Genomic DNA, 72,089 nt, shown 5'->3' with positions numbered 1-72,089 from the left:
GGTGGTGTTGTACTCCAATGACAGCTACGTCAAATCTGTGGCCATCGAGGAACCGGGGTAAATAAACTACGTCTTACTGAATTACAGAGAGGTTTCATCATCACACGTCTGTAGATATAAATCAGTTGTTGTTCTTTGTCTGTCACAAAAAGAAAAGCTGACTTCATGTGTCCAACTCTGTCACATCAGGAAGATATTTCTCTCCATGACAGTGTTCTGGTTGTACAAAGAAAATATAAATATAACTTTAACAGCCTCAATAATTAAGATATGTTTTGAATATGAAGGAAGAACGAAAGATGCACCTGAAACATGGAGGTTTGTGCTTTTTTTAGTCACAATGATTGATGAGTGTTGAACTTCTTTGATAGATTTCAGCTTTGAGAAATAAAACACTGCAACAAAGAACGTGACACAGAGTACGAAGGCCACTAACTCGTTGTCTAACCAACGCTGTTAATTACTCTGTATTATATGATGCTGGCTCATGAGTCATGTTTGCATCGTTTGATTGTTTACCTGCAAAAGCTGCTCGACCAGGTACTGGTACCAGCAACTGGAACCTGGGTTTTGACTTTAGTGCTCAAACAAACCGCTAAGAATCTGATTTTATAACTACTTCTACTCCCGAGTATTCAGAAAGCAACACATTGGAAATATACTCACAAGACTTTCAGACCTTAGTGAACTTTAACAGAAGAAGGACCACGTGGTCTGAAGTTCTATTGCTTCATCACACGGAATAAAACTCACCTCTGGACTGATAAAGATCAAACTAACCTGAGACGAACCAGGAAACTGATACGAGTATTCTGCCTCACTGAGAAGAGAGAGACACTTCAAGTTTTCTATTCAGACTGAGAAAGGAGAACTACAGGAGGGAAGACTGGAGTACTGCCTCTTAGACCTGCTGGAGACTCACAAGAAGAAGAGATGAAGGGAGTGAAGGACGACTGGCTGATACTCTGCTAAGTTCACAGCTTCACTCACAGACTAAATGGCTTCAGGTTAGAGGAAGATCTCTGCTGTTCTGTCTGCTGTGAGGTCTTTGAAGATCCCGTCATCCTGTCATGTTGCCACAGCTTCTGTAGAGTCTGTCTGCAGAACTGGTGGACAGAGAAGGAAGTCCAAGAGTGTCCACTTTGTAAGAGAAGACATTCAAAGAGTTTCCTACCTCCTAACTTCACTTTAAAGAACCTGTGTGAGAGTTTCCTACAGCAGAGAGCTCAGAGAGCTCCAGAGCCTCTCTGCAGTCTGCACTCTGAGGAGCTGAAGCTCTTCTGTCTGGACCATCAGCAGCCGGTGTGTCTCGTCTGCAGAGATTCAGAGAAACACAGCGAGCACAGATTCAGACCCATCGATGAAGCTGCTCCACAACACAAGAAGAACCTGCAGGAAGCTCTGGAGCCCTTAAAGGAGAAGTTCAAGTGAAGTCTGATCAAACAGCAGAACACATGAAGGTCCAGGCCCGACGCACAGAGGCAGATTCAGGAGCAGTTTAAGAAGCTTCACCAGTTTCTAGAGGAGGAAGAGGAGGCCAGGATGGCTGCACTGAGGGAGGAAGAGGAGCAGAAGAGTCAGGTGATGAAGGAGAAGATGGAGGCTCTGAGCAGAGAGATAGCAGCTCTTTCAGACACAGTCAGAGCCACAGAGGACGAGCTGAGAGCTGAAGACGTCTCATTCCTCAACAACTACAAGGCTGCAGTGGAAAGAGTCCAGCAGCGCCCCCTGCTGGAGGATCCACAGCTGCTCTCAGGAGCTCTGATAGACGAGGCCAAACACCTGGGCAACCTGGCCTTCAACATCTGGAACAAGATGAAGGACATGGTCTCCTACACTCCTGTGGTTCTGGACCCAAACACTGCTGATCCAGACCTCATCCTGTCTGAAGATCTGACCAGCGTGAGACGAGGAGAGGAACAGCAGCTTCCTGATAATCCAGAGAGGGTTGATGAATTCTGGTCTGTTCTGGGTTCTGAGGGATTTAACTCAGGGACTCGCAGCTGGGACGTCCAGGTTGGAGACAGTACAGACTGGTCTCTGGGTGTGTTACCAGAGTCCAGAGTAAGGGAGACATACTGTCTGGATTATGGAGGATATGGTTCTGGTTTGGTGAATACAGAGCTGAGTCTCCATCAGATCAACTCGTTCTCAAAGTCCAGAAGAAGATCCAGAGGATCTTCTAACCCTAACCCGTGAATCTGGACTGTAGCAGAGGCAAGCTGTCGTTCTCTGATCCTGAGACCAACACACACACACACACACACACACACACACACACACACACACACACACACACACACACACACACACACACACACACACACACACACACACACACACACACACATGATGATGATGGAGATGATGATGATGATGGAGATGATGATAATGATGGTGATGATGATGATGATGATGATGGTGATGATGATGATGATGATGGTGATGATGATGGTGATGATGATGATGGTGATGGAGGATATGGTTCTGGTTTGGTGAATATGATGATGAGTGAAGGTCTCTGACTGTAACAATAGAGATGATGATGATGATTGTGATGATAATGATGATGATGATGATGGTGATGATGATGATGGTGATGGTGATGATGATGATGATGGAGATGATGATGATGATGATGAAGATACCTTTTAACAGCTAAACTTTCAACATCCTTGAAGAACTATTTCTTTTAAAAATGCTTCTTGTGGATGAAATGACCAAAACTGTTTTAAACATCACTTCCTGCTTAAACTTTGACCCGCTGTACTTATTGTAGTTGTGTTCACAGAGTTTCTTTAGTGATGTCATCTTGTTCCCAGGTCTCAGATATTTTTAATGAAACAAAGTCTTTCTTAAAAATATGATAATAAACACAATTCCGAACAAATACATTAACATTTACATGAACATTTTAGCTTGCCTCTTTGTTTTATTTGTATTTTCTTAACATGCAGTTGGAAAAAAGAATCTTTGTATTTACAGTTAATAATTGAATTAGTCTGTTCTTCATTTTCATAATATAACTTGTCTGTTGCTTGAAGTTAAATTGAAGGTAACATTGTCACGATAACTATTATTGGATTAATCGTAAAGGTTTGTTCTTCTGTCTCAATAAAATAATTGGATTAGTCAGAAAACTACAGAAGTCTCATTGGTTCATAATTTGTGTGTGAGTGTGAATGATGTCGATTTTAATGTTACAGTGAAGGTAAATTGCTCCTCATATGTTTTTATTACACTTCCTGGTTTAGCTTCTCTAATTTTTTAACATTCCACAAAGTTTTTCGGAAGAGTTTCAAACGTGAGCCGAAGATTTGGATGCTCGATAGTAAAATCATGGAGAGATCATTGTACATCACTGTATTCTATGTTTTCTACTACAGTTTAATGCTCATTTGTGTCTCAGGGATTCGGTGTCTCCTGGAGCGAGCCTGCAGAAAGTCTACACCTTGCTGCCTCTGCTGGCCAACAACAGGGAGAGGAGGGGCATCGCTCTGGACGGCAAGCTGAAGGATGAAGACACCAACCTGGCATCATCGAGCATGTGAGCAACACATCCAGCCTCTTCAAAAGAAAACAGTTGTTAGGTGGATCCCGTAGATAGATACAGGCAATACATCTACTCAATAAGGTTCAGGTAACACAACTATTTGGTTATGTTTCACCAAAACAACGACTGAGATAGGTTTAGCCCACGACACTGCTTGGTTAGGTTTAGGCCACGAAACATACTAAACACTCCTAAACATATGAAACACTACTAAACATACCAAACACTACTAAACATACTAAACATACTAAACACTACTAAATATACTGAACACTACGAAACAGACTAAACAATACTAAACATACTCAACATACGAAACACTACTAAACATGCTAAACACTACTAAACACCACTAAACATACTAAACATACGAAACACTACTCAACATACTAAACATACTAAACACGACTAAACATACTGAACATGACTAAACATACGAAACAATACTAAACATACTAAACATACTAAACACCACTAAACATACTAAACACGACTAAACATACTAAACATACCAAACACTACTCAACATACTAAACATACTAAACATACCAAACACTACTAAACACCACTAAACACTACTAAACATACGAAACATACAAAACACTACTAAACATACTAAACACTACGAAACACTACTAAACATACTAAACATACTAAACATACTAAACACCACTAAACATACTAAACACGACTAAACATACTAAACATACCAAACACTACTCAACATACTAAACATACTAAACATACGAAACATACAAAACACTACTAAACATACTAAACACTACGAAACACTACTAAACATACTAAACACTACTAAACATACTAAACACCACTAAACATACTGAACATACTAAACACTGAACACTACTAAACACTACTAAACATACTGAACACTACGAAACATACGAAACACTACTAAACATACTAAACATACTAAACACTACTAAACACGACTAAACACTACTAAACATACCAAACATACTAAACACGACTAAACATACTAAACATACTAAAAACTGAACACTACTAAACACAACTAAACATACTAAACACTACTAAACATACTGAACACTACGAAACATACGAAACACTACTAAACATACTTAACATACTAAACACTACTAAACACGACTAAACACTACTAAACATACCAAACATACTAAACACGACTAAACATACTAAACATACTAAAAACTGAACACTACTAAACACAACTAAACATACTAAACACTACTAAACATACTGAACACTACGAAACATACGAAACACTACTAAACATACTAAACATACTAAACACTACTAAACACGACTAAACACTACTAAACACTCCTAAACATACTAAACACTACGAAACACAACTAAACACTACTAAACATACCAAACATACTAAACACGACTAAACATACTAAACATACTAAACACTGAACACTACTAAACACTACTAAACATACTAAACACTGCTAAACATGCTAAACATACTAAACACTTCTAAATATACTAAACACTACTAAACATACTTAACATACTAAACATACTAAACACAACTAAACATACTAAACACTACTAAACACTACGAAACATACTAAACACTACTAAACATACTAAACGCTACTAAACACTACTAAACATACGAAACATACTAAACACTACTAAACACTATTAAACATACTGAACACAACTAAAGATACTAAACACTACGAAACATACTAAACACTACTGAACACCACTAAACATACTAAACACTACTAAACATACTAAACACTACTAAACACTAATAAACATACGAAACACTACTAAACATACTAAACACTACTAAACATACTAAACATACTAAACACTATTAAACATACTAAACACTACTGAAAACCACTAAACATACCAAACACTACAAAACATACTAAACATACTAAACACTACTAAACATACGAAACACTACTAAACATACTAAACACGACTGAACATACTGAACATGACGAAACATACGAAACAATACTAAACATACGAAACATACTAAACACTACTAAACACGACTAAACATACGAAACATACTAAACACTACTAAACATACTAAACATACTAAACACTACCAAACATACTATACACTGACCACTACTAAACACTACTAAACATACTAAACACTACTAAACACTACTAAACATACTAAACACTGAACACTACTAAACACTACTAAACATACTAAACACTACTAAACATACTAAACACTACTAAACATACTGAACATACTAAACACTACTTAGTTGAGTTCAGGAAATGGTTAGGTTTAAGCAACAAAATGAATTTGTTACTTTTCTGAACATAACTGCTTGGTTAGATTTACACTAGATAAAAATACTGACTTCCCGTTTCACAAGGAGCACAAACAGCGGTCTCCTGCTTTTGTTGACCCATACACCTCCCCTTCCTCGTTCATGATTACGTAGAATTACATGCACATTTATTTCTTGGGATATCTACAGTTTACAGTGCATTCATTTTCCTAGGAATAGCTGAAGATGCTGCATGAGAACAGCCTCCTAAATGACAGCTCGGTCATTGAGTCAGATTATTATGTCTTTTATCAGAAGTGTTTGTTTTCACTTTCAGTGTCAAAGACGGTGTGCTGAAGGAAGTTATGGGGATCATGGTTTCATACAGAATCATGGTGAAGCTCATCGTCGGAGGGTCAGTCGCATGTGTTTGTGTAGTTTGTGTGTGCGTGTTTCCCAGTAAAGACATTTCATATTAGAAAACCTGATGGAAATATATCTGTTAGCTTCATGTATTAATGAAAGGAAGGTTACAGCCTCCTCATCGCTCCACTAGATCTCACCTTTTCTCATTCTTTATTAACATCATAATTTATCCATCAGCTCTATGTCCATTGCACTTTGTTGCATTTAGATTATTTATCAATACAGCAACTTATCCACCTCATTCAAGCATAAAACGTTTTTATTTTTATGCCAAAAAGGCTCAACCACAATAAGAGACTAGCTAGATATGGTGGTGGAGACCAAAAACAGAGCTAAAAGAGAGAGAATATTGGACTCACATTCATTTGGTGACACAAAAGACTCCTGCTGAATCATGTTATTCTGTAACTGATGGATGTCAAAATGTATGACTTTGGATTGAGTTTGAACTCACCGGCTACTGACTGTTGCCAACTTTCAAATGTTTGCTGTCTTTGTTTGTTTATTCTCTCTGTTCCAATTTTCATCTTTGTCTCTGTCGTGTTCTCAGGATGATGGGATCAAGGTGAGTTCCTGTTGACTTGTTTTCATCAACAGTAGTAAGTAGAATAGTAGAAAGTGACAAAATAATATAATTGTTACATCATGTACTGTGTATTCATTCATTAATAAACTGCAGTGAGAAACACTTTGTTTTTGTTTGTAATGCAGTGAGGTCAGTCTGGAAGTTCCCTTCAAACTGATGCATCCCAACCCTGATGCAGGTAAGGAAACAACACACCCATCCATCCATCCATCATCATCCATCCATCCATCCAACCATCATCCATCCAACCATCCATCATCCATCCATCATCCATCCATCATCCATCCATCAATAATCCATCCATCCTCCATCCATCATCATCCATCCATCCATCAACATCCATCCATCATCATCCATCCATCCATCATCATCCATCCATCCAACCATCATCCATCCACCCATCCATCAATAATCCATCATCCATCCATCCACCATCCATCCATCCATCATCCATCCATCCATCCATCCATTCATCAATAATCCATCCATCCTCCATCCATCCAACCATCATCAATCCATCCATCCACCCTCCATCTATCCATCCATCCATCATCCATCCATCCATCCATCCATCCATCCTTGGATCAATAATCCATCCTTCAATAATCCAACCATCATCCATCCATCCATCCATCAATAATCCATCCATCCTCCATCCATCAATCCATCATCATCCATCCATCCAACCATCATCCATCCACCCATCCATCAATAATCCATCATCCATCCACCATCCATCCATCATCCATCCATCCATCCATCCTTCAATAATCCATCCATCCTCCATCCATCCAACCATCATCAATCCATCCATTCTCCATCCATCCATCCTCCATCATCATCCATCCATCCATCATCATCCATCCATCCAACCATCATCCATCCACCCATCCATCAAAAATCCATCATCCATCCATCCACCATCCATCCATCCATCATCCATCCATCCATCCATCCTTCAATAATCCATCCATCCTACCATCCTCAATCCATCCATCCATCCTCCATCCATCATCCATCCATCCACCATCCATCCATCCATCCATCCAACCATCATAAATAATCCATCAATAATCCATCACGCATGCATCCATCCATCCATCCATCCATCATCATCCATCCATCCAACCACCATCCATCCAACCATCCATCAATAATCCATCATCCATCCATCCACCATCCACCCATCCATCCATCCATCCATCCATCATCCATCCATCAATAATCCATCCATCCATCCTCCATCCATCATCATCCATCCATCCATCCATCCATCATCATCCATCCATCCATCCATCCATCCATCATCATCCATCCATCCATCATCCATCCATCCAACCATCATCCATCCACCCATCCATCAATAATCCATCATCCATCCATCCACCATCCATCCATCCTTCAATAATCCATCCATCCTCCATCCATCCAACCATCATCAATCCATCCATCCATCCTCCATCCATCCATCCATCTATCCATCATCCATCCATCCATCCATCCATGGATCAATAATCCATCCTTCAATAATCCATCATCCATCCATCCACCATCCATCCATCCATCCATCATCCATCCATCATCCATCCATCCAACCATCATCCATCCATCCATCCATCCATAATCCATCAATAATACATCCATCCATCCAACCATCATCCATCCATCAATAATCCATCATGCATCCATCCATCCAGCATCCATCCATACATCATCCATCCATCAATAATCCATCCATCCATCCTCCATCCATCAATAATCCATCCATCATCCATCAATCCAATCATCATCCATCAATAATCCATCCATCCATCCTCCATCCATCAATAATCCATCCATCCATCATCCATCCATCCATCAACAATCCATCCATCCATCCATCCTCCATCCATCAATAATCCATCCATCATCCATCCGTCTAATCATCATCCATCAATAATCCATCAACAACCCATCATGCATGCATCCATCCATCCAATCATCATCCATCAATAATCCATCAATAATCCATCATGCATCCATCCATCCATCATCCATCCATCCATCCATCCATCCATGGATCAATAATCCATCCTTCAATAATCCATCATCCATCCATCCACCATCCATCCATCCATCCATCATTCATCCATCATCCATCCATCCAACCATCATCCATCCATCCATCCATCATCCATCAATAATCCATCCATCCATCCATCCAACCATCAATAATCCATCATCCATCCATCCACCATCCATCCATCCATCATCCATCCATCCAACCATCATCCATCCATCCATCCATCATCCATCAATAATCCATCCATCCATCCATCCAACCATCATCCATCCATCAATAATCCATCATGCATCCATCCATCCAGCATCCATCCATACATCATCCATCCATCAATAATCCATCCATCCATCCTCCATCCATCAATAATCCATCCATCATCCATCCATCAATAATATATCCATCCATCCTCAATCCATCAATAATCCATCCATCCATCATCCATCCATCCATCATCCATCCATCCAATCAACATCCATCAATAATCCATCAATAATCCATCATGCATCTATCCATCCATCCATCATCCATCCATCATCCATCCATCATCCATCCATCATCCATCCATCATCCATCCATCCATCCATCATCCATCCATCCAACCATCATCCATCCATCCATCCATCATCCATCAATAATCCATCCATCCATCCATCCAACCATCATCCATCCATCAATAATCCATCATGCATCCATCCATCCAGCATCCATCCATACATCATCCATCCATCAATAATCCATCCATCCATCCTCCATCCATCAATAATCCATCCATCATCCATCCATCAATAATATATCCATCCATCCTCAATCCATCAATAATCCATCCATCCATCATCCATCCATCCATCATCCATCCATCCAATCAACATCCATCAATAATCCATCAATAATCCATCATGCATCTATCCATCCATCCATCATCCATCCATCATCCATCCATCATCCATCCATCATCCATCCATCATCCATCCATCCATCCATCCATCCTCCATCCATCCAACCATCATCAATCCATCCATCCATCCTCCATCCATCCATCCATCCATCCATCATCCATCCATCCATCCATCCTCCATCCATCCATCCATCCATCCATCATCCATCCATCACTAATCCATCCATCCAACCATCATCCATCAACAATCCATCATGCATGCATCCATCCATCCATCCATCATCCAACCATCATCCATCCATCAATAATCCATCATGCATCCATCCATCCATCATCAATAATCCATCATCCATCCATCCACCATCCATCTATCCATCCATCCACCATCCATCCATCCATCCATCCATCCATCCATCCATCATCCATCCATCAATAATCCATCCATCCAGCATCCATCCATCAATAATCCATCCACCCATCAATAATCCATCATACATGCATCCATCCATCATCAATCCATCCATCCATCAATAATCCATCATACATGCATCCATCCATCATCAATCCATCCATCCATCAATAATCCATCATCCATCCATCCTTTTGTTAACAGCATTATTTACTCTAACATAACTATGTACATCAATGTGTTTGTTGTTGGATGAAAGGAAGTCGACAAACTAAACTAAACTAAACCTTCTGGTTTTCGATGTCTTTTCTTTCTTTATTGCTGCCAACAGTGAAGGAGAGGTAAGATGGTTTTCCAATCAACAATTAAAGGAATGAATTACTTTGAATGTTTTTAATCTTGGATGAAAGAAGCGTCAGTCTGTTGGAATGAATGAATGAACAGGACATTCTGACTACTCTTTGTGACTGAGGACAAACATTGACGTGTTTGTCGTGATGCTTGGTGTAAATGTCCTCCAGCGTCACTTCATCTTCGGACAAGATCATGTTTTTAGGATCTTTTATCACTTCGTCCGCTTTTAGTTTTTTACGCCTCCGTCCAGCTACTAGCTCCTGTTAACGTCCCTGTGTCTTCATCAGCAGTGGCAACCTTCCTATGTTTGTACTTTGCTTTCAGAATTTTCGTGCACTTTTTTTCTTTTTTACATTTTGTCAGTTTCATTGAAATTTCAGACGGTTAAAAAGAAAATATTGTTCTGGTTTATCAAACCTCTGCTAAGGTTGAAGTTGGTCGTAGAAACACAGAAAATGATTTGAAGTCACTCGACTCAACATACTAACAGAGTAAATAAGTCTGGTTGTGTAGAAGTCTATGAGAAAATGACTCTTCTTCTCTCTTGATTTATTCAAGAGAGAACTTGCCCCATTTTCCAGAGGTCCCTAGATTCTCACACTGTTCCAACACAATGGAAAAAGGCAATCCTCATACCGGTCCCTAAGAAGCCCTGTCCACAGGAGAATAATGATTTTAGACCTATTGCTCTAACCTCTGTTGTGATGAAGTGTATGGAGAAGCTCATGGTGAGCAAACTACGGCTGGATGTCGGCCCACAGCTCGATCCCTACCAGTTTGCATACACACAGCAATTTCAGTTCATTTCAGTTCAGCCTCTAACACCCGACAGCCTCACGTTCTCCTGAACACACTGCAGCTGATGAATGTCAACCCCTTCACTATGAAGTGGTTCCACTCATTCCTCACCAACCGTACCCAGCAGGTCAGGGTGAACAGGACCTTGTCTGAACCCTTGACCATCAACACCGGCGCCCCCCAGGGGTGCGTCAGTTCACCAGTCCTGTTCACCCTGTACACTTTTTAAATTATTATTATTTTTTTTTTAATAAATGTTTTATTGAAAGACACAAGACAATATTAAGACAATACATAGACATAACAACAAGAGGATGACAAGAACAGTGGGATAAAAGCCAGCAAATATCATATAGTCAGTGTGTGTGTACGTGTGTGTACGTGTGCGTGTGTGTGTGTGAGAATGTCCTTGAGCCTTTTGAGATGGAGGGAAAAAAATATATAAAAATAATAATAATTATTTCTTTTAAAATAACACCAAAAAGAAAATGAAAAAATGAAAAACAGGTAAGTATGTGTGCATATGGATGTTCTTGTGTGCATGTACGTGGGTTTCAATTGGTTGTCCGGCAAGAAAAACAAAACAGAAATCAACAATAGTAAAAAATACACAAAAAATATATATATATACCGGTATATATACGATACATATTTCAATATTAATAGAATGGGTGGTGTCATGTTTGCAGAAACATGGTGAGGGATGACCAGGTGGAATGGTGTTCTGTTGTATTGTATATGATGGATGAGGTTTGATTTTCCATTGAAATATACTCGATCATTAAGTTTCTCCAGTGTGCGATGTGTGTGTTATTCCTTGATTTCCAGTTCATGAGGATAGTTTTCTTGCCGATAGTTAGGGCCACAAGGGGTACGTAGTAAACCCTGTACACTAATGAATGTACATGCAGCACTGCTAACAACTACATGGTCAAGTGTTCTGATGACACAGCCATCCTGGGTCTCATGTCTGACACATCAGATACAGCTGTGTACAGACATGAGATTCAGAACTTTGTCCAGTGGTGCGACAAACACTTCCTCATCCTCAACGTCAGCAAAACAGAGGAGATGGTATTCGACCCCAAACACATTGGAGACCACTCACCGGTGGTTATTCATGACCAGAACATTGCACAGGTTGACTCCTACAGATACCTGGGCATACACATAGACAATAAACTGACACGGAGTGTTCAGGTAGAAAATGTCTGCACTAGGGTCCAACAGCGGCCCCACTTCCTCCGTAGGCTGAGGGTCTTTGGTGTCAACCAGAAAGTCTTACTCCTCTTCTACCACGCCATCGTTGAGAGCGTCCGGCGGTTTGGAACCTCAGTGTGCAGCTGAAAGCCCAGATCACCGGCTAACACAAAGCCATGAAGATCATGGGAGTCACACAGCATCCCACACTCCAGGCCGTCTTTGATGAAACTCTCATCAGACAGGCCCAGAAGATCATTTCAGACCCACTCATGTCCTCCACCCTGAATACCAGCTCCTCCCCTCAGGCAGACGCTTCAGAGTCCCCAGTGCAGCTCAACCGCTTTAACAACTCTTTTGTCTCGTCGTCCATCAAAGCCCTGGAAAGCTAGCCAGAGCTTAACCCTGGAACACCCATTTTTATTTATTTTAATATCTTAACTACACACTACTGGTGCGTTGTCCAATGGGCAGTGTGAATGAGTTTGTTGGCCGGTGGCAGTCTTTGTAAGTACTGTAGGTACTGTGTGTGCGGGTATGTGGACTGGCGACAGTCTGTGTATGTAATGTATGTATGCAATATGTTATTTGTATTGTATTGTTTTTTAACAGCAGACACTGTACACTGTATGTATGTTTCCATGACAAATTTCTGTCGGGACAATAAAGTCTATCTTATCTTAACATTGTAAACATGAGTTTATGTCTCAATCTCTAGTTTCAAGTCTTCTTCAATACAGCATGATGTTCATTTAGTACATTATGGTCCATTTAGAGTCACACAGACCATAAAGCAGGGGATGCTTTAGGGCGGGGCTACTGTGATTGACAGGTCTCTAACACGGCGTTGTCCGTGTTTTCGTCTTACAGCTTTAACTCTTTCAGTGTTTGGTACTTAGCTCTTCCCTCTCAGGTCACTTCTGGTTGCAAAAACCAAGATGGCAACAGCCAAAATTCCAAACTCAAAGCTTCAGAACAGCAGCCGACAAACCAATGGGTGACGTGACCATGACTACGTCCACTTCTTATGCAGACTGTGCTAAAAACTGGTCAAACACTGCAAACAAATGGTAAATTAGTGTGGTGTGCCGTCAAATATTGAATAATCCGGATGAGGTTGGAAGTCAAAGGTCCCTGCTAGCTTGAAGGTGCCTCATGTCTGATTCTTTAGAGTTAAAGTCTAAAGAATTCACCCGACTGTCTACATGTGATGAATCTCACTATTGTGCCTTTATGATATCAAATGCTAGCAGCTCTTCTCTAACACGGCTGTCATCTGCAGTGAGATGGAGGAGGAGATGGATTTCCAGGAGTTCAAGCGTTCGTACCAGAAGGGGATTGTCGATGACGAGGACGAAGATGGAAACGTGTCGGGTGGTGACGACATCGCACCCAAAGAGACATAAAGAAAGAGATTCGACCAGAGTGACGACGGCTGAAACTCGCCTCAGAGTTTGTGTGAAGTTGAGACTTAATTGAAAGGACCATACCTGTGTTTTTGCATGTTTTAGTACAACTTAGACGTACTTCAGAAAGTACCTGAAGTAGAAGCAGAATAAAATGACTTGTCCTCAAATATCATTGTCTCATCTTTTTGTTAAAGTTAACATGTTAGCTATCAGATGCTTATTCTCACATCCAGCAGTTACAGATCAACTTGACGACTCGTCGTCCTGAGGGAAATCTCTGTCTCTTTAGCTGCTAATTGCGTCACTATGTTCACCATCTTGTCTCTGAAAGAGTCTGCTGGAAGCATCTTCTTACACTTTTAGTACGTGCAGTTGGTGAGAGCTGGAGGGACTCAACCATTCAGTCTGTATGCAGCTAGTGGAACCTGCTACTATCTGCCCAAAATGTTTTCTGTTACAAATGTTCAATGTCAACAGTTCCACATTTGGTCAGAGCAAGTGACGCAGTGAATTGAGCGTCATTTTTGAAAGTTACGTGGTGAATTAATAAGTTGAACAAGCTAGAAGGTCCACTTAGGTCAAAATGGGTGAAACAACACAAGCCCTTCACCCAGGAGACCTCTGTTAGTGTCCCGGGTGAAACTAAAAGTGCATTGACTTTATGCTTGCTATGTTTCGTTTCATAAGGAAGTCCACTAAGGGTCATTGTTGGTTATTTATGGTACTTACCATGTTACAGTTGTTACTTTAGGTTTGTACTTGACGTTGTTGCATTGTTAAGTTGTTACATTATATTATTATATTTTAATATGAACCATGATCTTTTCTTTCGAACCACAACCAAATTGTTTTGTTGTATAAACCTAAACAATCGTTTCACGACGTTAACCATGTGACATTGTGTGCAAGCGGGACACCAGACTGATATGAATCATACATTTATTAAATGTATTTGTGGTTCTGAAACGTCAACATTCAATGTGTCCTTTGGTTTGCAGAATACTTACAATGCGAGGGGTTATTATACAAGGTCCATATGTGTCGACGTGTTGGCAGACTGCAGTCTGAATATGTTCCGAATGGTAATATTGAGGCTTGAAGAGAATAAATATTGACGTAAACATTTAATATCGTTGTTAAATTGCATTTAAAGATGATTTATCTTGGCTAACATGCAAAACCAGCGCTATGGTCCTTGAATAGAATACCTGATGAATCTTTGTAAAGTCATTGGTAAGAAGATTTATTTTGTGCTTTCTCAGTAACGCAGGTCATTTGTGGCTCTTAACTGCATTTTCAGATCTTAAGTAGCGATAACATGAGTCGTCTGTTCCTTTTCTACAACCTGACAACAAGTGGACTTTGTGAGGCTGAAGCAGGCAAAAGAAGTTGGTTTAGTTGAAGCCGAAGTTAATTATGTTTGACCTGAGCTCACAACAGCGCTTTGAGTTTTTTGTGAGAGTGATTATCAGATTCTCTGAGTTCAGAATGTAAAGACTCGCCGGTCGTGTCGCTGCAGGCTTCAGATGTCCAGCAGCAGCATTTATAACTCTGTGAAAGCTCAACGTTACCGGGATGTGATGCGCGACTGTGCAGTTTGAACTCTGTGACAATAAAAGATGATTGTTCCGTTCATGCACTAAGCGGCTCTTTCTTGCTGTAATGCGTTGATTTTTCATGCCCTGCGATATTTTGCTTCCATAACTCGTCTTCTTTCAGACGAGAGGAAAGAAAACATTGATTTTACTACTTTGTCTGTTTACTTCATTCATTCAATTCACCAAAAGTTACATTACATAATGCCTCATTTGCATATTTAAACATAACATTTAAAAAGACTGTGTTTTAATGTGAGTAATGAAGTGGTGAAGTTTCATGTTTAACCCTGTTTAGAAGTGGTGTCTCCCCTTTAAAGTTTAAAGAAGACACGTCTGGTGTCTTCATTATTCTTTCCTTCATCTCTAAATACTTTCTTACTTCCTCAGTTACTGAAGATTAAAAATCTTCAAATAAAATAAAATACTTGAGTATATTTTTGTTCTACGCACACAAAAGGTTTATTTCTCTCAAATTCTGTCCACACATTTGTTCAAATCTGTGTCAGTGAGCCAAGATAATCCCTCCACCAATCAACACGCCGATCAAACAGCTTCATCAGTACACAGCTGTGCAGGTCACTCTGAAACCTGCACCTGATCTAGAAAATAAAGACAGAACTCTGGATCTCACAGACAGATATGCAATGTTTGGTCCCACAGCAGTAAAGTCGAGGAGAGGAGAGGAGAATAAGATGATCTGATATTATATGAACGATGCAGAACATTAAAGTGGCTGAAGAAACAGTCGGACAAAGAAACCCTCAGGAGAATCTTTTCATTTCAGACAAAAACAACGACAGCGTTTGACACACAACACGACCGCTGTCACACTGACGATGATGCTTCAGTCCGTCTCTGTATCGTCCAATCACGTGTCCAGAAAACACTGGAGGTGTCGAAGCTTCTTTTTTGATGTTTGTAATTCACCACAAGGAGTTTTATGAATCATTGGTTTTCATGTAAACCAAAGCTTTTTCTTTGATTGATGAAAGTAAAAATAATAAAAGTTGTTTGTATGTCATATGATGTAAACGAGATAATTCCACTTGATCCCAGTCTGGCTGCGTATCTGCACCGGCTTCTATTAGCAAGAGGTGAAACGCTCTCACTCCACCAGCTACTTTCTTCCTTTGAACAAGTCTTTTATGAATTTAAACTGGATGAAGATGGAGATTATTTTGAAACTTTTAACACGTTTAATGGAGACTTTTGCACTTTGCACCACTTTACCCATAATTCTCTGAACAGTGCAGCCCCACTACCTGTTCATGACTTTGTTTCTCCTCCATCTTCTTTCCTTCACAGCGTCACCTGATCACCTGCTGGTTAAACATCCGAATCAAACCTCTGTCTCAACAAACTCTTCCTGATTTCGTTCTAACGCACGATGCCGATTCACATATTTGCATCTTCTATCAAAATAATCAAAATTCCCGTTAGATCTCCGCTGCTAATTCGAGCGCTCTATTCAATGCCAGATTTATTTGAGTATAAATTGGTGATTCTTGACTCTTTAAACCAAAGTGCTCGATGACATAAACTGCACTGTGACAATCACACTGCCAGGGTTTAAAGGGATGTTTTCGTACTTGTAATCTCACACAGGGAGAATTCTGTCTTATGAATATGAGTGTTGGACGTAGTTTTGGCGATCGTCACTTGTGGCTGAATGCCGGCCGTGTTCTGGCACCGAAGAAGATTCAATAAGAGCCGGATTTGGCTGTTAGATTTGGCATTGGGCGTAAAGCCTTGGACCAACTACAGCCACTGAAGCCATTTTGGCTGCCAATATAATACTCACTACCAATACTGTTGAGATCATGGAGATGAACTGATCTGCTGGAAACAGCCTTAGAACAGAGTTCAATGATCAGCCATTCACATCTTCAATTCAGTAAAACCCCAAATCATGACCTCGCCAGAAACACATTAAGAAACCGTAAAACCAACACGCGCAGTAGAAAACCCATCATAAGCTTCACACCTGCATCGAATAACCAAAGATGTAATGTTGCAGAGTGCAATGAGACAAATACACCAATTCTCTTGTCAATGTCAAAGATGGTGACGTCAAGCTAATCAGGTCCTCCGTTATCCCCAACGATGACAAGGCATGTCAATCAAATATTTTCTCAAATTAAATCAGTCAAGAATAAGAGTGAGTGGACACAATGAGGTTTCATTTATTTTGTATTTGTTTTTTTACCATGAAATGACAGCTAGCTGGTAATATTGTTTCCACAAGATTTTCAAACCCAACCGCCAAATGTTCGTCTACCGGCACAACTTAATCAAAAGTAACCCAATTTGTGTGGAAACCAGCCCGATCGAGCAACACTGATCGGCCTGAAGTTTTCCAAACAATACCTTGTGAAAGTAAGATTCAGCTCGGACTGGTTTCGAGTATTTCCTTGGCCTCTTTAGCGGTTTCTAGCGAGAGCAAAATTAAGGATTTATTAGCCAACACCGATTCAGGATGTGAAGAGAAGATGAACACTTTCTGATCTTCTTTCCATCAACAACTGTTGACTGAACACGTCTCCAGTGAGACGGATGCTGTATAGTTTGTTGAACTCGACTCTGTCGCTTTTGTCTGAAATAAAATTGCTAAAACTACGCTGCAGAAAGCTGAAAAATGTATTTACTCTGAGGATGCAAAGTGCTTGTAAAACATCTCGAGCAGGTCTGAACCTCTACGGCGACTGTAACAGTCAGCGACCAGCTCAGCGGTCGAGCCATTTATTAAGTAAGTGCCAATCAAAAGCATTCGTCAAGCTGGCACCTGTAAGTGAGTATTCAATCATGAGAGTGAATTTATCTCCACATTTAAAAGGTAAAGACATTTAAATATCTTATAGTTTGAGTCTTTGTTTGGTTTCCAGAACTCCAACACAACAGGCTGGTTTGGGTTTATTAGGACACACACTGCAAAAAGAAATCTGAAATGAAATGAAATGAAGAACCAGCAGACAGGTTGTTAATAACACTAACACACGAGTGAACTGATGTGCTTTGGTGTTTCTGTAGTTCCTCATGGCGGAGCCATCTACACCAAGAGACACTACAAAGTAAATAAAAATGTCCTCAAATGTGATTTCATACCGTTTACATTTGATGTCCTCCCAATAACTGGTGGATGTGGTTCTGTAAAAAGCATCCAGATCGTCAACGTGTAGCTGCTGAATGCTCCCAAATACAAATACAGCCCTGCTAGCACTAAACCAGAAGAAATACAAACGCATTCGAACTAGAAGGGGAAATGGGCGGGGCAGCATGAGGTGAATGCCCCTCCTTTAAAACGTGCAGCTATAGAGACACTGTGATTGGGTGTGTGAGGATGCTCCGTCTACAACGCGACTGCCTGGAGCCTACTGTGGTGGATGGGTGGTGGGGGTGGGGGTGGGGGTGGGGCCGTCCCAATTGTAGGCTTGCGGCTTGAATGACGGCATGACTGGCGGCATGCCTGTCGGTCCGGTGTATGGAAATCCTCGTCCTCGGGGCATTTGGCAGGAGTCGGGGTACATCAGATACCCTGAGAAGGTGCTGCTGCTCTCACCGTCGGTGAACATGCCGTTAGTGGTGGAGTCCCTGACCTGCAGCCACACCCTGTCTCCCATGGTGAGGTGGAGGACGACAGTGTGGCTCATGGTGGACGGGATGGTCACTTCTGTTTTCTTGACCACGGGGGAGAAGTTTAGGAACAGGCCGACCTTGAGGGCCCTTCTACTGACGGCCAGGCTGAAGGTGAAGACGTAGGTGCCGTTGGTGGGGGCGGTGTATATGCTGATGAATGTGTCGAAGTGGCCCTGCATGTTGAGGTGGATGCGTTGGAAAGGAACAGGCCAGTTTGCAGCAGGGAACGACTGGTTGAGAGATGCAGAGAATGCTGATTGGATGGCCGGGGAGCAGGGCCCAGGCGGCCCCATGAGACCCATACTGCCCTCATTGCCTTTTAGCCCGACGGGGCCCTGAACACCCTGGCCCCCAGTGTCCCCTTTGGCCCCTTTACCCCCCTGTTCTCCCTGATTCCCATCAGAGCCATCTGCCCCATCCGTGCACTCGCACAAGCCCTGCTCACCTTGATCCCCCTTCTGGCCGTTCATCCCGGAGTCACCGGGCATACCCATGTCGCCCTTATTGCCCATAATACCCTTGGGTGCCATAGGTCCCTGGACCCCAGGAAGACCCCGGGTTCCGGCTGGTCCAGGGACTCCTTGTTCCCCAGGGGGGCCTGGTAGACTCTCACAGGAGGCGGGGCATGTACCAGTCTCGCCCTGGGGCCCCTCTGATCCTGATGGGCCTTCCAGTCCTTGGTCACCTTTGTCTCCTGGAGACACACATCAAGAATATTTGCGTTACATTTTGATGTACAACATATGCTGATATTCAGGTGACTGTTGTCTGTCGGTAGCCAATAGGATAAGATTATAGACACATAGAGCCTCAAAGTCTGCAGAGGCTGGAGGTCCTCGTATCTTCATACGATGACATCCTACGAGAAGTGAAGCTTCGTCTGTACTCGCCGTTGTGAAGCCGGCGCGAGGCGCGTGACAGAGAATGCCGTAATTATGGCCGGCGCCTCTGGATCTTTGCAACTTGCACACGTGGGACACATGTATGACATGAAATCTTCATTGGAGTAAATGTTTTGAAGCCAAATCAAATTGTTTACAGGATACTCAACCTTTGTTTCTTCATAATGCATTTAATACTTGACTTGTATAAAGGTAATAAAGTAGTCCATGAATATGAGAAAGCTTTACTTCTCCTACGAAAGTCTGCAACACGTGTCAATTTCCCCTTGTGACATGCACACAATCTTTTCAAATGAACTTCTGTCTCCACAGGAAACTCAGGCAACAAAGCTACTTGGTAATGTTTAGGACGAGATCGTTGTTTCGGTTAAAATAACCACGTCCGCCGCCGCTTCCTCCTGCCCTGGGTGTGAATTAGCGGTCTTTATTCGTCCTTGTTTACGACTGCGTAGATAACATACGAAGAAAGAAAACTCATGTTATATCTATGAATTGTGGTGCATTATTTTTCATAGGTATAGCTACGAGGGCTGGATGAGAGCAGCCTGCTTCCTGTTTCCTACCAGCCATGACCATCCGCTATTGTTCAAGGAGTGATTGTTATAGCCATGAGGAGGAATGTCCCTCAAACCATGATCCTTCCTCATTCATGTTGGTGCCTAAACCCAGTCAAAGCTCCACCATTGCAATGTTAGATCAGTTTATCCCTCATCAGTGTGATAGTCCTCTTCATGTAACACGAGTAACCCTTCACATAGAGCGACCCTGTACATAAGAGACTGATGGAAGCAGACCTTTGAAGCCACGCTGGCCCTTCACGCCGGTGAAACCGACAGCGCCGAGACTCCCTTTGTCCCCGAGGTCTCCCTTCTGACCTGTAACCACAGACAGAGACAGGAACACTGTTACAAATACATTAAAAGCAACACAAAGTGGCCTTCATGAACACACACACAGTTCATGTTTTATTGAGGATAAGTCGTGAAACCAGTTTCCAGGTTCAGTCTGGGCGGCAGACACAACACCCATAGTTACCAGTGAAGTGATGAAGACTCACCCTTCATCCCTCGACCGCCTGTGAATCCTGGATGACCAGGGAACCCCATCATCCCTCTTCTCCCGGGACTCCCAGGTGCACCTGATCACAGATCACAGTCAGGCCTTGTGGTGCTGGTGCTTTGCTTCACTGATTATATTATTATTATGATTATTATTATATTATCTTCACTGATTTCACTACTTATATCTCAGTCCTCAGTCATGAGCTTCTTTCAGTCCCTCCATGTGAAGGGATTTAATACATCTGAATATTTTGCTCGTCTCTTTTGGCCTCAGCATCAGTTGATGTCTGAATGAATCTGCTCACATGAATCCATGTCTTGCAGCATCAGAGCACTCTTTTATTATGATTGTTCCTTTGAGAACCAGACTGGTTGAACTTGATAATGGATCTATGATCTACAGAGACTCGTGGTTTAATAGTTTAAACTCTTAAAACAAGTCATTTAGTATTATCTCAACAGAAGTGTGAGAGATGAGTTTAAAAGCAGGAGGAAGGAGCAGCTTAGCATGCAAAACAGATTGAACATCTTACGAAGAGAAATCAAGTCTCGTTCCCTTCAAACACGTTTCATAATCTACTAAATCTGTGCTTCACAATATTATTCATCTAAACACAAGATTGAATCTTTCTCGATAAAGATATTGCGTGCTTAAGGCGCTGTGTGAGATCACCTGAACCTCAACACCTGGCAGTGACCCAACAAGTCTGACATCTGGACGACACGGGGACCAGACAGGTGCTTTAAAGTGGTCGACGTACCTGGAAGGCCCCGGTCTCCTCTGTCTCCTTTGGGCCCCCCGGTGCCCTTGCAGTGCGAACAGAGGCAGAAAAAGGGAATCTGGTCGAGGGTCGGCGGTACCGGCGAGTTCCACAGCAGGTCGCAGATGGACGTCGTTGGGAACATCGGCGAGTCGGGGTCTCCGGGCATCCCGGTCATATCACTCATGTTGCCGGGTGGCCACGGTTCTATGCGGGTCCTGGGAACATTCGGCCAAGGGGACAAAACAGAGGGCTCAGAGGACTCAGAGGGCTCAGAGGGCTCATAGGACTCAGAGGGCTCAGAGGGCTCATAGGACTCAGAGAACTCAGAGAACTCAGAGGACTCAGAGGGCTCAGTCATGTTGTAGGTGTTGAGGCCATCTCCACTGCTCTCCAAGGTTTCAGGCATGGCTGAGCAGAGGGAGGAGAGGACGAGGAGTCCCAGCAGCCAGGACAACAACATCTGGAGGAAGAGGAGGACGATGGGAGTCAAGAGCAAGAAGGTGAGATAACAACACTGAGAACGGTTTGCATCTTTACACGTCATTCCATGTTAGTGTTCATCCTGTTTGTCCGTCATTTCCTCCGAATTTATGACTTTATTTCAGAATACTGACACTCTGTGTCTGAGAATGATTTTAAAACAAAGTTCTTTGGATCTGAAACAGGTGAAACGTCCTCAGCTGACAGGTGTCTCATGTGCACATGAAATCCAGATGAGATCCAACTCTGTCTTTTACATTCAGTCACATTTCCTCCTGCAGAATCACAGATCTGATTACAATACGTCTTTGTTTTTTGTGCTTCACGTGAATCAAGATTGACCCAAACTGACAAAACACCAGAAGAAGAAGAAGAACATCTGCACTTTAGCAGTTCAGTTACAACAAAAACAGCTTAGCTGTGAAAACTAAACAGCTTCATCCACAAACGAAGACAAACACACAGATGAATCGAGACTGAAGTCATTTCATCTTCACAGCTTTCACTGCCGACGGGTTCTTCAGTGGTTTGAACTGATCGGGGATTCGACAAACAGCCTTCTGGATGATCGTATGAGTGGAAGTCACCGGAGAAGCTTTTATTTCATCCCGGTGTAACTTACAGTTGCATTTACACCTTTTTTTAACTCCTGCTAGCAATCAGATTCCAATCCTTCTTGGATTTTAGACACAATTCTAATACAGTAGACATAAAGACACAAAGACTTTGTTGAGATAACAACACGAGGTCCAGGACTTTGGGTCCAGAGCTCACACCGTTCGGGCTGATTTGCTTTGCTACGGTGCTTTGGAAGCGTCTGAGCCTGTATCTACGTGTCTCTGTGTGATTCCTCATCCAGTAATCTAGTCCTTCAAGGCCGTGGAAGATCCCCCTCGAGTTCCCATCGAGGACCCAACCAGGTCTCTCACAGGGGGGTCTCTGATGTAAAGGATTCCCCTTCGGTCTTTACATCCAGTGCTGGTTCCTTCTCTGAGCCAGACTGAGACACGTGAAGTGTGAACTCTTCTCTCAATGCTGCACTTTAGTTTTTATTTAAATCCATTAACGTAATACATATTTTAAAATATCGATTAATTTTCCAAATTGAACCTTATCTGGTCGTAGATGAACTCAAGACTAAGACCAAAAAGATGAACTGAAATATTTAGATATTTATTCCTTATTTAAACACAACATACTTGAAAAAGAAGATTTCTAAATCTTTATGGAAACATTATTTTTTGTTGAACTTTTCCTTGATAGAAAAGTGCTGAAACCAACCAGTGGGTTTTGGGTTTAAGACCAAACTAAACTGCATTATTTCCAGCCAACCTGAACTGCTGCCAGACTTAGAAAGACTCACCGCTCCGTCTGAGTCGCGCAGCATCATCCGGAGGAGGAGGACGAGTGAGGAGATGATCGGGATGGAGGAGGCTTTGATCCATTTATAAACCTCGCCCCGAAACAAACCTTCTTTCAGGCTCAGTCTCACCTTCTGCAGACAAAGACTGAGGAAGAGGAGGAGGAGGATGGAGGAGCGTCTTTATTGTCCCGAAGAAGAAGAACCGGGCCCTCCGGCTGCTGACCTCCTTCACCATGAAACAGCAAAATAAATATATGTGCTACAGAACAGAAAGAAGAGACTCTCCGTTTATCGCTGCATCATCCTCCACCCTCCTCTTTTCTCTCATCCTCCCTTCAGATTCTCTCTCTCTCATCTTTCCTTTCACAGCTCTCCTTGATTCGTCATCTCACTGTAATCTGGTAGATTCTGTCACGTCATTGCTGGATCACATCAAAAAAGGGTTTTGTGTAAATGCTGCAGATTAAATCCGGCGTTGTTTCCATGCAGAGTTTTTGTTCTTGTCAAAATAAATCAAATCCATCAGAGAGAATAAATCATAAACTGCAGGATTAAGCTCGTTGGTTTGCTCCTGAAGATCAGATTCATCAGTGATCTCCTAAAACAAACAGGAGGAAATAGAGCATCTGTTGGGGACTATTTTCAGCGGCGGATGAATCCGCATTTGGAGTGTTTGTATGTTGGATTGGGAGAATAAACTACAGTGTGATGATGATGATGATGATGATGAAGGAACAACAGTGAGGCTTATTGATGTGTGTGCGGGGTTTTTAAGTTTGGGGATCTTTGTCACCTTTCACAGAGGAAAGTGTCATGAGCTTGTTTCTGTAAGATGTTTTATTTTGAAGGTGGTTCTGACGTTGAGGAGATCAGATCTTCTTTCATGAAAGACTCAAACTGTCAAACAACGTTGTGTTTTCTGTCTCTTTGACTACTTACTACGACATGCTGGCTGGAGAAAGAGCAGCACGGTTGGAGCTTTTCTCAAGTTATTTGGACTAAATATATGCAACCGATACAAACTCTTATTTCGCCGTCGCCATCTTGGTTTTTTTTGGCAACCAGTGAACAGGAAGTGACCATATTTGGACAGAGGAGTGATGATGGGTTATGATAGTTAATACTGGACTTGTTTCTTTACAGGGTTTGTATAAAGGTTCATGAATATGAAATATGAGTTCACAGATGATTACCCCCCCCCCCCCCTCGTCATTGTGGAGGTTGGTTTGTGGCTTTTTGTCGGTTCCACTCGTCGTCTTCTTGATTCTTCACATTTAGTTCGGACCCTCTGGTGTTTCAGAGAACGATGAACAAACAGCGCGTTGAGGATAAACACCTGATAATCAAAGCTTATTAATCAAAGTCTACAGACAGAGAACACTGTGGCGGGTTACATCCACATAACACAGATAAACAATGTAACCAACCTCATTCAAACTAAATCTGCACAACTTGAACTTCACAGATTTCTGATTGAAACAAGTTGAAATCGCAGAAAGCGTTCAGGACTTCTTCTCACTGAACTTTGCAGAATATGTTTTCTTTTCATCCTCTCAGCGTGACCGTAATCCAACCCTGAAAGCTCCCGGTCCTCACAATGAGCAGCCTACTTTCATTCTTTAATCCAACCGCAGAGCAGCAGAACCTCCCGGGATCACAACGATACGGGATATTAATGAAACGAATTACAAACATGAGGGATTCGTGTATGTATGCGGCTGCTTTCTATCCTCTCTTTACCTCCATCTCACTTTCCCTCCTCCTCCTTTCTTCCTTCCTTCTGTCTTTTCTTTGTCCCTTTTGGTGTCGATGTGCGATAAGAAGCTCAAATCTCCATCAGCTGCTCCTCTAGTTCATCCTGTGAAAAGAAACCAGATTCCAGGCCGGATCTCCTCAAATAGAGACAATTTGTAACCGTTGATGTATTTCTCACGTAACTTCCGATCTTCAGTGACAAAACTTCACTAGTTTTTTTTTACTTGAACTACGATCGTTTCCTGAACCCAATTATTTGAGTTTATTTGGAAAAGATCGTACGCATGTAACAAGTGGAAATTGACTCGTGTTGTTGGACTCTTTGTATGAAAACAATGTAAAATGAGGAGTAACTTTTTCTGCCTGATTACTGTCCGAACCCCCTTGATTGACACTTGAGACCCCCTGAAAGCCTCTAAAGTCTTTAAATGTGATCCAGGGTCTTTTAGTGAGGACCTGGGTTCACGCAGGACGTCGTCTCGTCTCTTCAGAGGAAACCGAGCCGAAGTCTGTTTTTCAACTCGGGCGAGAAATCGGCATGACGCTGTGTCTCTAAAGCCAATCAGTGTTGAGATTCACTCCCGGTCATCACTGACGCTGTTGAATCAAAGGTGGAGGAAATAAATATGGTGTCCGTCTGTGTTCACCCAGAATACCTGATATTAGTCCAGAGAAACTATGTGTATGAATGTGTATAAACCAGACGGTACAAACTACAACCACGCTGCCGTATTTACGCTGAGATGACGTTATGTTGAGTGTTGATGGAGCTGCTACAATGTTAGCTTAGCTTACCAACCAAACTCCATTCAGAAAACAAACATTTTAAAAGTTATTTGCTTGTCGTTTTACGGTCAGAACTAATAAAACATGAATTAAGACTTTTTACAAATTTACATCATTATGCTGTTTTTTCTGCATCATTTTTTGTCCGTTTACTGAAATTAAATCACAGCAAAATCGTGTATTTCGTGTTCATACAGCTGTAATAAACAGCTGACGTGTGGCTTGGTAGACACAGTGAAAACTCGATGTTATGAACCAGACATGACGACATTTAGTTTCTCTGGATATCTGGGACTTACATAACAAGTACGAAGCAGCACTATTGTTATATCTTTCATGGTTGATGGCGGAGATAAATGGCGAAATAAATAAACGGGTCAAGAATCCCATGACTTTCACTGAGCAGACCCAAAAGTCAACTGGTGACTTCGTTATGCTGACGACTTAACTGTAAGTCTGGTAACGTAACAAACGTCCTCTTTGTCCTGAAGCTCACCAAGTATGTGAAAAATAAAACAGGAAAAACTTAAAATAAGGAGACGTGAGACGCAGAATGGGGGGGGGGGGATTGTTCAGATTGTAAAGGAACTTTATCACAAATACAAAGGAAGACCGCGCCCTCCCTCGTCCCTTATCCAAAAAACACTTTTTAGTCCGCCCCCCCCCCCCCCAAACGTCGAGTCGCCCGAGGAACCAGAGACGCTTTCATTCTGAAAAGAAAAATCATAAACAGAGGAGAACACAAAGGTAAACGGAGCCGAGTGAACGAGGCTGAAGCACAAAGGAGACGACAAAGGAGATGAATAGTTCCCCTTGATGAGTGTCCTGGTTTCCACAGCCGGCGACGCCCCTGAGGCCGGCCCGGGTTTCACACCTGTACCTTTCACACCTGTACCTACCACCTGCATTTCCTTTTCAGAGGGTCATGTGACCACTGCGACACATGATCATGCTTTTATTTTGTAGAAAGTGTCTTCAAATGGATTCAGTTTAGTAGATGTTCTGACCCAGAGGTTCTCAAACGTTTTCTGTCACGCCCCACTTTGGAGGAAGAAAAATGTTCATGCCCCACCGCCCCAACTAAATTCTAACAAAATGGTCGATGTTGAATTTTTATTGAAACAACATTTTGTGACCTGTTTTGCACTAAACATCTTTTCAAGATAACAATAAAGTGCAACCTGTGAACAACTAAACAAAAGAAGTTTCCTACTATCTGCAGCTCGTTGTCAGACATACAGCACAGACGGGTCTCTGCTCATCTCCCGCGTTCACTGTGAAGCAGAGCCAGAGAGTCGTCACATCTTCTTCTTGCTGCTCGCTGTTCGTCTCGGATGCTTCGCTTGCGGTTGCTTTTCTCTTCCCGCCAAATGTCTCTTCATTTGGAACACGAAGCCACACACGTGAGTCGCCAAGGATCATGGCCGTCACGCATGCTGTTAACGGCGTAACGTAAACATGTACACGAAAGTACAGGCATTGCGCCATGTATGTATTAATTACTTTAACAAAAATAAAAATAAAAGTATTTTTTTTTTTTTTTTTTGAAATACAAAAAATCTGCATTTCCGCCTGCGCCCCACCTGTAATACCACCCCACCGTTTGAGAACCACTGTTCGAACTGAATGCTGTTCAAAGAGACAAAGATCCTCTGAACAATGGCAGAAGAAGAAGAAGAGAAGAAATCAGCTGTCGTTGGTCAAAGAGACTCAAAGATTAGATTTAAACAGCTTCTTGTTTCAGTGTCAAAGAGTTTCACAATAAGTAGCCGAGAACAAGCTGGAATTAACAGGCAACGTGTTATTAGTTATGGAAGGAAAGAAGAACATCGATATAACAGCCTCTTAAGTGTTTGTGTCTGTTAATCTCTATTTGTGTCTTGATATCGTTATCAGGTTATTTGATGCCTCAGTCTTTATACTGTGTGTGTGTGTGTGTGTGTGACAGTTATGTAATTCAAAATGATAAAACAAGACATATCACGCTCCCTTTTATATCTTTAATATCAGATGTCAGCTTTTGTTGTGTTTTTGAACGGATACACTTTTCTTCAACACACCTTCTTCCTGCTCTGGTTTGGCTTTCAAAAATAATTATAAACAGTAAATATTAATGTGGAATCAACCTCAGGAATAAAAATCTCCTCATCTTAATTTAAACCACACAGCGTCAAACTCCGGTTAAAGTGAAGTCAGAGCTTCACGTGTTAAAGCTGCATTCTCTCTACTGTCCACCAGGGGGCGACTCCTCTGGTTGTATAGAAGTCTATAGAAAATGACTCTACTTCTCTCTTGATTTATTACCTCAGTAAACATTGTAAACATGAGTTTATGTCTCAATCTCTAGTTTCAAGTCTTCTTCAATACAGCATGATGTTCATTTAGTACATTATGGTCCATTTAGAGTCACACAGACCATAAAGCAGGGGATGCTTTAGGGCGGGGCTACACGCTGATTGACAGGTCAGGACCAGAGACGTATACGGTGTCTCTATCTCTATCTCTACGTCACTCCTCTTCAGTCCTAATATGGTCACTTCCTGTTCACTGGTTGCAAAAAACAAGATGGCGACGGCCAAAATGTAAAACTCGAGGCTTCAAAAACGTCCACAAAGCAATTTGTGACGTCACAACAACTATGTTCACTTCTTATATGAAAATTGTCTTCCAAACCGTTGGTGTTGGTGTTGTCTGAACCTAACTGTTGGTGGTTTTTGTTGCCTAACATTAACTATGTTATTAATTTCCTGACAATCTCAACAAACTGCCGTCAGACGAGGGCAGAGGGCTGAACAGATGGACTCTTCTGTGGGAATGTTCAAGGAACTCTGTGGACTGATTTTTGGGATTCGGGTTGTCAGATCAGCTGCAGAGGGGAGTGTGTGGAGGTGGGTGGAGGTTTGTGTGTGTTGACAGTGTGGACAGCTGCAGACTGTGGACTCTCAGTCAACACAGTCCGTCAGTCATTAAAACCACCAGAACCAGAGCGAAGCCTCCGTCTCCGTCCTCGGCTCACAGTCTTCACGCGTAAGTATACGAAGACGCCCCTCGCTCTCTGAAACCCACTCCTTCTGTCTGTCCATCGGTTTGAGGTTTGAGGACGATGTCCCCCCTCGGTCAGGTCCTGGGGGGCTCAAAGGTCCCACAGGGTTCAAACAGGCGGTGTTTGTGTGTTTGGCGGCTTCTGTGTTTTCAGCTGAAAAGGATCAACATTGTAGAAGTTATGTTGAGATTTTGTTTTTCTCTCCACAGTTTTTTGACCTGCTTTAACCTGGTGAGTCACTTTAAATGATGTGGATTATGATTATTAATGTTTGTGTCACTGTGTCTGCTTCACCGGAGAGAGAGAGAGAGAGAGAGAGAGAGAGAGGGTGAGAGAGAGAGACAGAGAGAGAGAGACAAAGACAGAGAGAGAGAGAGAGAGAGAGAGAGAGAGAGACAGAGAGAGAGAAAGAGAGAGAGAGAGAGAGAGAGAGAGGGAGGGTGAGAGAGAGAGAGACAAAGACAGAGAGAGAGAGTGAGAGAGAGATAGAGACAGAGAGAGAGAGAAGGAGAGAGGGAGAGACAGAGACAGAGAGAGAGAGAGAGAGACAGAGAGAGGGTGAGAGAGAGAGAGGGAGAGAGAGAGAGAGAGGGAGAGGGTGAGAGACAGAGAGAGAGAGAGAGAGAGAGAGAGAGAGCGGGTGAGAGAGTGAGAGAGAGGGTGAATGTAAACACTGAGGGGATGAGCTGATTGGCTTCGTGTCCATCTCTTCTCATTGGCTGCAGGGTTTGACTTGAGGTCATGTCCCGCCTCGTCCTCTTGGTGTCCGTCACCGTCGCTCTGTGGTCGGCGGCGGTGCTCAGCCTGTCAGGTGGGTGGATCACTGTGATGGATCACTGTGGATCACTGTGGTGGATCACTGTGGTGGATCACTGTGATGGATCACTGTGGTGGATCACTGTGGTGGATCACTGTGGTGGATCACTGTGATGGATAACTGTGGATCACTGTGGTGGATCACTGTGGTGGATCACTGTGGTGGATCACTGTGGTGGATCACTGTGGTGGGTCACTGTGGTGGATCACTGTGGTGGATCACTGTGATGGATCACTGTGGTGGATCACTGTGGTGGATCACTGTGGATCACTGTGATGGATCACTGTGGATCACTGTGGTGGATCACTGTGGTGGATCACTGTGGTGGATCACTGTGGTGGATCACTGTGGATCACTCTGGTGGATCACTGTGATGGATCACTGTGATGGATCACTGTGGTGGATCACTGTGATGGATCACTGTGATGGATCACTGTGGTGGATCACTGTGATGGATCACTATGATGGATCACTGTGATGGATCACTGTGGTGGATCACTGTAGTGGATCACTGTGGTGGATCACTGTGATGGATCACTGTGGTGGATCACTGTGGTGGATCACTGTGGTGGATCACTGTGGTGGATCACTGTGATGGATCACTGTGGTGGATTACTGTGGTGGATCACTGTGGTGGATCACTGTGGATCACTGTGGTGGATCACTGTGGTGGATCACTGTGGTGGATCACTGGGGTGGATCACTGGGGTGGATCACTGTGGATCACTGTGGTGGATCACTGTGGTGGATCACTGTGATGGATCACTGTGGTGGATCACTGTGGTGGATCACTGTGATGGATCACTGTGGTGGATCACTGTGGTGGATCACTGTGGATCACTGTGGTGGATCACTGTGGTGGATCACTGTGATGGATCACTGTGGTGGATCACTGTGGTGGATCACTGTGGTGGATCACTGTGGTGGATCACTGTGATGGATCACTGTGGTGGATTACTGTGGTGGATCACTGTGGTGGATCACTGTGGATCACTGTGATGGATCACTGTGGTGGATCACTGTGGTGGATCACTGTGATGGATCACTGTGGTGGATCACTGTGATGGATCACTATGATGGATCACTGTGATGGATCACTGTGGTGGATCACTGTGATGGATCACTGTGGTGGATCACTGTGGTGGATCACTGTAGTGGATCACTGTGGTGGATCACTGTGATGGATCACTGTGGTGGATCACTGTGATGGATCACTGTGGTGGATCACTGTGATGGATCACTGTGGTGGATCACTGTGATGGATCACTGTGGTGGATCACTGTGATGGATCACTGTGGTGGATCACTGTGGATCACTGTGGTGGATCACTGTGGTGGATCACTGTGATGGATCACTGTGGTGGATCACTGTGGTGGATCACTGTAGTGGATCACTGTGATGGATCACTGTGGTGGATCACTGTGGTGGATCACTGTAGTGGATCACTGTGATGGATCACTGTGGTGGATCACTGTGGTGGATCACTGTGATGGATCACTGTGGTGGATCACTGTGATGGATCACTGTGGTGGATCACTGTGGATCACTCTGGTGGATCACTGTGATGGATCACTGTGATGGATCACTGTGGTGGATCACTGTGATGGATCACTGTGGTGGATCACTGTGGTGGATCACTGTAGTGGATCACTGTGATGGATCACTGTGGTGGATCACTGTGGTGGATCACTGTAGTGGATCACTGTGATGGATCACTGTAGTGGATCACTGTGGTGGATCACTGTGATGGATCACTGTGATGGATCACTGTGATGGATCACTGTGGTGGATCACTGTAGTGGATCACTGTGATGGATCACTGTGGTGGATCACTGTGGTGGATCACTGTAGTGGATCACTGTGATGGATCACTGTAGTGGATCACTGTGGTGGATCACTGTGGTGGATCACTGTGGTGGATCACTGTGATGGATCACTGTGGTGGATCACTGGATGGGTCTTCAAAACGTTTAGTCAGTTAGTTCAGAAGTAAAGATGTTTGGATGCAGTTTGTATTTAAAGAGACACAAAACATCTGGAGGGTCTTATAACGGAGTACATGAGTGAACTAAACGAAACCAAACTAATGAACCAGGAGCCGCAGCAAAGCAGTCAGCAGGACACTGCTGGTGACAGTCTGGGCTTCATAGACTGGGAGCACTGAGAGCACTGGGAACACTGGGAACACTGGGCCCAGTGCTCCCAGTGTTCCCAGTTGACCTTAACGATCTGCTGCAACCCAGGAGGAGGAGGAGGAGACGCTGCTGCTGCTGCCAGGAGCTGAGCTCTCCTCTTCCCTCCGGAGCTTCGACTGCAGGTCCAAGGCTGCAGGTGAAGCCGGATCTGGGTCTGTCCACGGTGGACCGGTCTCTGCTGGAGGATCTGGGTCTGTCCACGGTGGACCGGTCTCTGCTGGAGTCTGAGCTGAAGGAGGTTCTGGTGAACCTGCATGAGTTCATCTGGTTTCACCAGAATCCGACCCGGTGGCTCCGATGACGAGCATCAAGAACAACTCTATAGAAACAGACCATCTTCTCTCTGATGGTCTCTGTACTGATGGAGGTCTGATGGAGGACCAGGACTACACTGAGACTGGTTCACATATAGGATCAGGACTACACTGAGACTGGTTCAGATAGAGGATCAGGACTACACTGAGACTGGTTCAGATAGAGGATCAGGACTACACTGAGACTGGTTCAGGACCAGATAAAAGTCAGTTAATAAATATAGAATTTCAAGGAAAAATTAATTATTGGCCTTTCAACGTTCATTCATTTTGGCTGATGAATACCATCCTCCTCGTGTCCCCCCTGGTGTCCCCCTGGTGTCCCCCTGGTGTCCCCCCCGTGTCCCCCTCGTGTCCCCCCTGGTGTCCCCATGGTGTCCCCCCTCGTGTCCCCCCTGGTGTCCCCCCTCGTGTCCCCCCTGGTGACCCCCTGGTGTCCCCCTCGTGTCCCCCTCGTGTCCCCATGGTGTCCCCCTTGTGTCCCCCCTCGTGTCCCCCCTCGTGTCCCCATGGTGTCCCCCCTGGTGTCCCCCTGGTGTCCCCCTGGTGACCCCCTGGTGTCCCCCTGGTGTCCCCCTCGTGTCCCCCTCGTGTCCCCCTGGTGTCCCCCTTGTGTCCCCCTCGTGTCCCCCCTCGTGTCCCCCCCGTGTCCCCCTGGTGTCCCCCTCGTGTCCCCCTGGTGTCACCCTGGTGTCCCCATGGTGTCCCCCTTGTGTCCCCCTCGTGTCCCCCCTCGTGTCCCCCCCGTGTCCCCCTGGTGTCCCCCTCGTGTCCCCCTGGTGTCCCCCTCGTGTCCCCCTGGTGTCACCCTGGTGTCCCCCCTGGTGTCCCCCTGGTGTCCCCCTCGTGTCCCCCTGGTGTCCCCCTCGTGTCCCCCTGGTGTCACCCTGGTGTCCCCCCTGGTGTCCCCCTGGTGTCCCCCTCGTGTCCCCCTGGTGTCCCCCTCGTGTCCCCCTGGTGTCACCCTGGTGTCCCCCCTGGTGTCCCCCTGGTGTCCCCCTCGTGTCCCCCTGGTGTCCCCCTCGTGTCCCCCTCGTGTCCCCCTCGTGTCCCCCTCGTATCACCCTGGTGTCCCCCTCGTGTCCCCCTCGTGTCCCCCTGGTGTCCCCCTCGGTTCCTTCAGTGTTCTCTGACCCTCCGGAGGCTCACATGCTGCTCCGCTCCCGTCGGTCAAACTCCTTCCTGGAGGAGCTGAAACCGGCGTCGCTGGAGCGCGAATGTGTGGAGGAAAGATGTGACTTCGAAGAAGCCCGAGAGATTTTCCAAACCAGGGAAGCGACAGTAAGACGTTTTACTGTTTACATGTTTCAACCGTATTCACTCATCTCGTCGCTGACCTTTCTGTTTTGTGTGTTGCCAGCTGGAGTTCTGGACGGTGTACACAGGTGAGGAACGCTGACCGGTGTGATGCTCCACCTGTCCATCATCTCTCTGTCCGTCCGTCTGTGTCCCTCTCATATCTTGAGAACCGCTCATCTCATCTCCGTCACACTCGGCAGAACTTTATGTCCGAATAGCATGAAGTGCGTTGACGACTTTGCTGCAATTTGACCTCAGAGTTCACCGTCAATGAACTGTTAATAAACTAGCGAACAGCGGCAGCAGCGGGGGCGGAGCTTCAGGGCTCGTGCAGACTTGAATATGTTGTTCACGGCGTTTACGGGTCTCGGCTTCTCGGCTTCTATTCATGAAGTCAGCTTCTATTCATGAAGTCAGCTTCTATTCATGAAGTCAGCTTCTATTCACCTGCTTTCATCTACATTCTACATTCTAAAGCCTTAAAAACATGAACGGAAACATAGCGAATCAAATGAATATAGAAAAACATTAAATATTAAAAAAAGATTATGATGTTGTTAGACCTGCTTCCTCTTGTTTTAATTTGAATAAAGGAAACTATTTAAGGCAAACAACAACAACAACAACAACAACAACAACGCCAAGACAGCAACCAGGAAGTATATTTATACCAATAATTCCAAACTGAAGCCGAATTTCTGAAATAACATTCTTCTTCTGTCGAGCAGATGATTGCAGCTCAGAGGGTTGGCCAGGTGAACACGCAGCATCACCTTCTTTTGTTGTATCAGTTTGGATTTGCAGCCTTTGTTCCAACAGTTTGTTAACGTTTGTAACGTCTGTTGAACGTTATTGTTCCCACTCGGCTGCTCTTCATTACGGTTCATACGATATGACGTCAACGCAGCAGAATAACTATAAAATAATGTGTTCGTTGTTTCCCTCGTGGACAGTTTGGTCTCTGAGCGGCCGCCCGCATGGCATTGTGGGTAATGTATTCACATGGCTGACTTGTGTTTCAGATGGGAACCAGTGTCACTCCCACATGTGTGTTCATGGATCCTGTGTGGATCAGTACCAAGACTACGCCTGCCGCTGCAACCACGGACACGAGGGCAAATACTGCGACCAGCGTGAGTCAGATGATCGATGTTCCTCTAACTCAGCTCATGATGACATGATGATAGATGTTCCTCTCACTCAGCTCATGATGACATGATGACAGATGTTCCTCTCACTCAGCTCATGATGACATGATGACAGATGTTCCTCTCACTCAGCTCATGATGACATGATGACAGATGTTCCTCTAACTCAGCTCATGATGACATGATGACAGATGTTCCTCTAACTCAGCTCATGATGACATGATGATAGATGTTCCTCTAACTCAGCTCATGATGACATGATGACAGATGTTCCTCTCACTCAGCTCATGATGACATGATGACAGATGTTCCTCTCACTCAGCTCATGATGACATGATGATAGATGTTCCTCTCACTCAGCTCATGATGACATGATGACAGATGTTCCTCTCACTCAGCTCATGATGACATGATGATAGATGTTCCTCTAACTCAGCTCATGATGACATGATGACAGATGTTCCTCTAACTCAGCTCATGATGACATGATGACAGATGTTCCTCTAACTCAGCTCATGATGACATGATGACAGATGTTCCTCAGTCAGAATGTCGTCAGATATATGAGCGATTAAATGGACGTCTGTCGTTTGTTCAGCTCAAACAGCCACGAACTGCTCGCTGGGTAACGGCGGTTGTGACCACGACTGTTGGGAGAGCGAGGACGGCCTCACGAGGAGCTGCAGCTGCGTGAGCGGATACAAACTGCACGACGACGCCAAGAAATGTGACCCGAAAGGTGAGGAAGAGAGGTTCCTTTGTCCACCCAGAAGAACAAATCCTGCTCTCACGTCACTTGTGCAGAAGAATCACTTAACTTGTGTGCAGGTGAGTCGTCCTGCGGTCAGCTGCTGATGAGTAGGACGTCCTACAGCAAACCGATGAAAGGCCTGCAGCCCTGGACGGTGGGAGGACACGTGGGAAAGAAGGGGGAGAGTCCCTGGCAGGTACCTCACCTGGTCTGCATTTTGTGACATTTATACTAAATGAATGCTACATTTATGCTACATTTATGCTACATTAATGCTACATTTATGCTACATTAATGCTACATTTATGCTACATTTATACTACATTAATGCTACATTTATGCTACATTTATACTACATTTATACTACATTTATGCTACATTTATGCTACATTAATGCTACATTTATGCTACATTTATACTACATTAATGCTACATTTATGCTACATTTATACTACATTTATACTACATTTATGCTACATTTATGCTACATTTATGCTACATTTATACTACATTTATACTACATTTATGCTACATTCATAATACATTTATACTACATTTATGTTATAACTGTGTGTAGTCCTCGTAGGGTTTTATCTTTGTTGCTGCACCTGAACTGCTGATAAGCTCACCTGCAACACACCTGCGTTATGTAGCGTTTCCATTCTGCACCTGTCAGCAATCAGCAGCCAACATGTCGATCAGAGCAGCGATGGTACACGTACTTATTTACTGATGAATACATCATGAATACATCGTGAATACATCGTGAATACATCATGAATACATCGTGAATACATCGTGAATACATTGTGAATACATGGTGAATACATCGTGAATACATCATGAATACATCGTGAATACATCGTGAATACATCATGAATACATCATGAATACATCGTGAATACATGATGAATACATCGTGAATACATGATGAATACATCATGAATACATCGTGAATACATGATGAATACATCGTGAATACATCGTGAATACATCATGAATACATCGTGAATACATCGTGAATACATTGTGAATACATGGTGAATACATCGTGAATACATCATGAATACATCATGAATACATCGTGAATACATCATGAATACATCGTGAATACATCATGAATACATCATGAATACATCGTGAATACATGATGAATACATCGTGAATACATCATGAATACATCGTGAATACATGATGAATACATCATGAATACATCGTGAATACATCATGAATACATCATGAATACATCGTGAATACATGATGAATACATCGTGAATACATGATGAATACATCATGAATACATCGTGAATACATGATGAATACATCGTGAATACATCGTGAATACATCATGAATACATCGTGAATACATCGTGAATACATTGTGAATACATGGTGAATACATCGTGAATACATCATGAATACATCGTGAATACATGATGAATACATCGTGAATACATCATGAATACATCATGAATACATCGTGAATACATGATGAATACATCGTGAATACATCATGAATACATCGTGAATACATGATGAATACATCGTGAATACATCGTGAATACATCATGAATACATCATGAATACATCGTGAATACATGATGAATACATCGTGAATACATCGTGAATACATGATGAATACATCGTGAATACATCGTGAATACATGATGAATACATCGTGAATACATCATGAATACATGATGAATACATCGTGAATACATGATGAATACATCGTGAATACATGATGAATACATGATGAATACATCGTGAATACATGATGAATACATCAAGAATACATCGTGAATACATGATGAATACATCGTGAATACATGATGAATACATGATGAATGCATCGTGAATACATGATGAATACATCGTGAATACATCATGAATACATGATGAATACATCGTGAATACATGATGAATACATCGTGAATACATGATGAATACATGATGAATACATCGTGAATACATGATGAATACATCAAGAATACATCGTGAATACATGATGAATACATCGTGAATACATGATGAATACATGATGAATGCATCGTGAATACATGATGAATACATCATGAATACATCGTGAATACATGATGAATACATCGTGAATACATGATGAATACATCATGAATACATCGTGAATACATCATGAATACATCGTGAATACATCGTGAATACATGATGAATACATCATGAATACATCATGAATACATGATGAATACATCGTGAATACATCATGAATACATCATGAATACATCGTGAATACATGATGAATACATCATGAATACATCATGAATACATCGTGAATACATGATGAATACATCATGAATACATCATGAATACATCGTGAATACATCATGAATACATGATGAATACATCGTGAATACATCATGAATACATCATGAATACATCGTGAATACATGATGAATACATCATGAATACATCATGAATACATCGTGAATACTTCATGAATACATCGTGAATACATCGTGAATACATCGTGAATACATCGTGAATACATCATGAATACATGATGAATACATCGTGAATACATCATGTATTCATCATGAATACATGATGAATACATGGTGAATACATCGTGAATACATCGTGAATACATCATGAATACATGATGAATACATCGTGAATACATCATGTATTCATCATGAATACATGATGAATACATGGTGAATACATGGTGAATACATGGTGAATACATGGTGAATACATCGTGAATACATCATGAATACATGATGAATACATGATGAATACATCGTGCTGTAGAGAGAACGCAGGAATTCCGACTCAATTTAAAAGATCATTTCAATGTAAACGGGTTCTACAGCAGTGAGTTTGTGTGCAGGCGCTGCTGCTGAACGCCAGAGGGCGTTTTCACTGCGGAGGCGTCCTGATCGATGAGAACTGGGTCCTGACCGCCGCTCACTGCCTCGACAACAGCTTCCGATTCAGAGTACGACTGGGTGAGCAACATCACGACATCACCATCGAATCTCTTATTACATGTAGAGCAGCGAATCTTTACAAACAAAACAAAGGGAGTCAATGGGCCTCGAGCAGCATTTATTCTAAATGAATGCTACATTTACTTTAAATTAATGCTGACTTTAAATTAATGCTACATTTACTTTAAATGAATGCTTACTTTAAATTCATGCTACATTTACTTTAAATTCATGCTACATTTACTTTAAATGAATGCTTACTTTAAATTCATGCTACATTTACTTTAAATTAATGCTTACTTTAAATGAATGCTACATTTACTTTAAATTGATGCTTACTTTAAATGAATGCTACATTTACTTTAAATTCATGCTTACTTTAAATTAATGCTACATTTACTTTAAATTCATGCTACATTTACTTTAAATTCATGCTACATTTACTTTAAATTCATGCTACATTTACTTTAAATTAATGCTACATTTACTTTAAATTAATACTATATTTACTTTAAATTCATGCTACATTTACTTTAAATTCATGCTACATTTACTTTAAATTCATGCTACATTTACTTTAAATTAATGCTACATTTACTTTAAATTCATGCTACATTTACTTTAAATTCATGCTACATTTACTTTAAATTAATGCTACATTTACTTTAAATTCATGCTTACTTTAAATTAATGCTACATTTACTTTAAATTCATGCTACATTTACTTTAAATTAATGCTACATTTACTTTAAATTCATGCTTACTTTAAATTAATGCTACATTTACTTTAAATTAATGCTACATTTACTTTAAATTCATGCTACATTTACTTTAAATTCATGCTACATTTACTTTAAATTCATGCTTACTTTAAATTCATGCTACATTTACTTTAAATTCATGCTACATTTACTTTAAATTCATGCTTACTTTAAATTCATGCTACATTTACTTTAAATTCATGCTACATTTACTTTAAATTCATGCTACATTTACTTTAAATTCATGCTTACTTTAAATTCATGCTACATTTACTTTAAATTAATGCTACATTTACTTTAAATTAATGCTACATTTACTTTAAATTAATGCTACATTTGAACCATGATTCAAGAGGAGTTTTGGTCCAAAATTTAATTTCAATCGAGGACATTTAATTTCAAACATCAAACATTCTGCAGGTTAGTTTCAATAAATATTCAAGAATAAAGTTCCGTAACCCTCGACGACCAGCCACCGCGCTCGTGTCTCCTCAGGTGACTACGAGCGGCACAGAGACGAGGGCACCGAGGTGACGCTGAGGATCGAGAAGACCTTCAAACACCCGCACTACGACAGCCGGACGGTGGACAACGACATCGCGCTGCTTCGCCTGCAGACGCCCGCCCCCTTCTCCGAGTTCGTGACCCCCGTCTGCCTGCCGGGCCGAGAGATGGCCGAGCGGGTTCTCCACCTGAACGGCACCGTCACCGTGGTGACCGGCTGGGGCAAAGACAACCTGGAAAACGGCTCGTTCAGCTCGGCGCTCAACGTCATCGAGGTGCCGCTGGTGGACCGCGGCGTCTGCGCCCGCCAGATGTCCCACAACATCTCCGACAACGTCCTCTGCGCCGGGGTCCTCGGGCAGAGGATGGACGCCTGCGAGGGGGACAGCGGGGGGCCGATGGTCACCTTGTACCGGGACACCTGGTTCCTGGTGGGCCTGGTGTCCTGGGGCGAGGGCTGCGGCAGGGAGGACAAGCTGGGCGTCTACACCAAGGTGTCCAACTACAACCAGTGGATCAACGACATGCGCGAGAACTGGGACAAAGGACACAATCCAGAACCCCCGAGAGTCTGAACCACAACCGTGGATCCAGTCTGGTCTGTTAGATGAACCACATCATGGCCAGTTCGAGCAGCGATGTGACGCACTTTATAAATAAACTCATTCTGTCTCAAGACGCTTCGCTTTTCCTTTTTTCACCACAAAGACATGTCTTCACTGTTCTCGCCGCGTTAGCGATGTGGCTTAAAAATAATGGCATTTGATTTACGTTCCCCAGAGGATGAACCCTGACGACAAAACACCGTCCTCACTAATGTAGACGCTGTATCGATTACTGAGGGAATAAATCAAGAGAGAAGTAGAGTCATCTTCTCATAGACTTCTATACAACCAGAGGAGTCGCCCCCTGGTGGACACTAGAGAGAATGCAGCTTTAACACTTGAAGCTTTGACGTCACTTTAAAGAACCGGAGGTTGAATTCAATAAAAATTGCTCATTTGCGCAAAAAAGTTCGCTTGAGGTTGTTTCCCGTTGAAATGACCAACGTTACTGGAACAGGTGCAAACTAAGATCCAGTGGGAACTTCTTTGCCGAATAAATTCTGACAAAGCGAACATTTGAGTCACATGACTGATCAGCTGTTTCTGCTGCTGGCGTCTTCCTGGATACATATTTTATATCGTCTTCGTTTATGGACAAAACAATTAAAACCAAATGAAACTTCTTCTAGTTTAAAGCCTCCAGCGCCAACTTCTGACTTCGTCTCCGTATGAAGTTTGTGTTGTTAATAATGAAGTCGATGCAAAGACACAAGAAGAACTTCAGATGACTGGATGATGAACATTACTTTAACTTTATTCAATTCTTCAGCACATTAACAGACTCTTAAAGGGACGCAGCGTCACAGGTTTGACTTTTTGGTTTTTTTAACTCATCATTTAAACACGTTTGTATATATGTATACATATACATATATATACATATATATGTATATATATGTATATGTATACATATGTATATATATGTATATGTATACATATATATACATATATATGTATACATATACATATATATACATATATATACATATATATGTATATATATGTATATATATACATATATATGTATATATATACATATATATGTATATATACATATATATGTATATATATACATATATATGTATATATATGTATATATATGTATATGTATACATATATACACATATATATATATACATATATATACATATATATACATATATATACATATATATGTATATATATGTATATATATACATATATATACATATATATGTATATATATATATATGTATATATATGTATATATATGTATATATATACATATATATACATATATATGTATATATATATTGAGGTCTGACATGTTTCTAGTTCTTTAATTATTGCTTTTAATATAGCACCACAACATGAAGAAGACACCTGAGATTCACACCCTCACACACACACACACACACACACACACACTCTCTCTCACACACACACACACACACACTCTCTCTCACACACACACACACACACACACACACTCTCTCTCACACACACACACACACACCCTCTCATACACACACACACACACTCTCTCTCACACACACCCTCTCACACACACACACACACACTCTCTCTCTCACACACACACACACACTCGCTCACACACACACACACACACACACTCTCTCTCACACACACACACACACACTCTCTCACACACACACAAAGTGATGGATATGATCTACTAAATCATCAGTTATTCACAGTATTTGAACTTTGTGCTGTCGCTAAACAACCTGATGACCCCACAGACAGACAGCTGTGTGTGTTCAGGTGAACGTTTCCTGCATTAATATACATTTACATTAACAATGCAAAGAGTCTTTATTCAGGCATGTTATAGAGTTTAGTAGATGTTCTAACTGAACTCTGATCAAAGAGACAAAGATCTTCTGAACAACAGAAGAAGAAGAGAAGAAAGAAAATAAACAGGAACAACTTCCCGCTTCAGTGTCAAATAGTTTCACAATAAAAGCATCGCAGAGCAAGCTGGAGTTAACTTCATCAAAGCTCTTCTTCAGACTTCACAGTAGAGCCAGAAAGTTCATCCAGAGTTACTGATGGAACATCAGCTGATCTGATCACACTTTAAACCTCTTCATCAGTGGTCATGATCAATAAACATGTAAAACCTCTGGTGTCTGAATGGAACAGTTCGTTATCTGTTCAGAGTTATTATTGAAGAATAACATCGATAAAACAGCTGATTCATCAATCTGACAAACAATCCATATTAATAACAATACAACCCAGTCGTCATGTTGTGTGATACCGTTTGATTCATAATGTTATCAACCAAGAAAGAGCCTTAAAGCTGCAGCAACACTTTGCTCTTCTTTGACTCATCATCTCATCTTAGTTTCAGTGAAACCTCAGATAGTTAAACCTCAGACAGTTAAACCTCAGATAGTGAAACCTCAGATAGTTAAAGTTAAACCTCAGATAGTTAAACCTCAGACAGTTAAACCTCAGATAGTGAAACATCAGATAGTTAAAGTTAAACCTCAGATAGTTAAACCTCAGATAGTTAAACCTCAGATAGTGAAACCTCAGATAGTGAAACCTCAGATAGTGAAACCTCAGATAGTTAAACCTCAGACAGTGAAACCTCAGATAGTGAAACCTCAGATAGTTAAACCTCAGATAGTTAAACCTCAGACAGTGAAACCTCAGATAGTTAAACCTCAGATAGTGAAACCTCAGATAGTGAAACCTCAGATAGTTAAACCTCAGATAGTAAAACTTCAGATAGTTAAACCTCAGATAGTTAAACCTCAGATAGTTAAACCTCAGATAGTGAAACCTCAGATAGTTAAACCTCAGACAGTGAAACCTCAGATAGTTAAACCTCAGATAGTTAAACCTCAGATAGTGAAACCTCAGATAGTTAAACCTCAGATAGTAAAACTTCAGATAGTTAAACCTCAGATAGTTAAACCTCAGATAGTTAAACCTCAGATAGTTAAACCTCAGATAGTTAAACCTCAGATAGTTAAACCTCAGATAGTTAAACCTCAGATAGTTAAACCTCAGATAGTCAAACCTCAGATAGTGAAACCTCAGATAGTTAAACCTCAGATAGTTAAACCTCAGATAGTGAAACCTCAGATAGTTAAACCTCAGATAGTTAAACCTCAGATCGTTAAACCTCAGATAGTTAAACCTCAGATAGTTAAACCTCATAGTTAAACCTCAGATAGTGAAACCTCAGATAGTTAAACCTCAGATGGTGAAACCTCAGATGGTTAAACCTCAGATGGTGAAACCTCAGATAGTTAAACCTCAGATAGTGAAACCTCAGATAGTGAAACCTCAGATAGTTAAACCTCAGATAGTAAACCTCAGATAGTTAAACCTCAGATAGTTAAACCTCAGATAGTTACACCTCAGATAGTTAAACCTCATAGTTAAACCTCAGATGGTTAAACCTCAGATAGTGAAACCTCAGATAGTTAAACCTCAGATAGTTAAACCTCAGATAGTTAAACCTCAGATAGTTAAACCTCAGATAGTTAAACCTCAGATAGTGAAACCTCAGATAGTTAAACCTCAGATAGTTAAACCTCAGATAGTCAAACCTCAGATAGTGAAACCTCAGATAGTTAAACCTCAGATAGTTAAACCTCAGATAGTGAAACCTCAGATAGTTAAACCTCAGATAGTTAAACCTCAGATCGTTAAACCTCAGATAGTTAAACCTCAGATAGTTAAACCTCATAGTTAAACCTCAGATAGTGAAACCTCAGATAGTTAAACCTCAGATGGTGAAACCTCAGATGGTTAAACCTCAGATGGTGAAACCTCAGATAGTTAAACCTCAGATAGTGAAACCTCAGATAGTGAAACCTCAGATAGTTAAACCTCAGATAGTAAACCTCAGATAGTTAAACCTCAGATAGTTAAACCTCAGATAGTTAAACCTCAGATGGTGAAACCTCAGATGGTTAAACCTCAGATGGTGAAACCTCAGATAGTTAAACCTCAGATAGTTAAACCTCAGATAGTGAAACCTCAGATAGTTAAACCTCAGATACTTAAACCTCAGGTAGTTAAACCTCAGATAGTTAAACCTCAGATAGTGAAACCTTAGATTGTGAAACCTCAGATAGTTACACCTCAGATAGTTAAACCTCATAGTTAAACCTCAGATAGTTAAACCTCAGATGGTGAAACCTCAGATAGTTAAACCTCAGATAGTGAAACCTTAGATCGTGAAACCTCAGATAGTTACACCTCAGATAGTTAAACCTCAGATGGTTAAACCTCAGATAGTTAAACCTCATAGTTAAACCTCAGATAGTTAAACCTCAGATAGTTAAACCTCAGATGGTTAAACCTCAGATGGTTAAACCTCATAGTTACACCTCAGATAGTTAAACCTCATAGTTAAACCTCAGATAGTTAAACCTCAGATAGTTAAACCTCAGATGGTTAAACCTCAGATAGTTAAACCTCAGATAGTTAAACCTGAGATAGTTAAACCTCAGATAGTTAAACCTCAGATGGTGAAACCTCAGATAGTTAAACTCAGATAGTGAAACCTCAGATAGTTAAACCTCATAGTTAAACCTCAGATAGTTAAACCTCAGATAGTTAAACCTCATAGTTAAACCTCAGATAGTTAAACCTCAGATAGTTAAACCTCAGATGGTGAAACCTCAGATAGTTAAACCTCAGATAGTGAAACCTCAGATAGTTAAACCTCATAGTTAAACCTCAGATAGTTAAACCTCAGATAGTTAAACCTCAGATGGTGAAACCTCAGATGGTGAAACTTCAGATAGTGAAACCTCAGATAGTTAAACCTCATAGTGAAACCTCAGATAGTTAAACCTCAGATGGTTAAACCTCAGATGGTGAAACCTCAGATGGTTAAACCTCAGATAGTTAAACCTCAGATAGTTAAACCTCATAGTTAAACCTCAGATAGTTAAACCTCAGATAGTTAAACCTCAGATAGTTAAACCTCAGATGGTGAAACCTCAGATAGTTAAACCTCAGATAGTGAAACCTCAGATAGTTAAACCTCATAGTGAAACCTCAGATAGTTAAACCTCAGATGGTTAAACCTCAGATGGTGAAACCTCAGATAGTTAAACCTCAGATCGTTAAACCTCAGATAGTGAAACCTCAGATAGTTAAACCTCAGCTAGTTAAACCTCAGATAGTTAAACCTCAGATAGTTAAACCTCAGATAGTTAAACCTCAGATGGTGAAACCTCAGATAGTTAAACCTCAGATGGTGAAACCTCAGATGGTTAAACCTCAGATCGTTAAACCTCAGATAGTGAAACCTCAGATAGTTAAACCTCAGATAGTTAAACCTCAGATAGTTAAACCTCAGATAGTTAAACCTCAGATAGTGAAACCTCAGATAGTTAAACCTCAGATGGTGAAACCTCAGATGGTTAAACCTCAGATGGTTAAACCTCAGATAGTGAAACCTCAGATAGTTAAACCTCAGATAGTTAAACCTCAGATAGTTAAACCTCAGATAGTTAAACCTCAGATAGTTAAACCTCAGATAGTGAAACCTCAGATAGTTAAACCTCATAGTGAAACCTCAGATAGTGAAACCTCAGATGGTGAAACCTCAGATAGTTAAACCTCAGATAGTGAAACCTCAGATAGTTAAACCTCATAGTGAAACCTCAGATAGTTAAACCTCAGATGGTTAAACCTCAGATAGTGAAACCTCAGATAGTGAAACCTCAGATGGTTAAACCTCAGATAGTGAAACCTCAGATAGTTAAACCTCAGATAGTTAAACCTCAGATAGTTAAACCTCAGATCGTTAAACCTCAGATAGTGAAACCTCAGATAGTTAAACCTCAGATAGTTAAACCTCAGATAGTTAAACCTCAGATAGTTAAACCTCAGATCGTGAAACCTCAGATAGTTAAACCTCAGATGGTGAAACCTCAGATGGTTAAACCTCAGATCGTTAAACCTCAGATAGTGAAACCTCAGATAGTTAAACCTCAGATAGTTAAACCTCAGATAGTTAAACCTCAGATAGTTAAACCTCAGATGGTTAAACCTCAGATAGTTAAACCTCATAGTTAAACCTGAGCTGAGGTAAAGCTCACTCTCCTTCACTCAGTCAGTTCCTGTCTGTTCGTCTGCTTTCATTCTCAGTTTGTTTCTCAGCAAATAGAAAGTTATTGCGATTATTAAAAATAAAACCTCTTTCTTTAAATCTATAATTTAACGCTGTGACTCTGAGCAAACAGTCGCTGAAGATTAACGAACGCGTTGGTGGTTTGAGTCCAACGTGAATAAAAACAGAATAACTTTATCATTTCAAAGGAAAAGTAGCAACCACGACAACAAGGGGGTCCGCGGAATATTGTGGTTGATTAGACAACAAAAAATAAAAAATTCCATTATTGTACTAGTTCAGTATTGTGTGAAAGATAACAGGTATCTTTATGCATGGCAGTGGCACTAATAGGCCATCACTCATTTTAGTTTCCACATTCATGTTTAAAATGAAAACATCAGTTTGAATATCTTGTATGATGATTATCATGCAATTAACAGACAATGTTGATATCGGCGTTGGTATCAGCTGACAAGGTGTGTTTATGAATGTCAGCGGCACGGCCCCCCTGCTCACTGTACCGTACACCTGTTTAATATGAAAACATGAACATATCAACCTGTGTATTTGAACAGCTTCGTACTGAACGCACAATAAAGAGGTACACATGGCACTAGGCCCATTTAATATAAAACACAATGTTATAGAATATATGTCGTCGGGGTCCCTGCTCCATCTCTCTCAGTTCGGGGTCCTTGGCCTGAAACACGTTGAAGACCTCTGACTTACAGCCAATCACGGTCCGGTGTGAATGTTTAGGTTTGCTGTGAAAACAGTGAGAATGAACATTACAGTGAAATAAGAGACTTCTTTAACATTAATACAGTAATACATTAATACAGTAATACTGTGTCTGAGGAGGAAAGCTCTTCAGACACACATTATTCAAATCAGAGTATTTTTATATTTTAGAACACATTAAAGGTTTGGACCAAATAGTGATGTCATCAGCTTTTTACAAGTTATTCTAAAAACTCATTAATGGCTCATTATGATCCAAAACTGTACTTTATTTTATTATTAGTTAATTATATATATATATATACACAATAGCCACCAAAGTTCATATATACATATATTTATAAATATATATACACATATATATATTTATATACATATTTATTTTTACTTAATGTTTATTTCATTCATATATTTATTATAATAAATATGTTTGTTTCCTCTTACTTCTGTTCAATATATTAAGTTGTGTTGTAAAATAAAATAAATCACATTTAAATAAAGTCTAGACCTGAGTCAAGTGATATCATTTGTATGTTTATTAATATATTTCCTCCTATTTGTGGTCATTATATAATATATTATCATATATTAAATTCCTCTTTGAAGTGTTTTTTAAACAAAGAACAGATCAGGATTTATGTTTGAAATTAACTTTCATTAATTTCTATATTAAACAGTTAAACTTGCAGCTTTGAGTTTGACTGCTGCAGTTTAAAACATGTTCCCTGATGAGACTCAGAATAGATATTAATATTTCATATCAGTGCAATACTTTGACATAAGTTGTATCTCTGCAGGTTGAATCTTGTAGAAATGAACAAACACCGTTTAGAAACACGTGAAACACGTGAAGCAGAAACTCTTCTTTGATAAACAGACGAACAGAAAGAATCCGTCAGTGACGACAAAAATACAAAAACAAGTGAAGGAAGTGAATTTATTGTTGGGGTTGAAAATTCATCACACATGCAAACAGCGATGTGGAAGCCGTGGAGCATCAATATTTTATGAGCAAACCAGAGAAACAACAAAGAGAAAGAAAGAAGTGAAGGAACCGAACAATCTGTAGTTTCTGTACAGGTCCAAATATACTACAATATGTACTATTATACAACTGGACTACAGCTCATGTCAGCGTACAGCAGTCAGACACGACTTCACGTCTCTTACAGCAGCTTCCTGTCCACCCCACCGGCTAGCGTTAGCATGCTACGCTAACATTTTACCCCCTCAAAGTGCAGAGTCTCAGGTTTGATGTTTGTTCACCTCGACACCAAAATAAACCTCAGCGCCCAAAAACCAGAGAACAAGTCCAAATTCAAAAGTCAAACTTTCGGGTTTTAAAGTGAAAATAAATGGATTTTTCGGTAAAAGCAACAAATTTAAAGGTAAATGTAAAACTAATAGATTTGAGTTTTAAACAGATTTTAAGGCCTGAAGATAAGTTTCCCTCCAAAACAAAAGAAACGTGGAAAAACGTTTAGTTGGCAACAAAAGAGTAAACGGACTTTAAGTCACTTAAAGGAACAGTTCAACATGTTGTCATGTGACGGCTGTGATTAGCTTAGCTTAGCATAATGTCTATAGTCCGGCACAAAACGTTTTGAAACAAGCCAGGCTAGTTGTTCCCCCTTGTTTCTAGTCTTTGTGCTAAGCTAAGCTAAGCTAAAATAAGCTAAGCTAGCCCTCAACAAGAAGGAGAATAAGTGGATTTAACTGTGTTCCGTTTGTTTCAAACTGTTCAGCTTTTCAGATTCAGAACTTTTGGTTTAAAGAATCGTAGATAGTAAATCTTTTCTTGTTCAACGCATATTCTCTCACGTTAATTCTGACCGATGACGGACATTTCAACGTGTTTCAAAGAGTTGTTTTAGTTCTCAACAGGCAGAACTCCAGAATGAAACATGAACCTTCAGCCAGTTTATGAGCGAAGACAAATATCAGAGAAGGTTGTGAATCACAGGAACCCTGAAGGAGTCCTTCAGAACTTTAAACTCGTTCTACTCGCAGAGTCATGAGACCACTTCCTGTTTGTGTCTCGCAGCTCAGAGCTCAGCCGTGTGTTCGGACATGAAGAAGAAGAAGAAGTTCCTCTAGCAGCATGTTCTGTGATCAGCGTGTCGGTTCTGCTGGACGTGAACCATTGTTCTCGACTCGAGAGTCTTTAAAGAGAGCAACTTAATATGAGGCGACTTATTCACTCGTGTTTTCTTTTGGTGTTTTTCGATGTGAAGCACCTCGAGGATCAAACTCCCGTCTGGACCGTCAGCCTCCGTCTGCTCATCACAACACAAAGTGAGCAAAGAGCTTCCAGAGTCGCAAGTGTGGAGATCGTTGTTTTAATTCTACTATTCCAGTGAAGTGTTCTCATCACTGACTCACTGACCCTTAGAAACATGAATCTGAACATCTAGATTTGTTTGTTGTACGTTGGCGACACATGAAGGATTTCAGGCACTTTGAATCGTGTTAATAATGTGTAGAAGAAGTCTGACGCTCACGGGTCAAACACACAGAACGGATCTGAGTCTGGCTTTGGTTTACCAGCGAGAGGACACATAACAGTGTTCTTCATCAACACGTCGTTTCATCAGGGTATTTGGTCATAAAGGAGCCGTGTGTACGTAGTAAACATAAACTTCTAAATCACAAAACAATATCTGTGTTGTTACAGACACGCCCAAACTGAGCGATGTGTGTGAAGAGGACACGGAACGTTCTGGAGGTTTAGAACGTAAAGAAATAAAAGGAACCGGAGACAGAGACACTCTTTACCTGCAGGCTGGATTCAGCTGCTTCACATCAGTCACTCGTTCTCTGAGTGGTGACTGAAGCAAAAACATCAGTCCAGCTAACTCCTCCTGCTCCTGCTCCTGCTCCTCCTCCTGCTCCTCCTGCTCCTCCTCCTCCTCCTGCTCCTCCTGCTCCTCCTCCTCCTCCTGCTCCTCCTGGTGGCAGATTAAGACTGGAGAGGATCCTTCTAGCTCCAGAGATGCGACTCCCCGAGCGTCCGTTTCCTCATTCAGGATATTTAAGAGGACTGAAAATAATTTCTCTCAGAAGCAGGAATCAATGGATCAAAACGTTGTGTTTTATTATTTGGTCTCACGTGTTGACAGCTGAGATGAGAGCGTGTGCCAGAGAGTGCGTATAGAGTTCAAACACACACACACACACACACACACACACACACACACACACAGGGAGTGTGTGTGTGTGTGTGTGTGTGGGAGTATAACCACCTCGTGGATTATTGTCCCAGAGAGGTGAGGGGGGGGGACGGTCGGCTCGCTCTTTAGTCATGCAGTAAAGACGACGAAACACGATGACGACCAAAAGCTTGAGGATCTGACCTGAGGCGTTCTGGCGGGGCGAGGGGGCGTGGCTAAGGTCGGGGGGGGGTGATCAGGAGTGATCCATGGGTTCGGTGGCGTTGCTCTGCTCGCCGTCCTGACTCTCCATCTCCTCCAGTTCCTCCGTCTTCCCGTCCGGTTTGCCGGTCGCGGCCGGACGTTCGTCATCGTCGTCGTCCAGCGTGGACGCCGGTTGGCTAGCTCCCGTCTTAGTCCCGCCCCCTGCAGCGGTGTTGCTCTGCTGCTCCCTCAGGTGGCGCTCCATGGAGGCCTGGATGGAGGACACCATCTCCTGCAGCTTCCTCCGCTGCTGCTCCATCAGGCCGGGGTCCAGGCCGCGGCCGTCCTTCGTGGTGACGAAGCCCGGGGCCATGCGGACCAGCTCCCTGGTGGCGTCCTCGGGGATGTCCGACAGGTCCGGCGGGCCCCGGGACACGCTGGCGCTCAGGTCCACGCCGCTGCTGTGCTGGCGCGTGATGGGCCGGTGCTCCGGAGGGGAGGAGTCCCCGGCGCTGCCCAGAGAGTGGCCTTTGCCCTGGAAGGCGGTGACGCTCTGGAGATGCTCCTTCTTGCGGACAACGCCGCCGCTGCCGAGCCGCAGGGCGCCGTGGGACGGGCTGCCCTCTCTGCTGCCCCTGGTGGACGACTCGGAGCGCAGCTGCAGCAGCGCCTCCTTCACCAGCTCCTCCACGTCGGGGCCGACAGCGAAGTGGCCGGCGGCGTCCACGCAGAGCTCCAGACGCTCCTCCGCTGCGTTGTAAACGAAGGTTTTCCCCGTCAGGTGAGGCAGCGTGCAGTGCTTCCCGTCCATCAGGCCTGATTACAATAAGGGAGTTTAGGTTTAACAATAAAGTTATAACGTTAACCATCAGAGTGTAAATAAAGTTGAATGTCAACCATCACAGTGTAAATAAAGTTTTAACGTTAACCATCAGAGTGTAAATAAAGTTTAACGTTAACCATCAGAGTGTAAATAAAGTTTAACGTTAACCATCACAGTGTAAATAAAGTTTAACGTTAACCATTACAGTGTAAATAAAGTTTAATGTTAACCATCACAGTATAAATAAAGTTTTAACGTTAACCATCAGAGTGTAAATAAAGTTTAACGTTAACCATCACAGTGTAAAGTTTTAACGTTAACCATCAGAGTGTAAATAAAGTTTAACGTTAACCATCAGAGTGTAAATAAAGTTTAACGTTAACCATCAGAGTGTAAATAAAGTTTAACGTTAACCATCAGAGTGTAAATAAAGTTTAACGTTAACCATCACAGTGTAAATAAAGTTTAACGTTAACCATTACAGTGTAAATAAAGTTTAATGTTAACCATCACAGTATAAATAAAGTTTTAACGTTAACCATCAGAGTGTAAATAAAGTTGAACGTTAACCATCAGAGTGTAAATAAAGTTTAACGTTAACCATCAGAGTGTAAATAAAGTTTAACGTTAACTATCAGAGTGTAAATAAAGTTTATCGTTAACCATCACAGTGTAAATAAAGTTTAACGTTAACCATCACAGTGTAAATAAAGTTGTAGTGACTCAGTAAAACTTGTGTTTCTAGTCTCTGATCTCTGATCATGTTTCATTGTAAACAACCAATCAGTGTTTAGACCAACAGGAGGAGAGCTAGTAACGTTAGCAGCACCGCTAACGGCTAACCAACAGGAGGAGAGCTAGTAACGTTAGCAGCACCGCTAACTGCTAACCAACAGGAGGAGAGCTAGTAACGTTAGCAGCACCGCTAACGGCTAACCAACAGAGGTTCACTTCAGTTACACTATGATGCCTTCAGGCTCTGCTCAGTGAACATGAGTACTGGCTGAAGGTTCATTATAACGTTATCGTGATGTGTTCACATGTCATCTGTAAAATGTAGTTTTGGTGATGAACTAGAATAAATCTAGTAGTTTGAAGGAGATGTTTATGAATATAAAATAGATATTAGAGATGAATTATGATGTTTAACTTCTAACACGAGCTCTAAGCTCATTATTATACAGCATTAAAAATAATATGACAATAAAAATACAATCTATTATTTCATAATCATTTGAATTGTGTGTTCTTATGACGAAAAAAAACACGAATTACTACAACAAGGTAAAAGTACAACATTTAGTATTTTTGATGGTTTACTGACTTCAAAGCGTTTTTGGGACGATGGTGAGAATAAATATTGTGGATCCTTGTCGACCAGCTGAAGTAATCAAACATCTCTAAAAGTTATATTTTCTTTTGTAATGATCTGAAGCGTGAGTTTTAGGATCCGTTGCTTCTTTAAATGCTAACTTTAAATTCTTCTATATTTGTGCAAAACCTGAGTTTAACATTATGCTTTTTATCTCCAAATAATCAGGAGCGATCGCTCCTAAAAGCAATGAAAACTACCCGACGACAGCGGAATAAACCAGGTGACAACATGTTGAAGTACATCATGACGGACCGGTTCCTGTAGAGTCCGAGTTCACATGCAGCGGGTTTAGAACCCGGACCTAAGAACCCAGGAGTCAGGTTGTGTAGACGTACCCATGTCCTTCTTCACGATGTTGTAGAAGACGCCGCCCTGCTGGAACAAGTGAGGCAGCTTCCTTGCGTACGACCAGACGTCCTCACCTGGAACACACAGAGAGAGAGGAACCGGATTTAACCAGGCAGCCGAGACCCTGAACGCACCGCTGAACGACTGAGAATATCAGGATGTCATTAAACCAGCGGTCGCTTTGATTTCATCTGCTTCTGTCTCGTTTTTATAGTTTCATCTTTCACATGTGACAATATTTGTAAACTCGATTAATCGATGACTTGTCAATTATATTACATTATTATTAACGATTAAGACAATCAACGAAGTGGTTAGAGTATTGGGCTTTTGCGGAAACACTGATCGATATTTTTCATCATTTTATGACCGAAGAACAAATCGATTCATGAGCAACATGACTTATTAATCACTATTAACACTCGTCAGGTCTGTGAAACATTTCTCAATGTTTTTGTCAAAGTATGCGATCAGTTCTTTTGCTTTGTTTGGGAGCCGATGAACTGAAGCACATTTTGTTTGTATATAAATGTTAACATCAGAGCTCAGAGATTTAACAGGTAAATATTAACGGTTATGAATGGATTTGTTGATTAAATGATCAGCTGATCCATCAATAACTACTGCTTCATATCTTCACGTTAGTGACGTCTTCAGGTTTCTGGTCCGACGGATATTAAGTTCACGAGTCATTTTATTCCAACATTCTTCATTCTCTTCATGAGTCACTACTTATATAATACATCATATTATATATCATATTTAATTTGTCTCAACACGTCTGGAAAACTCCCCAAAATGAAGCTGCTGTGTTTTAATATTCATCAGATTCTGGAGTATTTATGAACCATAAAATCATTCAAACTAATCATTCATAGTTTTTATGTCTGAGCCTCATATCAACGTGTTGTAAAATGTTCGATGGTATCACAGCGTTCATGGCGTTGGTTCTTATACGTCGACATTTTGAAAAAGGGCCAGAAACATATTGTTATTATACTCATAACTATGTTTTCTTCAGCGTATAATCACCTGAAGCTCAGAGTCATCGTGTGTTCCTGTTTGAGCTCCTGCTCACGGGAAGTGCAGACAAAACCGTCGCTGTCACTCAAAATATGATGAATAAACAACAACAACGCTGGCGGCTGACCGCTCGCATACGCTCTGGAACTGTACGAAGATGAAGCGCCGCTGGAAACACGTCCGTGCCGTTGTTCAACATGTGACATGAGATCTGGTGTTCGTATCGTGAGAACTTCACTCAAGATTTACTTCCAGCGAGTAAGAAAGTCGTGAAACATTCCCCAAAAAAACAGGAACAGTGACTGGAACGTTGACAGTCAACGAGAATATATTCAATAAAAACCGGAAGAAATGCAACATATTTATATGAGATGTGACACCGACTACATGAACGCCTGATTACAATATGTTTGTATGAATGTTGAAATGACAACTACTCTGTTCATCTGTATTTATTTGTTTGCAAAACCAACTGAACTATTTGTGCAGATGTTAACTTTGTGAAAAACTCAATAAAATCAATAATGGAAACAATCCTTAGTTCTTAGTTGAGCTGAGATAAAGACTTGTGGTCACATGCTCTCAGTGGTCACGTGACTTTACCTGAACCGTGAAGAAGAAGCGTCATGAGGAGGCGTTTGATTCTTACCCATCAAGGTTGCCAGGAGACAGAGGGAGGACATCTCCAGGTCGATGCTGTCCTGGAGTTCGCGGCCGCTCGTCCTGCCGGACGTGACGGCGGCGTCCTCGCTCTTCGCGGCGTGCGAGCCTGAGGCGGCGGGCGCCTTGTCCTCGGGCACCCTCAGTATCTCCACCGTCACCCGGTCGCCGTGCTGCAGCGCCGTCGGCTCGTTCTCCTCGCCGTCCTTCGGAGGGGGCAGCTCTTTGGGCGGGAAGCCGTGGCGGATGCACTGCTGCGCCGGCGGCACGCCGAACTGGTCGGCGATGCTCCTCTGCAGCTCCGAGAAGGTGGTGTGGAGCTGCAGGGTCAGCATGGCCTGCCTGCCGTCGCTGGTGGTCACGCGGATCTTCTTCTCCTTGGTGGACGACGGGGAGGAGGATTTGGTCGGGGTGGCCGGAGCGGAGGAGGAGGAGGTCTCCGGTGAGCCGCCGGCGGAAGACGTCCGGCCCTTCTGCTCCTGCTGCAGCTTGTCGGTCCGCCTCTTCTGGGTGACGGCGGCCTGCTCGCTGATGCTCTGCTGGATGCTGCGCTCCGCCCGGCTCATCGTCAGCTCCTCCTTGTGGAGCGTCTTGGTTTTCTGACCGGTCAGGATGATCTTAGTGGGCGGCTGGGTGTCCGGCGGCGTCTCCGCGGCGTCGGTGAGGCGCCGGGTGTGAGCCCCGGCGATGGACACCGGGTTGTACTCGTCCGGGTTCTTCTTGGCGGTGTGATGCAGGATGGTGTTCACCACCTTCTGCACCAGGATCTCGCTGCCGAACTCCCCCGGGAAGTGCTTGGTAACCAGCTTCATGGCCACGTCGTACACGTTGCTGTTCAAAGCCGGCTCGGTCTCGTACTGGAACCAGTACACCGTCTCTCTCACCACCCGGCCCCCCCACTCCAGCGTGATGGGGAAGGCCTCGGGGAGGTTGTCGTACTCCTTCTCCTCCCAGTAGTGCTTGAAGCCGCACCCGCACTTCCCGCCCTGGGAGCGGGTGTTGGTTCGGTCCCCGTCCAGGTAGACCACCACCCCGTTGCCGCGGATGTGGCGCACCGACGTGCCGTGGCACCAATTGCAGGTGTTGAGGGAGCTGAGTTTGTAATCCGGGGCCAGGACGTCCCTCTGGGGGTCATAGGAGCACACCACGTTGTTGAGGGGGAAGCTGTAGTTCTTGTCCGGCCGCAGCTGGCCGTGAGTGGACTTGGCCAAGTTGTAGAGCTTCCCGCCGGGAACCAGCCACTCCGGCGGGACGTGGAGCTCGGAGAGGGCGCCGCAGATCAGGCAGCGGTGCAGCCGGTTCTCCGTCACAGACTTCTTCGCCGCCTCGGTCACCTCCTCGGGCTGGATGCCGATCACGCCGGTGCGCCTGTAGACGTACTGGTGCACGTCGGCCACCAGCGACGGGTGGATGCTGTGCTTCTCCATGAACACCTCCTCCATGGCGTTGACCAGCCGCATCAGGTATTTGTCCTGCAGGCTGCGGTCGCCGCCGATCACGCAGCTCCCGTCCGGTTCCAGCTTGATGTACTTCCTGATGAGCTCCTGAGGGACTCCCCAGGCCTTGGGCAGCAGGCGGGCCGGCAGCTGGGGCAGCACGGTGTTCTTGATTCCCACCAGAGGGATGTAGTGGTTCCTGCCCGAGCTGCTCCACGCGATGCAGATGGGCTTGTTGAGCTTCCCGTCTTTGCCCCGGCACTGCTCCTCGGCCACCAGGCCCGGCAGGAAGGTGGCCGAGTAATCCCCGGAGCTCCTCATCCCGCTCAGGGAGTCCAGCAGGATTATGGGTCGGTGGAGGACGTTGGCTAACCCAAATATGTGGATGTTGCGTAGTCCGAGCGGGACGCCCTCGGGCGGGATGAACAGGGGGTCGCACTCGTTGATGATGTCCTCCCACTCGGCGGCGTCGATAAAGTCCTGAAAGAGGGCCTTGTAGCAGTCCAGGTTCTGCTTGAAGTTCTGTTTCAGGTTCTCCCTCAGGGCGTGCCAGAACAGTTCTCTGCCCACCAGCGCTCTGGACACGGCGTGGACCAGACAGTGCCCGTCTCCGTCCACGTGGACCGGGATGAGACATTCCCCGCTGCCGTTGGCCTTCTTCACCTCCTCCAGGGTGTCGTGGAGGTATACGAGGCTGCCCGACCGGTCCTTGCCGTAGCCCATGGTGGCGACGTGCTCCGGCTCGATCAGGAACGCCCGGTCCCCCAGGAGCGAGCAGTCGAACATCTCGCCCTGGTTCATGTCCCTCAGCAGCTTGGCCTTACCGGTCTGCTTGTCCATTCCGTACCTGGTGAGCACCGGGGACAGCAGCTTGCAGTGGTAGTTGGACAGACCCATCACCTTCACCAGCTCCGTGCCTTTCTTAGGGGCCCCCGTGACGCCCAGCAGGGCGTTTCTGAGCAGGTTGTGGAGCACCACGTCCGGGTCGGTCACCTCCTCCACGGTTAACAGGTTCTTCTGCTCGTGCCGCTGACCGCACTCCGTGCACTCGATGCTGACGGAGCCGTGAGCCGGGAAGAACAGCCTCGCCTGGCATTTCGGGTCCGGACAGGTACCGGACAAGACACGCTTGTCTCTCTTCTTGGAGCTCTGCAGCAGCGACATGGCGGGAGGAGGAAGAAGAGAAGCCGAGCACGAGCGTCAGCGTCACTCAATCATGACAGTCGACCTCCGGCGACGCTTACCGACAGTTATTCACCACAAAACACACAAGCAACAACACGGAAGCGGCTGCGTTTCTGCTTTAGCAACTGACCGTTTGCTAAACGTAGCTACGTCATGACGTCACGATTTGTGGGACTTGTAGTTCTGCTGTGTAGTCCGTGTTTAATACGTACACACCAGAAGCAGAATGAACACTTGTTTCATTGTCCTTTGAGTCCACATGACTCTAACACGAGAGAAGACATGTTTATATGACGCGATATAACGTGAAGACATTGTGAAAGGATTCAGAAACCGAAACAAGAACGCTCGGGTTGACTACATTTACCAGAATGCAACACGTCGCAGGGACGTTTTGTTGTCAACCCGGCAGAGTCATGGCGGTTTGTGCGCATTGGACGGATTGTTTCCAGAAGTATCTTGAATATTTGGGACCTAAAATGTAATAAAAGTGTATATGTTTTGAGCTGCGCGTGATTGTACAGTTGTGTGGTGTTGTGCAGTTTGTATGATTAATATCAGACATTGTTCATGTTCCTGTCTGGACCTGGAGAGACAGACAGACGTCTGTCAGTTTAGTTCTTCTTCTTCACCTGAAGGACAACAGGCACGTGCTGACTGAGTGACCTGTAGAGTGTTCGTTTACATCCTGACAGGCAGGTGGTAACTCACACTCATCAACGAACCGAGACAACATGTCCATGTGTGTGAGCTCATTCTACATGTGAAGACGTTCACCATGAAGCCATGTGGTCTGACTGAGTGTGAACACGTGTCCTGAAGAGTTCATTTTAAATGTAAAAACAATCACTAGAAATACCAATATCAGCAAATACAACTGTTGTTAGCATCCACTCACAGATATGGAATGTGTAGTAATACCACACTGTAATTGATCAGTTGTATCCTAGTATTAGTAGTATTTGAAGTATTGTAGCAGGGGCAACAGTATATGCAGTTGTAGTATTTGTGAAGTGAATATAACTGTATTTATAAAGCACTTTGGAGAAAGTACAACAGAGCCAAACAGACTTTAAAGACTGAATAGAATACACAAAGACAAGAGCAGAGACTGATGGACAGAGATCACCGAACAGAAGGAGATGAAGAAGTACTGAGGAAGTTCTGTCTCAAGATCAAAGTTCTTCTAAGATCTTTCAGTCTCTCGGGTTTCTATCAGAGCTGGTAGTAGTGGTCGTATTTGTAGTAGTATTGTGTTAGTTGTAGTATCAATAGTAACAGTAGTAACATCAGCACCAGCAGTGATACTTGTGATGTACTGCTCTGTGTTTCTATCCAGTGAGTGTTTGATGACGAGCATCATCTGGAGACCCTGCTCTGCCTCTGACTGACCACAGGGTGGCGCTCCTCTGATCTGTAATGTCTCCTCCAGCAGCAGCGATCCACCATGTGAGGAAGTTCAGCCATGTTGGAGGAGCTCATTGATGGATGTGACCGCTGCACCGTGTGGTCACTCCTCCAACAGATGTCCATGGAGACACTGATCTCACTGAGGAGCGACTGGGTCCCTACGATTCAACTGACTGGGAACCAGTTCCCTACAACGCAATACATGAAGCTTTACTTTGAACGACAAAATCTCACAAGAGCCTTCAAAATAAAAGAAATGTCCTTATTAATAACAACATGTGTATGAAGTGGTGTTCATTGGAAATAATCCCACAAATCATGTATATATATATACATATATATATATATATATATATATATATGTATATATATATATATATGTATATATATACATATGTATATATATACATATATATATATATATATGTATATATATATATGTATATATATACATATGTATATATATACATATGTATATATATACATATGTATATATGTATATATATATGTATATATATATATATATATATATACATGTTTATATATATATATATGTGTATATATATATATATACACATATATATATATATATATACATGTATATATATATATATGTGCATATATATATATATACATGTATATATATATATATATATGTGTATATATATATACACATATATATATATATACACATATATATATATATGTATATATATATATGTGTATATATATACACATATATATATATACACATATATATATATATATGTATATATATATATATACATGTATATATATGTGTATATATATATATATATACATATATTGTCTGCAGATTAACTTCACAACATATTTAAGGAGAGCATTTCTTCTCCGTTAAAGATATTTTGTATTAAAGCGCATAATTCATATCTTCACATTTAAAAGCATATTAAATGAGTGTAATAAAAGACAAACGCATGCTGATTCTATAATATTCACTTCAGAACATGACGTTTATTTCAGTGTTGAGTCTCGTTTCTCTTCGTTTGCTGTCTGTGTTTGTCGGGTTGATCTTTACTGTAACAAACACAACTCAGTAATATTGAGCATGCTGTCATCATGCATTAATAACATTATTAATATTATCATCATGAGATGGCAGCACAGCCTCTGCTGTTTCATCTTGCCGCTCACGTCTTCTACTGTTTGATCAAAGAGACGTTTGAGGAGCCGAACCTCAACATGAATCTATTTCCCCGACCTCGGACCTCCAGCCTCAGAGTCAGCAGAGCACTTGTCATCAGCACCAAGCGGTCACTGTGACGTTCTCCTCCGATGGAGATGGAGTCCGTGGACGGTGGGCTCAGAGGAGCAAAGGCCTCCAGACAACAGGAGAGCAGACGAAGAGCTGCAGAGGAAGAGGAGTTCATGAGAGGTTACAGCAGCAGATGAGCATCTGCTCTCTGTGGTTATTAGGAGTCTGAAAGAAACTGTTCACAGCGAGTCACCACTTCCTCTCCTGCAGCCGACGGGCTGTGTGGGTTCCTGCTCTGCAGCCGTTCTCACGTGAACAACACAGTGACAGTTACAAACTCTCAGCTCAGCGCTCAGAACTCATTCTCAGCTCTGATCCGAGTGTTTCATGAGAGAAAGACTTTAAATCCTGAAATAAAAGGAAATATCTTCATCATGAGCTCACGTTGATGCTAACAGAGTGCTCATAACACGTTTCAGCACAGCAGCAGGATAAACACTGCTGTTTGACTCATGAGTGGAAATAATCATGACGTTATTAATAATGATAATAATAATAATTAGAACAACAACGATTAATGTTAGTACCATTAGTTAAGATAATTGTAGAAAGAAGAGGCAGAATTATTAAGCTAATGTTTTATATTGATGTTATTTAACATTTTTACAAGATCAAATATAATTTAAATTAAAAAAAAGAATTTAATTGTCAACTTAAATCACAGTTATTTTATATAATATACATACACATATAATACATATGCATCCAATGTATATGTAATAAACTGCATATTTTGAAGAGCAGAGCAAAGAAACGTTTATTTTTCAGCTACAATAATATATAATTAATATAAATATAATTATGAAATATAATATAAATGTCCCAATGAATCACAATTCATGATTAATGATCTGCTAAAACCCAAATCAATAATAGTTTTAATATTGTTTATGATAATGTTTAGATATGTACCATCACTATATATTATAATACATTATATATACCTGTATCATAATACTGCGGATGAAGAGTACTTCGACTACAGTATTTAGAAAGATATTGAGTACGTCTGTCATCATTGATCAGATTAATAAAACACAAACAAATCGTCGTTATACTCAGAATAACATCTGTATCTATTGTTGAAGCAGAATGAGAGCCTCCGCGTTACCATGACAACATAATTCAACATGTTAGCCGTGTGGACAACGACATGTTGTAGTTTGAGTGTGAATTGTGTCATTACTTTGTGAACATGTCTTTTTTTCTACAATGTATAACTTTTGTATTTTTCAGAAGCATTTTGTGAATCTGCTTTGAAATGTTTCATGAATGTTTGTTTCTGTATTATCATAAATGCACTTTTCTATTTCATCCAGATCAAGCTGGAATAGTTCAGCGTCATTATTTCACCAACATTCAGACTGCAGCCCGGCTGATGAAGCCGCCGTGTCATCATTTTATAGCAGCTGTTGCTGTTTGTTCAGCGTGTAGAGAACAGTGTCATCATTTTATAGCAGCTGTTGCTGTTTGTTCACGCGTGTAGAGAACAGTGTCATCATTTTATAGCAGCTGTTGCTGTTTGTTCACGCGTGTAGAGAACAGTGTCATCATTTTATAGCAGCTGTTGCTGTTTGTTCATGCGTGTAGAGAACAGTGTCATCATTTTATAGCAGCTGTTGCTGTTTGTTCACGCGTGTAGAGAACAGTGTCATCATTTTATAGCAGCTGTTGCTGTTTGTTCACGCGTGTAGAGAACAGTGTCATCATTTTATAGCAGCTGTTGCTGTTTGTTCATACGTGTAGAGAACAGTGTCATCATTTTATAGCAGCTGTTGCTGTTTGTTCTTGCGTGTAGAGAACAGTGTCATCATTTTATAGCAGCTGTTGCTGTTTGTTCAGCGTGTAGAGAACAGTGTCATCATTTTATAGCAGCTGTTGCTGTTTGTTCAGCGTGTAGAGAACAGTGTCATCATTTTATAGCAGCTGTTGCTGTTTGTTCAGCGTGTAGAGAACAGTGTCATCATTTTATAGCAGCTGTTGCTGTTTGTTCAGCGTGTAGAGAACAGTGTCATCATTTTATAGCAGCTGTTGCTGTTTGTTCACGCGTGTAGAGAACAGTGTCATCATTTTATAGCAGCTGTTGCTGTTTGTTCAGCGTGTAGAGAACAGTGTCATCATTTTATAGCAGCTGTTGCTGTTTGTTCTTGCGTGTAGAGAACAGTGTCATCAGCGTAGAGCTTCACATCCACACGGACACACTGTTGAAGGGGGTCAGCGCTGGAGCTGCTGCATCAGACTGACCTGTAGATCAGATGTGTGTCTGCATGTGCTTCTCTTGCTTCAGCTGCGTTGTCCTTGTTTATTGTCTGCTTGTATTCATATCTTCCTGTACATCGTTCTTGGCGCTGTGTGAAAATGTATTCAGAGCTCCTCACAAACAGTCAGATCACTTGTAGGAGTCAAGAAACACGGACAACCAAGTCGATTCTGTTTCTGATGATTTACTATGAAGAATAAAGACGAAGAAAAGAAGAAGGTTTATAAAACACTGCTTTCACTGGTTATTGAGGATGTTACACTGAACCTGCTGCACTGTGAAAATGTGTTTGAAGAAACACAAGAACAGACAAATACTCTGAAGAATATATTATCCAGCAGACAGCTGCAGATTCAAATTCATTTTACATTTCTATACATTTGTAAATACCACAAAATATCACCACACAGAATTACTTTTAGGAACCAGAAGTGTCTGTGTGCATTCATACCTTTAGGATTATTGTGTATCAACATGAAAATATACATTTTATAGCCATCACATCAGAACAGATATTTGTGAACACTGATCAAAGAGATGAAAGAGAAGAGTTGATGAGATTTGATGGAGAGAAAAGGCAGAAATCAGTGAGTCAGCATGTGATCAGCTGGTGGACGGTCCCTTGTTTCTGAGGACCATCAGCAGAGAGAGTCCACAGCAGTACACCAGACTCTTCACCATCAGCACTGTGTACAGCAGGCACAGCAGCTTCACTTGGTACTGAGACGGGGGAGGAGGTGCTGATGGAGGTGGTGGAGGAGGAGATGGAGTAGATGATGGAGGAGGTGATGGAGGAGATGATGGAGGAGGAGATGGTGATGGAGGTGATGGAGGAGTACAAACCTCTGAAACAGAAAGAGTGAGATGTGTTGAGTGAGAAGCATGAGTCCTCTGCTCCTCTCTCTCTCTGACAGCAGCGTCTCCACATGAAGCTGAATCCCTGCTGAACACATCACTGAGCCTTCATCACCTGCTTCTGTTGGGGTCTCCACTGTGCCCCCCTCGTGATGGACGGAGCAGCGGTATTTATACCTGCTGTCCTCCCGCCGATGGACCAGCAAGATGGCGGCGGTGCGTCCGGACTCTCTGAGCTCCAGCTGCTCTCCCTCAGCAGAGGGCACCTCCTCCAGAGGACCGTTGTCCTTTCGTCTTTTCCAGGAGAACTGGACCAGAGGAGGAAACATGGCTGAGGCCAGACACAGCAGGGAGCTCCTCCCCTCCAGGTGGGCTCTGGATGCTGCTGGGTACACGCTCACCACGGGCTTCACTACCTGCTCATCTGAAGTTTGACAGCAGCAACAAGCAGCACAGACACATTCACAGTCAACAGCAGCTTCAGCGCTGCTCTGTGTTCATTGTGATCCTGGAAACTACCTGGAGTCTGATCAGTGAAGAGCTCCTCAGCACAGAGTCACGCACAGGAGGCTGCACTCACTGACATCATACATATACAATCATATGATATTAGATCACGTGATATAATAATATAATATTATATCACGTTATACAATATATTATTAGATCACGTGATATAATAATATGATATTATATCACGTGATATGATATATTATTATATCACGTGATATAATAATATATTATTATATCACGTGATATAATAATTTAATATTATATCACGTGATCTAATAATATATTATATCACGTGATATAATAATATAATATTATATCACGTGATATGATAATATAATATTATATCACGTGATCTAATAATATATTATATCACGTGATATAATAATATAATATTATATCACGTTATATCATATTATATTATTATATCACGTGATATGATAATATAATATTATATCACGTGATATAATATATTATTATATCACGTGATATAATAATATAATATTATATCACGTGATATGATAATATTATATTATATCACGTGACATAATAATATGATATTATATCACGTGATATAATAATATAATATGATATAACGTGATATAATAATATTATATGATATAACGTGATATAATATTATTACAGCATTTATCTTCAGTTAATGGATTTTTTATACAACATATAAGATCAAAATAACATAAGATTACAAGATTATATATTTACCACTAAATATTTTACTCAAATACATCAATAGTGTTCTTTACATTTTTCATAACTTTTATAACAAATTAGAATCATATGTTCAGGTGTGTCACATTTGAGTAACATCTTTAGCTATTAAATAAAATAAGAGTCTTTTTTTATCCCTGTGGGATGATGTACATGTGAAATAAAATAAAATATAAATCTATAAATATATCAATCGTTTTATTTTCTCATTAAAATTCTAACGTTTGTATCCGACTACAATAAAATCAGAGGGAAACATACATATAACATGATAACATGATGATGTAATTTATGTTTACAGAAAATGAAAGTTGATTTTTTAAAGTTAAACATTTTATTATGAACTGAAGTTTTGTATTGATGTAAAATACAATTATCATTTCAATCATTAGTACAATAAATATACTTTAATATTTACCTTCATATAATTTACTGATTAATAATTGCTCTGTTGTCAAAACTATTTTCATTTCAAACAAAACTACAATATGTTTGGATATATTAAAGGTAAATATATGAAATGAAATAAAGATGTAAAACTGAATGACATCATCTAATATGAATTAATATAGAAGAGGATCTTGCTCGAGCTTTAAGATGGACACGTGCTCGTCATGTTTGAGTCGTCATCTTCCTTCCATGCTGTGGTGAGGAATGTTATTATGTTATTATGTTATTATTATTATTATGAATGTTATTATGAAATGTCGGTTAAATGACTCAGAACATGTAATTATTATAGAAGGCTGAACTGATCCAACGCAGAGTGACACGAGATTCTTCTTGTTTCTGGAAACATTGGAACAAACGTCCGTCTGTGTTTAACAGCGAGTGACGTTGTGAACTGCAGTGATCACGCGTGTGTCTTGTGTCCTCGTGTTCTATTTGATATGTTGTTGTTGTGTTTGTGTTTTTCATACGAGATGGACTCATGCGTCTGAAACAAAAGTTGAATATTAACCAACATACACTTGTATTATATAACATATTTTAAATGATGTTAAGCGTCTAAACTATTTATACTAAAAGTGCATCGAGGTACAAATATACAGTATATGTGTACCTTTATATATTATCCTGTTTCATCAATATAAATATGTATTGAATATTATATTCATTGTAATATCATATCCAGTATCAGTTTGCCTTCATGTATAAATATATATTCCATTAAAAGTCAGATGAACATCATTTAAAGTACAAATGGCAAGAGGCCGATACCACCATTTCAAAAGTATTCATGAATTATAGTATACATAAAACATATTTAGAGTTATACGCTTTAAAAATATATTGACTGACATTTCTTTCATTAATTGTAATTTAATATACTTTATGATATGAGAAGGTGTTTAATAACTGAGAGGATCGGATAATGTTTATTTTAACACATTTCAATGTCACACTTTTTCTACCAACACATACGTTACTGTAATTACTAAAGGAACAAATCAATGCATCAATAATTCATTTGTCATTTGTTATAATAGTTCAAGCTTTATATACACAATATAATATATTATATAATACAATATAATACATTATAATACAATATAATCCTTTCGTCAATTTACCCAAACTGTTGCCTGAAATATATCTGAAATGACGTCAAGTATCTAAAATGAACTTTCATATATATGAATGTATGATGACGACTATAATAGAGTTCAAGTTTTAAAACTATATTAAAGGCATTGAGGTACATTCACTTTGATATAATATTGTTTCTGGGTTGGTGCTGAATAACTGAGAGGATCAGATAATGTTTATCTTAATACATTTCAACATCACACTTTCTCTTGATCAATGCGTTTAATCTGCAGAAATAAAGAATAACTTGAGTTGTTCAGTGAGATTGAACCTGTTTCATGAAACAACAAGAATTCTCTACAAAGATGAAAAGACGAACAAGTGAAGGTTGAAGCAGCAGCAGCTCATTCCAACACATTTGAACTTGTTCAATAAAACAGCTGAAGGAAGTAAATGTGTCTTCTTACCTGATACGACCAGTTCAGTTCCTGAGCCGAAGATCAAGTAGCCGAGATCATATCCTCCCACAGTGAACCAGAGCGATACAAAAAGCTCACACACTCACACACTTTATTCCTTCAGCAGGATTTGAATCTTCATCAAAGTGATGAAGCTGGTTTATGTGTTTAATGTATATTCATAATTATTCTCTGCTTTTTAAAAATGAATTCTTTCTGTTTTTATCCCATTTATTTGTATTATTCTTTGTGTTCGTTCATCCTCGTGTCTCTGAGCCACTAGTTTGTCCTCTCTGTGTGAATGAAGGAATATCTGATGAATGAATGAATATATATGATATTATTATATATATTAATATATCATAAATGCATCTTCAATCCCTCAGTTCAGAGTGTTTGTGGCTGATGGAGGACGAACATGAACCTGAGCTGTGGTTTGCTGCTCTCGTCCTGTCACAAGCGCTGACATCTGTTCATCGGTTCATCGGTTCATCTGTTCATCTGTTCATCTGTTCATCTGTTCATCTGTTCATCGGTTCATCTGTTCATCTGTTCATCTGTTCATCTGTTCATCGGTTCATCTGTTCATCTGTTCATCTGTTCATCTGTTCATCTGTTCATCTGTTCATCTGTTCATCGGTTCATCTGTTCATCGGTTGGTTTTTGTTCAGGCTGCAGGAATCTTTTCTCACTGTGGGGACGTCTCCAACAGGAGCAGTAGTAGGAGGCTGAATGAGAGAGTTTAACGTTCTGGATCTCCAACTCAACGCTGTTCTGTTTGTGTACAGCTGAGAAATCATCTTCCTGAGGATGATTGTAACGTTTATATATCTCACCATCACTCCTATCAATAGCAAGAATCCTAGTGAATGCTTCGTTGTGTCTCTTCTGGTACCAGAGTATATAATCATTGTAACACTGGTCAGTGCCTCCACAGCTGAAGGAGACTTTCCCACCAACTCTCCTGGTCAACGTTAAATCCTCCTGAATCAGCTCTGCTGCCATAGAAGCCAGCGCTGCAGAGAAACAGACAGGTGGATGAAGGTGAGTGTGACGGTGTTGGTCAGAGGTGGAGCTCGGTGGCTCCTGATTGGCTGGAAACACTCACCTGAGCACAGACAGCACAGAGCAGCAGCTGGGAGGGAAAGCATCGTGTGCAGCGGTGTTTCCTCTGGTGAGCCTGAGGAGAAGTGGAGCTCTGATGCAGCTGAGGACCAACGAGGAGGATCTGTGAGATCAGACGAGGACCACGTGGTGTCTCACAGGTCCTCACACCTCCCATCAGCCCCTGCTGCACAAACGTCAGGCTGCTTCATGGCCTCTAATATTCTTGATATCTGGATGATATCTTTGGATATTTTATGTTTTTAAAGCCATCACTGGTGACCTGCCATCATGTTTGACGATAACATATCAGATAAACTGTTGTATGAGGATACGTTGCGTGAGCACAGACTCGTTGGTGTCTTCAGTCCTCAGTGGCAGCGGTTCTCTCAGAGAACAAGCTCACAGCGTTTACTGATGAAGCTCCAGAGTTCAGTGTCTCTGCTTCAGTGCTGTTGGTCCAGTAAAGACAAGACATGTGCTGAGAACACCAACGCGCTGCGCTGAGGTGGAGGCTCAGGAGAGGGACGCTCATGAACATGTTGATGGACAGGGAAGCTGATGATGAAGATGAATTTATACTTTATGATTTATATTTATGATTAAAAGGTAAAGGACGTGTGTAGAACCTCCAACGCTCCTTATTGTTAAGGCGTTCACTCAGAAGGCTCTTGTGAGGTTTGTGTTGTTGGAGTTTGATTCATCGTATTAGCTCCATCAATATCTCTTTGTTTAAAGATGTCTAAATGTTTTAAACTCACATATATGACAAAGTGAATACAGTGTTCTGGCCGCTGATGCTGCAGACATTAAAGATCACAGAGGAGGAGCGCCACCCTGTGGTCAGTCAGAGGAAGAGCAGGGGCTCCAGATGATGCAGGTGATGCTCATTATTGTTTCCCAGACTCTGAAGTGATTCAGTGAAACGTTTCTTCGTCTTGATTTTAATCTGACAGCAGAAAAACATTCTGGGTCACGATGACGCAGAAAAGAAACCACATTCACGTTACCTCAAACACGTTGAGGTTGGTGGTGCAGTCTGCTGTTCAACAGCTGTGAGGGAAATACCAAACTAAAAATACACAAAACTACTGAACTGTGAATACTTCCCTGTTATATTGCTGTGATCTACACGATGACTCGAAACCTGTTCCACACACAGTATCACTCATTTAATTTAATCTCTTCTACTTTTTTGTTTTTTATATATTTAAATCTTTTTCCTGTTTATTTGTAAATTCTGTGTCTGTAGGTGGAGAGCAAGGAAAACACGTTCTGACTCTGACTCTGACTACTGCTGTGACTATTAGTGCATTTGTTATTATTACAGTTGTTACCACTCCTTCTGCTGCTATTACTACTACTACTACTACTACTATGACTACTACTACTTCTACTATTATTCCTACTACTACTACTACTACTTCTACTATTACTACTACGACTACTACTACTACGAGTACGACTACTCGTACAACTGTTACTACCTTTGTTCCTGCTGTCACCACTCCTTGTGCGACTACTACTACAACAACCTTTACTACTTAAGTTAGTATTACTGCTGTTTCCACAACTACTACTACTACTACAACTACTATAACGATTACTATCACTACTACAAATGCTACTACTATTAGAACAACTACTATTTCCATAACTACTACTTCTCCCCCTACCAATACTACTATTCCTACAACTAGGTCTACTACTATTGATTATTGATTTGTTTTGTATACGAACTGCTCAAACTGTGTGTAATATGATGATTAATAATGTAGTATATACTCGATACAGTTAGTATTTGTGGCACTGATTCACTTTTTACTACTGCTGGTAGAAGTACTGCTGCTTTTTTTCGAGTAAAAACATGTGATGGTTCCAGATTTGACTGATTATATATACTTTTGATCAAAGGGACATTTTGAATGCAGGACTTTCACTTGTAACTGTGTATTTTTTTAGTATGTTTAATGTTGTAAAGACTCAGAATTATTACTCCAACACTGCATACAAGGAACAACAAATAGGAAGAGAGAAAACATACAAATAAAGAACCAACGGATGTAATGTAATGTAACCAGTAGAATAAGAACTGTAGACTGAAGCAGCCTCTGCAGCCACCAGAGGGCAGTAGTGTCAAGACAGAGACAGCAGGAGGCCTGAAGGGCTGAGAATCAAAGCTTTTAAAACATCAAACTAATCTACATTTTACTGTTTTTTCACATGTATTTGCAAATACAGTGATGTAGATGAACAGGTGAAGTGAAAATACAGTGTACTGAACAGATATAATGGAATGACTGGCTTTATAATTGTGCTGTACAGGGGGTGGACACAATAACAGAAGCACAGGTGACTGAAAGAGGATGACTTTGACTACAGATGAAGTACAAACCAGAGGTACAGAAGGCCAGAAGAAGTCATTGGTCGAATGGATTATATGTTTAACTGATTGATTAAATGATTCATTATTATGGATGATGATACTTTTGGTCTCTTTTCCTTCCTAATTGTGTTTTTAATTATAATGAAGTATTTTATTTCTGAATGGGTTTTCTTCTGTTTTTAGTTTTTTTCCTTTAATATTTTGTTATTTTCTTTTTGTTATTATCGTTTTATTTGTTATTTTCTTTTTTATGTTTTTTGTATTTTATTTTCTCTTTTAATATATATCTCTTATTTTAATTTTTAGTAAGTTTAGTAAAAGTATTTTTTTCCTTCTTTTTTATCTTAGTGTTTTTATTCTGTCATTTTATTTTTCAATGTTTTATGTATTTCATTTATTTAGTTGTATTATTTATCTTTTCTTCTATTTTTCCATTTTTTATTATTTTATTTCATTATTTTATTAATTTATTCTTTTACGTTTTTTATTATGTTATTATATTATTTTTTTCATGACCTCATCACTGACTGAGAGTTCCCGGAACTTCGTGCCTCCGCATCATTTACTGTTAGAACCGAACCACCGTCTTACATCACCGCTTCACTTGCACATCCGAGTAGTAAAACAGTTCCCACATTTAACACGTATCTTTCCTACTTTTACCCACAAAATGTTCATATAATTGACTCTTGCTAACAGAACAAGTCCTTTATTGTTTTTCACGCTGTCATTTACACGCTCACGAGCCGTTTTAGTTCACTATGTAGCTCACATTTGGCGCGAAAATTGTCATGTATGCGGATGGAGAAAAAAGGGGAAAAAAAAGGCACGAGCCAGAGTATTAAATGTCTCGAGAGCAGTTAGCGGTGATGATGCTGAGGCGACAACACGGAACACCTTGAACTCTTCACCTGGAGTCATAACGGTGAGTTTAACACAAAACCAGCCTGAAAACACGCAGACGTGAACACTGCAGTTACTTTAACTCACGACCTGTATTTTAACAGCTGGTCATTAAAACGGTGATTTCAGTGGTTCACGGTAGATTTGCATGTTTTAAAACCGGAGACTGGCGACTGTCCGTTAACCTGCTGAGCAGCAACGCGGAATATATTACAATATATCATATTTGGACATACTTTTGTAATATGTTGACGTATTTTTGTGATATTTGGACGTACTTTGTGTCATATTTTGATGTATTTTTTGTGATATTTGGACGTATTTTTTGTGATATTTTGACGTATTTTTTGTGATATGTTGATGTATTTTTGTAATATCTGTATGTATTTTTTGTGATATTTTGACGTATTTTCTGTGATATTTTGACGTATTTTTTGTAATATTTGTATGTATTTTTTGTGATATTTTGACGTATTTTCTGTGATATTTTGACGTGTTTTTTGTATTATTTGGACCTATTTTTTGTGATATTTGGACCTATTTTTTGTAATATTTGTATGTATTTTTTGTGATATTTTGATGTATTTTCTGTGATATTTTGACGTATTTTTTGTGATATTTGGACGTATTTTTGTAATATTTGTATGTATTTTTTGTGATATTTTGACGTATTTTCTGTGATATTTTATATTTATATTCTTTATATTCATCGTGTATCTGATGCCTTGTTGAAGGAGGTTTTGTTGGTCGAGCTCTAAACCCTGACCTGGTGTCGTGTCTCCTCACAGACCGCCGTGATGCCGCCGGTGTTGACCGCGTCCAGCAGGAACTACGACCACGACGCGGTGCAGCCTTACTTCTTCCTGGATGGCGAGGAGGAGGTGGAGGACTTCTACCTCCCGGGA

At 41.6% G+C, this 72,089-nt stretch overlaps 5 protein-coding genes and 1 pseudogene across 7 annotated transcripts in view; 4 read left to right on the top strand and 2 right to left on the bottom strand.

The window, feature by feature from the left end:
• saga (S-antigen; retina and pineal gland (arrestin) a) overlaps positions 1-13,956 on the top strand; it is a gene marked incomplete at both ends in the record, with an annotated part of 18,512 nt that extends 4,556 nt beyond the window's left edge. The window contains 6 exons of the mRNA XM_079285796.1: positions 1-57; positions 3,410-3,547; positions 6,158-6,265; positions 6,958-7,010; positions 10,530-10,539; positions 13,833-13,956. The exon at positions 1-57 is cut by the window's left edge and continues 16 nt beyond it. Coding sequence (XP_079141922.1) covers positions 1-57; positions 3,410-3,547; positions 6,158-6,265; positions 6,958-7,010; positions 10,530-10,539; positions 13,833-13,956 — 490 coding nt within the window. The remainder of the gene's footprint in view (positions 58-3,409; positions 3,548-6,157; positions 6,266-6,957; positions 7,011-10,529; positions 10,540-13,832) is intronic.
• LOC306789692 (nuclear factor 7, brain-like) lies at positions 300-2,186 on the top strand (annotated as a pseudogene). Its single transcript has 2 exons — positions 300-318; positions 974-2,186. The product of its transcript is annotated as a nuclear factor 7, brain-like (transcript).
• Positions 13,957-18,925: 4,969 nt separating the features above from the next.
• Positions 18,926-22,323, bottom strand: LOC306789719 (uncharacterized protein; the record flags this gene model as incomplete). The annotated part of the gene is made up of 4 exons (XM_079285795.1): positions 18,926-19,884; positions 20,887-20,967; positions 21,165-21,230; positions 21,915-22,323. 4 exons carry the CDS (start codon positions 22,321-22,323, stop codon positions 18,926-18,928), a joined length of 1,515 nt encoding a protein of 504 aa, XP_079141921.1.
• Positions 22,324-30,085: 7,762 nt separating this feature from the next.
• proca (protein C (inactivator of coagulation factors Va and VIIIa), a) lies at positions 30,086-40,674 on the top strand (the record flags this gene model as incomplete). Its single annotated transcript, XM_079285794.1, has 8 exons — positions 30,086-30,155; positions 33,794-33,951; positions 34,031-34,055; positions 34,992-35,102; positions 35,716-35,856; positions 35,946-36,064; positions 38,735-38,852; positions 40,091-40,674. The coding sequence occupies 8 exons, from the start codon at positions 30,086-30,088 to the stop codon at positions 40,672-40,674; spliced, it is 1,326 nt and encodes a 441-aa protein (XP_079141920.1).
• A 6,866-nt stretch (positions 40,675-47,540) lies between these two features.
• vcpip1 (valosin containing protein (p97)/p47 complex interacting protein 1) lies at positions 47,541-57,835 on the bottom strand. Of its 2 annotated transcripts, XR_013772624.1 has the most exons (4): positions 55,111-57,835; positions 53,426-53,512; positions 50,315-51,708; positions 47,541-47,562 (listed from the first exon to the last, which is right to left on the bottom strand). XR_013772624.1 is itself a non-coding variant. In XM_079284443.1 (3 exons), exons 1-3 carry the CDS (start codon positions 57,719-57,721, stop codon positions 50,945-50,947), a joined length of 3,462 nt encoding a protein of 1,153 aa, XP_079140569.1. In that variant the 5' UTR covers positions 57,722-57,835; the 3' UTR covers positions 48,487-50,944. The 2 variants fall into 2 exon arrangements, 1 of the variants encoding a protein (XP_079140569.1); XM_079284443.1 differs by lacking the exon at positions 47,541-47,562 and having other exon boundaries at positions 48,487-51,708.
• Positions 57,836-71,154: 13,319 nt separating this feature from the next.
• Positions 71,155-72,089, top strand: part of LOC306788972 (transcriptional regulator Myc-B-like) — a 4,514-nt gene continuing 3,579 nt past the window's right edge. Inside the window, exons 1-2 of the mRNA XM_079284710.1 lie at positions 71,155-71,206; positions 71,973-72,089. The exon at positions 71,973-72,089 is cut by the window's right edge and continues 502 nt beyond it. Coding sequence (XP_079140836.1) covers positions 71,982-72,089 — 108 coding nt within the window. The 5' untranslated portion in view covers positions 71,155-71,206; positions 71,973-71,981. The remainder of the gene's footprint in view (positions 71,207-71,972) is intronic.

This window comes from Melanostigma gelatinosum (assembly GCF_949748355.1).
Source record: "Melanostigma gelatinosum genome assembly, chromosome: 15".
NCBI lineage: Eukaryota > Metazoa > Chordata > Actinopteri > Perciformes > Zoarcidae > Melanostigma > Melanostigma gelatinosum.
Note: the sequence above shows the minus strand (reverse complement) of the source record. Positions and strands in the feature narration are given on the sequence as shown.

Bases quoted from the DNA above. Each gene is read 5' to 3' on its own strand.
- vcpip1 (XM_079284443.1), bottom strand. From the start codon at position 57,721: ATGTCGCTGCTGCAGAGCTCCAAGAAGAGAGACAAGCGTGTCTTGTCC. The intron at 53,513-55,110 runs GTAAGAATCAAA...TGTGTGTTCCAG, and splicing joins TCTCCTGGCAACCTTGATGG to GTGAGGACGTCTGGTCGTAC. The intron at 51,709-53,425 runs GTACGTCTACAC...TATTGTAATCAG, and splicing joins CATCGTGAAGAAGGACATGG to GCCTGATGGACGGGAAGCAC.